Consider the following 67,895-nt stretch of genomic DNA (forward strand, 5'->3'; position numbering starts at 1 on the left):
CAAAATTTGTTTTATCTCCCGATTAGCAAGTTCAACTTGACCGCTTGTTTGTGGGTGATATGGGGTAGCGACTTTATGAGTGACACCATATTTTTTCATTAAAGCCTCAAAAGGTTTATTACAAAAGTGTTTTCCCCCATCACTTATAATAGCTCGAGGTGTTCCAAATCTTGCGAAAATATTTTCTTTTAAAAACCGCAAAACAGTTTTATGATCATTATGTCGACAAGGAACAGCCTCTACCCATTTAGAAACATAATCAATACCGACCAAGATATAAAGATATCCAAAAGAAATAGGGAAAGGACCCATAAAATCAATGCCCCAACAATCAAATATTTCAATTACCAAAATTGGGTTCAAAGGCATCATGTTTCTACGGGTAATTGCCCCCAACTTTTGACAACGGTCACAAGTTCGACAAAAAGAATTAGTGTCTTTAAAAAGCGTAGGCCAATAGAATCCACACTGCAAAATTTTTGCAGCGGTTTTCTTTACAGAAAAATGACCGCCACATGCTTCATTATGACAAAAAGAAATTACTGCATGGATTTCATTATCAGGTACACACCTTCTAATGATCTGATCAGGGCAATATTTAAACAGATAAGGGTCATCCCAAAAGAAATTTCGAACCTCTGTAAGAAATTTCCTCTTGTCTTGAGCAGTCCAATCAGATGGAATTTTACCTGTAGCAAGAAAATTAACAATGTTAGCAAACCAAGGTAATTCTGAAATAGCAAATAATTGCTCATCTGGAAAAGAATCATTAATTGGCAATGTTTCAATGATATCCTCAAAACTCAATCTAGACAAATGATCAGCCACTACATTTTCTACTCCCTTTTTATCTTTGATTGTGATGTCAAATTCTTGAAGTAGTAGGATCCACCTAATCAGTCGAGCTTTAGCATCTTTTTTTTCAAAAAGGTATTTTAAAGCTGCATGGTCAGTGAAAATAACAATAGGTGATCCAACTATATAAGAACGAAACTTATCCAAAGCAAATACCACAGCAAGGAGTTCTTTTTCAGTTGTAGAATAATTCATCTGAGCACTGTTCAAGGTTCTGCTTGCATAATGTATGACATGTGGCTTCTTATCCTTTCTTTGCCCCAAAACAGCTCCAACCGCGTAATCACTAGCATCACACATAATTTCAAAAGGTAAAGTCCAGTCAGGTGGTTGCATAATTGGAGCAGATGTGAGCATTTTAATTAATTTCTCAAAAGCCTTTTGACATGAATCAGACCACTCAAATTTACAATCTTTTAATAGGAGATTACACAAGGGTCTAGATATTGCACTAAAATTCTGAATAAATCTCCTATAAAAACCAGCATGACCTAAAAATGATCTGACATCTTTAACAGTTTTTGGAACTGGCAATTTTGAAATCAATTCAATTTTAGCTTTATCCACTGCAATTCCTTTAGATGAAACAATATGACCAAGAACAATTCCAGAAGAAACCATAAAATGACACTTCTCCCAATTTAAAACAAAGTTTTTCTCTTGGCATCGAACCAATACTTTTTCCAAATTACTCAAGCAATTATCAAAAGAATCACCAAAAACAGATATATCATCCATGAAAACTTCAAGAAATTGCTCAACCATATCACTGAAAATACTGATCATGCATCTTTGAAAAGTAGCTGGAGCATTACATAATCCGAAAGGCATTCTACGAAAAGCAAAAGTACCAAAAGGACATGTAAAAGTAGTTTTTTCTTGATCTTCAATGGCAATTTCAATTTGATAATAACCTGAGTATCCATCTAAGAAGCAATAAAATTCATGACCGGCTACCCTTTCTAAGATTTGATCAATAAAAGGTAAAGGGAAATGGTCTTTTCTAGTTGCAGAATTCAGCTTTCTATAATCAATGCACATACGCCAACTTGAAACCACTCTAGTAGGTATCAATTCATTTTTATCATTTTCAACCACAGTTATGCCAGATTTCTTAGGTACAACTTGAGTAGGACTTACCCATTTACTATCAGAGATGGAATAAATAATACCTGCATCTATTAATTTTAACACCTCAGTTTTAATAACATCTTTCATGATTGGGTTTAACCTACGTTGTGCCTCCCTAGAAGACTTGGCTTCATCCTCTAAAAATATTTTATGAGTACAAACAAGAGGACTAATTCCCTTAATGTCAGCAAGAGTCCAACCAATGGCAGATCTGTGAGAATTCAACACATTAAGTAACTTACCTTCTTGCAAAGAGTCAAGTTCAGAAGATATTACCACTGGAAAAGTGTTGTTGGACCCCAAGAAGGCATGTTTAAGTCCCATGGTTAAAGGCTTCAATTCTAGATTAGGAACTTCCACATTTGATGGCAATGTCTTTTCCTTTCGAGGTGGAAGCTTCTCAAACCTTGGAGTCCATTTATCAGCCTGTAAGGAATTAAACAACGAATTAAGATAAGCAATTTCTGGCTCCTCAAGTAATTCGGATTCTTTAGAATTCAATAAAAGAGTCTCAAAAGGTTCAGAAATACTAGTCTTCTCAAATTGATCCTGTACAAGAACTTCAATCAAGTTCACCACTCCACATTCATCATCTTCATAAGGTTTCCTGAAAACATTAAAAATGTTAATTTCCAATGTCATGTTACCAAAACTGAGTTTCATTATCCCACTCCTACAACTGATGTGTGCATCACATGTAGCAAGGAAGGGACGTCCTAAAATGACAGGAATTTCATTTTCAGAATGCAAAACAGGTTGTGTATCCAAAACAACAAAGTCAACAGGGTAGTAAAATTTGTCCACTTGGACCAATACATCCTCAATTACCCCTCTCGGCACTCGTACAGAACGATCAGCAAGTTGCAACTTCATTGTTGTGGGCTTCAATTCACCAAGACCTAACTGCAAATACACTGAATATGGCAACAAATTTACACTAGCCCCCAAATCAAGCAAAGCACAATTGATGTAATTTTTTCCAATTACACATGAAAGAGTGGGACTTCCTGGATCTTTGTATTTAGGAGGGACCTTATGTTGCAACAATGCACTCACATGTTCAGTCAAAAATGCAGTTTTCTTCACCTGATGCTTTCTTTTAAATGTGCACAGATCTTTTAAAAATTTAGCATAAGAAGGAATCTGTTTAATAGCATCTAACAGAGGAATATTAACTTTGACTTCTTTAAAAACATCCAAAATTTCATGATTTTGATTCAATTTCTTTGGAGGATTTAAAGCTTGGGGAAAAGGAGCAGGAAAATTATTTTCATTTAATTCACTCAATTTGGACTTGTTTAGTTCATCATTATTCTTAGATTTTTCAACTTCCTTTGGTGAAGGTGTTGTATCAATTATTTTACCACTTTTAAGAGCAATGACAGACTTAGCATGTTCAATTGAGGTTTCACACAAATTAACATTTTTTGGATTTGGTTGAGTTTGAGAAGGAAATTTCCCTTTTTCATTTATTGCAAAAGAATTTGTCAATTTAGAAATTTGGCTTTTAATTTCTTTATTTTCATCAACCATTTGACCAAACAAGGTATCATACCTTTGATTTTGCTTCTGTTGTTCCTGCATAAATGCTTGAAGAGTATCGCTCAAAGATGGTCTAGCATTAAATGTATTAGTTGTAGGAAATTGATGATTGAAAGAATTTCTCTCACTTACCTGAGGTTGTGAATCATTGCTCCAACGAAAATTTGGATGATTCCTTGTCGCTGGATTGTAAGTGTTGGAAAAAGGAGAATATTGTTGTTTGAAGTTTCCAACAGCAGCACAACGCTCCTCATAAGCTCCTTTCATTTCCTGAAAAATTGGGCAATTTTTAACAGTATGACCAATCTCATAACAAGAATCACATACTTGATTAACATCAGCTTGAAAAACAGGTTGAGGCAAATTTGATTTTTCCGTTTTCAAAGCAGCTATCTCTTTAGTCAAAACCTCAAATTTTAATTTCCAATCATCTTCTTCTTTTAATTGATAAATTCCTTTATTAGTAGAAGATGTGGCAATTCTTGACCGATCAGTGGTCTCAACTGGACTGGGGACAGTCCATTGATGAGCTTTTTCAGCAATTTCATCCAAAAATTCTAGGGCATCATCAGGGTCTTTTTGCATAAAATTTCCATTACACATTGACTCAACAAATTGGCGATCACGAGGGAGAAGTCCCTCATAGATATAACTAGCAAGACGCCAATTTTCAAAACCATGGTGTGGGCACAAATTCAAAAGCTCTTTAAATTTTTCCCAAGTTTGATACAAAGTTTCATTTTCCTTTTGAGAGAAATTTGAGATTCTTTTCTTAAGAGCAATCGTCTTGTGATTAGGAAAATACTTGTTAAAAAATGCTTGAGTCATTTCCCCCCAAGAACCTATGGATCTAGCCCTTAATGAATACAACCAACTTTTAGCCTTTTCTTTTAAGGAAAAAGGAAAAAATTTCAACCTTATGAAATTAAGCCTATCAAGTTGAACATTGTAAAAAGTGCCAATAGCCTCTTCAAATTCCCTAACATGCACATAAGGATTTTCACTTTCCATGCCATGAAAAATGGGAAGCAGTTGAATCATTCCAGGTTTGAAATCATAATTTGGCATGTTAGGTGGAAACATGATGCATGACGGATTTGGTGCACGAATAGGATGCAAAAATGTCTCTAAAGTTCTAGGTGCAACTACTTCTCTCATTTCATTATTCTCAATCTCATTATTTTCAATATGAGCATTAATTTCTTGTTCATTATTCGCAATTTCTTGTTCATCATTCACAATTGCTGCCATGCTTTCAGATTTGTTGGAATTTTCAGTTGAAGAAGTTGAAGCAGAATGTTCTAAATTAACAGTTTCAGACTTTTTGACAAACCTTCCTAGATGATCTCTAGGTCGCATAAAGAAAATAAATAGATAAACAAAAAATACAAATACAAATATATATTAACAATGAGATAAGTTTGGAAAGAGTGTACCAGATGTGAAGAATTTCACATAACCAGCAAACCTTTGACCAAGGGGATCTCTGCACTCTTTGACAAGCCGCTCCCCGGCAACGGCGCCAATTTGTTCGTACCACTTTTACAAAAATCAAAGGAGATAGTATCGTATAGTAGTGTAGCTCGGAAGTCCGAGTGTCGTATCCACAGAGAGCAGTGTAAAGAAAATAACAGAGATGAAAAAGAACAAGTGTGATTGAGAGGTAGATTTATGCAAGATTTGATTTGGAGAAAATTTAATTGATTAAAACACTAAGGCATTGGGTTTCCACTTTTAACATAAGCATGCAACTCTTAATAATTTGATCCACAAAATATTTTCCATTGTAGTTGTTCAAAATAATTAAAGCTCTTTTTAATTTCCTTTAGAAGTATTCTAAGCATAACTTGTACCATTGGCAACAAACTATCAAAAAATAATCTTCATCAAAATTCTATTAATCTTTAGTAATTCTCTTCTCTTTTAAAAGCATGAAAGTTTTTACTACACTATGGGAAAAACATGATTGAACCCATGAAATAGATTATCAAACATTCATCAATTAATTAAAAAGAAAACTACAAATTCCATTTGAACAAAAACTACAAATTCACATTAAAGCTTAAGTTTGGATCAAACTAATAAAAATTACACACTTATATTAAAAGTTTCCTCCCTGGCCCTAGCTAGGGAGTTAGTTCCCCATAATAAAATAAAACTAAAAACAGAATTTAAGACTTAGAAATATGGAGGGAAAAGAGAAAAAGCTCAAGATTGTGGAGCTTGGTGTAGTTTTACAATGCCGTAGCTCCATCTATTTATAGGAGGATGGGAGCAATATTCATGATTTTAATATGTCTTCCACTTGCCATCAAACCAATTGCCAAGTTGCTTCCTTTAATTAATTCATTGTGATGATGACTCCTTATCTAAATTCTTCAAAACTTTCTTCCACTTGAACACTTTGTCATGCATTTCCATACTTTCCTTCTTCTCATTGTCGGGTATCACTCTTGAATTTCTCCACACCACTCTCCACTTGCTTCTTTACTCCAAGCTTTTATCATTTCAAATAAGTACCCATCATTTTCAAATATATTCCTTAATCTTGGCCTAGTTCCTTGACTTTGGTTTTCACAAAGATCTTTGAGTCTTCTTATCAATTGCTCCACTTGCTCATCTATCGTATCTTCTCATAAAAACTGCAGCAACTTTCCTCAAATTGTAGCTAGATAACAACTCAAGCATCATCATTCTTCTTTGCATTCATTGGTTGCAAGTAGTCAATTTGAACTTCTCCTTCATTGTTTATTCATTCTTTCTTTATTTCTTCAATGATGGAAGCTTTGCATGCATGTCCTAGAGTATATTCATGCAATTGATTGCTTCTTCTTTTCATTTGTTTTATCTTCAATTGCATTTGCTGCTGCACAAGTTGTCTCGAGCAAATTTCCTTGGCTTTGGCTGCACATATTTCTTCTCATCCTTTACTTTCTTCTTGCAACACATTACTTACTTCTTTTCCTCAACATGCTATTGGTGGAAGACACTTAATATCTACAAACAACCACTCATTAAATATAAAAACAAAGATTGGAAAGAAACAATAAAAATACTTTAATAGATTTATATAAAACAAAAGAAAATACTAACAAATATAAATTTAAGGATAAAACTTGTATTAATTTTGTGCTCATCAACCAGTCGCGAAGTGCCCCATGCGACCGGTTGCGACACATTTACGACCGGTCGTTTTTACACAGAGTCGAATACAATTCAAATTCCCCAGGCGACCGGTCATGAAGAATCCAGAGACCGGTCGCTCTTTCACAAAGTTGAAAATTCTGAAGAAAATTATGATATGTCCAGTCCTGACCTCAGTGAAGACCTTGAGACTATGGAACCAGAAGGTGATCCAGATGCCCTTGATGATCAACTACAAAATACAACCCCTCCTGCCCTGCCATCGCATCACTACTACAAAAATCGAAATAGACGACGGTAATCCACCGTCGTGTATTCGGTTTTTCAACCGTCGTGAAATTGAGCGACATCTTTTGATGCATAAAACCACGACGGTAAATCCCCGTCGTCTATTATTTGTAAAGACGACGCTTTTACTCAAAACCGTCGTCTATTATGAAGTAAAGACGACCCTTTTTATATGAAAATGGTCGTCTATTATGAAGTAAAGACGACCCTTTTTATATAAAAACCGTCGTCTATTATATGTAAAGACGACCCTTTTTATATGAAAATGGTCGTCTATTATGAAGTAAAGACGACCCTTTTCATATAAAAAGGGTCGTCTATTATATGTAAAGACGACGGTTTTTTTATAAAAAGGGTCGTCTATTATTAAGTAAAGAACTATGTTTTATTATATCCAAAGACGTCGGTTTTGTTAAAAAGCCATCATCTATTAAATGTGAAGACGACGATTTCTTGAAATATTGTCGTTTATTAACTCTAAGACAACGATTTTTTAGTAAAACCGTCGTTGATTGTATATAAAAAGACGTTATGGTGTTAAAAGAGGTCATGTACAGATGACGGTTTTTCCAATAAAACCATCGTTTTATTATCTTTAGTTTTTTGAAGAGTCAATAGTTATTACATAGTCAACCAATCTTTATTCTATTACATACATACTTCCTACCTATAATTAGAAATAATGGAGCTCACAAATTCTACTAATTTGATTTTAACTTCATCAATTTGTTCTTGGGTTGACTTAGCTCTGCCTTCTTGCACATTTTCCAAGTTTTTGGTGTCGGAAAAGGAAAGACCTGCACGAAAGAGACCCCAATACTCTTAAACATAAACTTGTTTAGTAGTAACCTTAGCAAAAAGATCTATGCAGCTCTAGAATGACAGCAGAACACAATTGGCATAATTGGCAAAGTACCTGTTCTTGTGGTGGCACCATAACCTGTTCTTGTGGTGGCACCATAACAAATGAAAAATCAGAGATTCAGAAAATTAACAATGAAATTCCAAAATAATTAAAGTAAACAACAAAAACAAAAAGTATTTTGGACCTGATGATGTTGTCGGTCCAAAAACAAACGGATCTAGTGAGGGATGGGTATGTTTTGCCTCATCTTCTTCGTCAGCTTCTTCTTGATTACGAAGGCCTTGTGGGACGACTATGCATATTTATAAAAAACCCAAATGAGAAACTCACTTAAATCCCACGAAATTAGCACAATACATGAACAAACATATATATATATATATATATATAGACCGAATTCCATAAGTCTTTCTAGATCGAGTCGCTGAGTTTGATGAGCGAGTTGAGTGCCTGAGAGCGAGATCTTCTTTGAAGAAAGTGAAGGTCGAGATCTTTCAAATCAAACCTTTCAACCAGCTTTGATTCTCAAATACAGAACCTCCCTCTACATCTTATGGATCTGCGAAGACCTCAATCTCTCAACTCCTTCATTGATATCGATTTTTTGATGATTTTGTAGAGAGTTTCATGAGGGTGTTTTAGAGAGTGCAGGAGGTTTTCAAGGAGGGAGAGATAAGGTTTTCAGAGACGGGGGAAAATCTGAAAATTTGTCGAGCGCGAATTCACTTAAGTAGCTTTTTTTTAGCGTGTTTTAAAAGACGACGCTTGTTAATGAGAGATAAGGTTTTCAAAGACGGGTGAAAATTTGAAAATTTGTCGAGCGTGAATTCACTTAAGCGGCCATTTTTTAGCGTGTTTTAAAAGACGACGCTTTTAAAAAAAACCTTCATCTTAACATATAATAGACGACCCTTTTTATATAAAAAGGGTCGTCTTTACTTCATAATAGACGACCATTTTCATATAAAAAGAGTCGTCTTTACTTCATAATAGACGACCATTTTCATATAAAAAAGGTCGTCTTTACTTCATAATAGACGACCCTTTTTTTTAAAAACTGTCATCTTTACTTCACAATAGACGACCTTTTTTTTTTAAAAGCGTCATCTTTACTTCATAATAGACGACCCTTTTTTTAAAAAAACCGTCATCTTTACTTCACAATAGACGACCCTTTTTTATTTATACTTTCATTAAATACAACATAAGATTTTGTGGTATCCACTAGTGTAAATATTTTAAATTGAAGATCAAATTGAGTCATTGTATTCATATAGAGTCAAGGAGTGTAGCTGTAAAAAATCATCAAAATCGGAGTTAAAATAACCGTTAAATCTTGATTTTTCGTTTATAACCGTCGAAATGTTTTGTCCCGTTACTTGATCTCTGATTTATTTTTTTTTTCCGATTTTTGGCGTATATGATCTCGATGTGTAAACAAACAAGTTTGACGGTTGGATCGTTGAAATTAGTTTTGTAGAATGCGTATGCCATCAAAACAATATATTCACTAACAATTAAGAGTTTATTTATACTTTTATTAAATATAACATAAGATTTTGTGGTATCCACTAGTGTAAATATTTTAAATTGACGATCGAATTGGTTCATTGTATTCATATAGGGTCAAGGAGTGTAGCTGTAAAAAATCATCAAAATCAGAGTTGAAATAACCGTTAAATCGTGATTTTTTGTTTATAACCGTCGAAAAGTTTTGTCATATTACTTAATATCAGAATGTTTATTTTTTTCGATTTTTGGCGTATATGATCTCGAAGTGTAAACAAACAAATTTGACGGTTGGATCGTTGAAACTAGTTTCGTAGAATGCGTATGCCATCAAAACAATATATTCACTAACAATCAAGAGTTTATTTATACTTTTATTAAATATAACATAAGATTTTGTGGTATCCACTAGTGTAAATATTTTAAATTGACGATCGAATGCAGTCATTGTATTCATATAGGGTCAAGGAGTGTAGCTGCAAAAAATCATCAAAATCAGAGTTGAAATAACCATTAAATCTTGATTTTTCGTTTATAACCGTTGAAATGTTTTGTCCCGTTACTTGATCTCTGATTTATTTATTTTTCCGATTTTTAGCATATATGATCTCAATGTGTAAACAAACAAGTTTGACGGTTGGATCGTTGAAACTAGTTTCGTAGAATGCGTATGCCATCAAAACAATATATTCACTAACAATTAAGAGTTTATTTATACTTTCATTAAATATAACATAAGATTTTGTGGTATCCACTAGTGTAAATATTTTAAATTGACGATCGAATGCAGTCATTGTATTCATATAGGGTCAAGGAGTGTAGCTATAAAAAATCATCAAAATCAGAGTTGAAATAACCGTTAAATCTTGTTTTTAAAAAACCGTCATCTTTACTTCACAATAGACGACCCTTTTTAAAAACAAACCGTCATCTTTTCATATAATAGACGACCCTTTTTTAAAAAAACCGTCATCTTTACTTCATAATAGACGACCCTTTTTAAAAAAAAACCGTCATCTTTACTTCAGAATAGACGACCCTTTTTTTAAAAAAACCGTCATCTTTACTTCAAAATAGACGACCCTTTTAAAAAAAAAAACCGTCATCTTTACTTCATAATAGACGACCCTTTTTATAAAAAAACCGTTGCCTTTACATATAATAGACGACCCTTTTTATATAAAAACCGTCGTCTTTACTTAATAATAGACAACCCTTTTTATATAAAAACCGTCGTCTATTATTAAGTAAAGACGACGGTTTTTATATAAAAAGGGTCGTCTTTACTTAATAATAGACGACCCGTTTTATAAAAAAACTGTCGTCTTTACTTATAATAGACGACAGTTCTTTCAAAACAACCATGTCTTTACCAAAAAAAGGACACTTGATTTTTAAAAGACGACGCTTGTCATACCAGCTGTCGTTATTTTTTGGTCAGATTTTAACTCTGAAGAAAAGCTTTTTAATAAGACGACGCTTTTTTATTTGTGTGCGTCGTTATAAAAAAAATTCTCAACAAGTATCTCCATTTTTTAGTTGTTTAAGTCACTTATCCACGACGGTTTTTTATTACCGTCGTCTTTTTAAAAACAATGACGGTTTTTTGTTCTACCGTCGTCTTTTTCTGGTCGTCTTTTGCCCTTTTTGTAGTAGTGCATCATTCGTCTAGTGATGAAGAAGTACTTGAGGTAATCACTGAACCACCTAATGTTGCACCATATACACTTCCATCTTGATCCACTAGGGGAAAACCTAAACCTCAATATTGCCCTGACCTTAATGCTAAATCTAAATACCTCATCAATAACCATGTGTCCACTCATAGATTGTCAAAGTCATATGCATCATTTGTCAATCAATTATCTACTGTATGTGTTCCAAGTAAATAGCAGGATGTTGTGACAGATTCTAGATGGACTGAAGCAATGACAATTGAAATGGAAGCTTTGAAAAAGAATTCTACATGGGAAATGGTTCCTTTACCACATGGGAAGAAACCAGTTGGATGTCAATGGATATACACTGTTAAATACAAAGCTGATGGATCCATAAACCGATACAAAGCTCGATTAGTGGCCAAGGGATATACACAAACATATGGAATTGACTACCAAGAGACGTTTGCACCAGTTGCCAAAATCAACACTGTCCGTGTTCTCATATCCTTGGCTGCAAATCTTGACTGGCCACTACTGCAATATGATGTAAAAAATGCTTTTCTTCATGGGGACTTACAAGAAGAAATATATATGGATCCACTACCAGGGATTCCTATGACATCCGCTCCTAATAACCGTATGCAAGCTGAGAAAATCTCTGTATGGGCTAAAGCAATCACCTCGAGCCTGGTTTGGGAGATTTACTGATTCCATGAAGCGATTTGGGTACACTCTGAGTAGCTCAGATCACACATTGTTCTTAAAGCGTCGTGGTGGAAAGCTTACGGCCCTGATCATCTATGTAGATGATATGGTGGTTACCGGTAATGACAATGAAGAAATGCAGAATCTACAGAAGCTCCTTGGAAGTGAATTTGAGATGAAGGAACTGGGTACAATATTTTCTTGGCATTGAGGTTGCTAGATCTAAACATGGCATATTTTTATCCCAAAGAAAGTATGTGTTAGATTTGTTGACAGAAACAGGAATGCTGGATTGCAAGCCAGCTGACACACCTATTGAACAGAATCACAAATTGGGAATGTATCTAGATCAAGCTCCTACTGATAAAGAAAGGTATCAAAGGTTAGTTGGGCGATTGATTTATCTATCCCACGCACGCCCTGACATAGCTTATGTTGTGAGTGTGGTAAGCCAATTCATGCATCAACCAAGTGAAGCACACATGAATGGAGTAATACGGATAATGCGATACTTGAAGACTGCCCCTGGAAAAGGATTGATGTTCTCCAAACATACACCCATGGATCTTGAAGGATACACTGATGCTGATTGGGCAGGGTGTATCACGGATAGACGCTCAACTTTTGGATATTTTACATTTGTGGGTGGTAATTTAGTTACTTGGAGGAGTAAGAAACAAAGAGTTGTAGCAAGATCCAGTGCTGAAGTTGAGTTTAGAGGAATGGCTCAAGGAGTATGTGAATTGCTTTGGTTGCGAAGATTACTAAAGAATCTTGGCATTAAACAAGTGAATGCCACAAACCTATATTGTGACAATAAAGCTGCCATCGAGATAGCACATAACCTAGTACAACACGACCGTACCAAACATGTGGAAGTCGACCGACACTTCCTCAAAGAGAAACTAGAAAGTGGTATAATTAAGTTTCCGTTTGTAAACTCGAAAAACCAACTTGCCGACATTCTAACAAAGGCCGTATCAAGTAAAGTTTTCTATGACGCACTTGACAAGTTGGGCATGCGTGATATCTTTGCACCAACTTGAGGGGGAGTGTTGACAATGACTTGAGACAAGCTGGAAACATGGAAAAGCTTGTCTACCATCTAGAAACACCTTTCCATGTTTTAGGGGAACACAACAAGCTGGAAACATGGAAACATAATTCATGCTTTGGAGATTGTAATTTATTGTGAATTTGATTGTAACCAACATATAGCTATCTCTAGCTATATGTCTATACTTGTAGATATATATTCAATATGAGTAATAAGAAAAATTAAAATCTGCATTCTCTGCAAAACCTCTCTTATTTCACATTCTCTACTCTCTCAATTACACTATCTTTGGCATGTTGACATGTCATGGAAACGGGACAAGATCATGTGTATGGACTTTGAAGGACTATCATAAGCTTGTGTGGGTTAAGGAGACCATTAGCTTGGCGTCAGAGCCAAGGCACCTTGATTGTCCGCGCTACGTTGATGCTTTGGGTACAATCCACGCTGGTGAGTTTGCGCTGGTGCATTATTTTGTTGGACTTTCTCCAGGATATGGCGACGGTCCACCCAAAGTGCTTCTTTATGATATGAAGAGCAAACAATATAGAAGAATTGATTTTGTTTTTCCAGATTATGGTGAAGGTGATGAGGTGGATTATGGGTTTCCAATTAGCTTAATGACTATTTGTGATAATAGCATTGTATCCTTAAAACGAGATGGATCATCTTATATTTGATAATAGATCAAATCTGCTGATTGTTTTTCTTTTTAAAGGGAAATAAAATCTAGGTATTGTTAGGATTAATCTTTCTTTCTGGGGCACTCTATTTTCCTATTAATACAGTATAGCAATTCTCGTCTGTGTATTGGAATTTGGATAGCATATATATGTCAAGGAATAATATTTTGCGACTAGTTTCTTGTTCCTAACCTAACAAACCAATGCCGATGCTTCCTAAAGCCGTTGTTTGTTTGTAGGCCTTTTGCAACTTTTTGGATTTTGGGTCGGGCCGAACCCAATTGAGCGTTCGGCCCACATGTACAGTTTGGATTTAGCTGAGCTTTTAACCCACTCAACTTAAAGTTTGAAGTATAAGGGCTAAAACCGCTTCTTTACAAAGAAAAACGCTTATAAAATTGTTTGGCAAAAAATCTCAGAAGTATTTATGAATCGTAAAAACATTGTTTAAAAGCACTTTCAACCGCTTTTCTAAGAAGCACTTGAATATCTAATAAAAATATAACGTACTTCTAATAAAAGCGCTTCTAACTAAATAACTAAACAATATCAAACCGTCTCTTAATTCATAAAGGAACAAAGTCAGCCTTCATCACTTAATTTGCTAGACTACAAAAACAAGAATTCATTTTCCGGCAACTTTGCGTTTGATAAGACTGCATAAGAAACTTCTTTTTCTTTAAAAAAAAAAATCCACTGTTTTGCTTTCAAAGATTGGAAGTCAAATTGCAGGTTGGCACGTCCCTTCTTGGTGTTAAAGTTGTCCATCAAAGCATAGCATCCGAATTAATGAAAGACTTTACCACCTTGTTTCATGTGTCAACCCCAATGTTCATCATGAGTCACAGTTTTATGCTAAGGTATACCAACCCTAAGAATCTCATTGTATTTTCTGAAATTTTATGCTAAAGTATGAATTGCAGTTGAGCTTTATGCTCAATCATTCATGATTGGGTTTGTGTGTAAAATTTGATTACTTTCAGAATGATTGTTTTGGTTGCGTTTGAGCCACGCTACTTGTTTATGAAAATAGACAACAGAAGTTCTAATTTGCTCATACATTAATAATTGATCTTCTAAGAGGATGCCAGCACAATTAGGAATTAAAGAAAAACCCCACAAAAATTAAATATATATAATCTCACCTAACAGAGTAAGCGTCCCTTGAGCTGCAATTCAAGTGGTGTCACACACTGATCCTATATTATAAAACTTTTATCTGAATCATTTGAGTAAATAAACTCTTATTTGTTGCTTTGAAAAATATTAATTAGTAAATGGATTATGTGACTATAAGATGCCAGATTGCCCTGAAGTGAACAGCTGCAGGGTCTAAAATCTAAAAGGAATTTGCATGGCCCTACTGCTTCATGACAAGCACGTTCAGAAATAGCACCCCACAAGGGAAAAATAAAAGAAACAAAGAGCTAACATGATTACACGGCAAAAATAAAGAAAAAGAATAAAGCAAAGCAGAAACTCCATGGTCCCCAGACCAACATCTAGAAATTTGTTCAGCTTCCCACAGCCACAGGCAAGCCAACCTAGTGTCTCTCTCTCTCTCTCTCTCTCTGCCTTGCCTTCTTCTGCCCTGCTCTTTATAACATTTATAGGTGTCTCAAACTCAGCTGAGTTTAATCTCATATCAGAAAAAAAAAAATGGGGAAAATAGGCACCAAGTTGCCAGGTTTCTGCCTAAACAGAATTAGGCCCCATGTCAGAGTTCGTTCTCCAACTATACAGTCCAAGGTGGATGCTGCCTCAGATGTCACCAAAAACAATGCTGATAAAAAAGCTGAGAATTCTGGCAATGTTGGGGAAGAAAAAGCTGGTGGTAATGGAGCTATAGCTAGGAAAATCATGATTGTGGTTGATTCTAGCCTTGAAGCTAAAGGAGCTCTGCAATGGGCTCTCTCTCACACTGTTCAGAGCCAGGACAAACTTGTCCTGCTTCATGTAACCAAACCTTCAAGTTCAAAACAAGGTCTGGAGATTTTTCACTTTTGGTTTTTGTTCCTATAATTTGATTTTCTGAAGTTGAGGAAACAGAGTATTTTAATGGATTAATCACTTGTTTCAGCAGCTGGTGAGGAGCCCAGCAAGGATGTAGCTCCAAGGGCTTATCAACTTGTTCACTCTTTGAGGAACATGTGTCAGTTGAAGAGACCAGAGGTGGGTATTTTACAGTTTGATCACGTCATTAATTGGCCATTCCAAACTTAATCACTATTAGCAAAGCTTTAATTAACTAGAGGCTAATAGAAATTTCTTTTGGGCAATTGCATGTGTGTTTGTTGCATCACAGAATTAGAACAGAGGAAAATACCAACTTACTTCTTTTAGTGTTCTGTAGACAGAGGTTCATGTTTTTACTTCCTTTTAAAAGGGTACTTAAAATGGAATGTTGGCATATAGCATTTTTTATCATGTGGTAGCACAGTGGAGAAAATTCCCAGTTTAGTCTTGTGTATTGATGAGATACTTGAGAAATAGAAAAAAGAGCAGCTAATTTAGTAAGATCATGCCCCACAGCCCACAGTAAGACATGACCAAGCTTTTAAATTCGGAAATAGCCCTTCAATTTAAGGGTCAAGCTCCTAAAATCAGGGGTATAAATATCATTATCAATAAATCATACTCCTAATATCACAGGTACAAATTGAGGTTGCAGTGGTGGTGGAAGGTAACAAGGAGAAGGGTCCAACGATACTGGAAGAGGCCAGAAAGCAAGAGGTGGCACTGCTTGTTCTGGGGCAGAAAAAGAGGTCTACGACATGGCGTTTGCTGATGATGTGGGCAGGCAACCGGGTGGGCGGAGGAGGCAGCGGCAGCGTTGTGGAGTACTGTATACAAAACGCCAGTTGCATGGCAGTTGCTGTGAGGAGGAAAAGCAGGAAAGTTGGAGGCTATTTGATTACCACAAAGCGCCAGAAAGATTTCTGGCTCTTGGCTTAATTAACTAAAATGTGTTATATATGTGATAGTCTAGTCTTACTACATGAAAAAATTATGATTGGTTTTCTTGGCATCTGTTTGTAAATTAAAGGTGGTTATGAATGAAAAAGTGTTGCTGTGATCATTATTTAGGCCATTGGCCTATTATGTGTTTGGAGAGACAATGGGGTCCCTCTCCCTTGGCTCCTTTATCTCCAGGTCTTGCTATACTGTTACTTCAGTACATGAAGACCTAGCCTACCCTAGCTCACATCACCAGAGCATCTTTGGGACAGATTCCCTTGGTTAGGACATGGTGGGGGACATGTTAGCCTACCTGACCCTGTCCTTGTTGTCACATTTGAGCAAAGTGGTAATTTTGGTTGCTAATAATGGAGATCAAAGTGTTGTTGAGGTAACTAATTATATGAGATGGAAATCAAATTATTTTAATCAGATTTGAAAATCTTGGAAGGCTTTTCACCCCAGCTAAAGCCACAAAAGACTTACTGTTATAGAGAGCTCGAGGGGCTTGTAGCCCAATGTTAAGAGTTACCCTAGTATATGATCATATAAGGTCTTGTTTTCGAATCTCCCTCCTCTAATATCACTTGTATATAAAATAAAAAAACATAATATAGAGCTGGGTTCATGAATGACTCATTATTATAGTTTGTGCAAACGGGAAAATATCGTGTTTGGAAGGACAGAAAGCATTGTTGCCCTTCTGCTAAAGTCTGAATGGGGCGGCCACGCTTGGAATCGGAAGGAAACAACACAATGTAGCTAGGCCCCTGTTTTCTGGTTTAAAGAAAAGCACTCATTTTCAATCCCAGGCCTGAAATCCATGCTGCAGCCTGCAGGTCAGTTCTATCCATGTCTTGGGGCCTTCATCTGCTGCGCCTTCCCAAAGCTTTGTCAGATGGAAAGATAGAATTTCTATCTTTGCATCTGCATATCCAAAAGATGAACACGACCTAATGATTCTAATTGTCCTATAAAACAAAAGAGAAACATAGTGACACTTATGTTTAATCATGGACAAATTAAAAATCCTTTATGTTTAGTTTTTAAAATTATTTATAACCTTTATTATTAGTATTAGTCCTCCAAGAAACTCCATACATCAAAAGATATATGTTTGGTTGCAAGATCATGTAATGCATGACTTAATCATTAAGATTGAGGGATTCGAACGTGAAATCACTTTAACTTCTAACGTTGAAAAGAGAAGTATCACTAGACTAAAAGTTAGTTGATGCATATCTTACCGATAATTAAATAGTGAATATAATATGATTTTACAACAAAAGAGTAAGTTGATTATGGTTGAACTGGTTTAACTAATAGTGAAACAAGTTGTTTTTCTAATATGAAAAATTGAGATCTAATCTTTGGATTCACCAAAGCCTTAGCATAGCTTGTTTTCAGCTCCACGGATCTGTCTCATAGTTAAATAAAAAAAAGATTACTTTTTTTTCCCACCAACACCAAGTTACTGTAGGTGGTATTTGCTAACTACGGTAAGTTCAAATTTTTTTTCTAAAATTAAAATTTTTTATTTTTGAAAGAAAGCTTAACAAAAGCCTATATTAGTGAGCTGGTTGGTTAGACCCATGGGGCTCAAACGAGTCAAGCCATACCCGACTTGAATCCGACCCGCCCGTCAAAGTCCCCAACTTCCATTCCAAGTTCCAACCAACACACTCAACTTCCCGCAAAACCCTAAACCCTTCCTTCTCCGAATCCATTGATAGACATAGACCCTTCAGCACCAGCTCCTCTCTGCCCCATCAGTCCCAATGGCGAAACACAAGGATAAGAAGAACATGAAGTCAGGGCCAAACGCCGTCGCCATGAAGCACCAGGCCCCAAAACCCAATCCCTTCGAGGGCAAAGCACCTAAACCTAGCAGAGAGCACGTCAAGAACAACAAGGAGACGACGACGACGAAGAAGAAGAAGAATAAGTTGGGCCCAAGCTCCATAGCCATGAAGCTCCAAGCTCCAAAACCCAACCCATTCGAGACCATATGGTCCCGAAGGAAATTCGATATTCTCGGAAAGAAACGCAAAGGCGAAGAGCGCCGTATTGGCCTCTCTCGCTCTCGCGCCATTGAAAAGGCACAAACTCGTCACTCCAATTCTTAATTTCATTCAAATTTCGAATTTTTATTTATTTAATTTTTTGTGGGCTCAGAGGAAGGACACGCTGTTGAAAGAGTACGAGCAGAGTAATAAGTCTTCGGTCTTTGTCGATAAGCGAATTGGAGAGCATAATGATGAGCTCGACGAGTTCGATAAGGCTATTCGGCGTTCCCAGCGCGAGCGTCTGGTAAGTCCATTTTCCAAATGACTTTATGAAACTGAATATTTCTTTGTTCAAAAGCTTACCTCATAGAAATGTACATTTCCAGCATATGATATCTAATTTCATTTACTTTCCTTCAGCTTTCTACGCAATTGTAACTCGATTTCAAAACTATATTCAGTTTAAGTCATTGGTATTTTAAAGATTAATCTCTTCAATTTCTCATTACAATCTTTATTATTTTCTCTCTTCCTTTTTCTTTAATAGTCAAAGCAGAACAAGAAAAGCAAGTATAACTTATCAGATGGAGAAGAAGAGGACTATGAATTTCAAAGTCTTGGTGCATTATCTGAGAGGGATGATTTTGAGGATGATATGCTTCCTGATGACGATGAAGATGGAGCCGGAACTGCTAAAACTAAGAGTATGTCTGGAGATACTGCGATATGTGTTGTTTGTTTATTCAGCAGGGTTTAGTTTTCATTTGTGCAGGTTAGATTCGTAGTGTATCATTCAGGGTCCAGAGACCAATTCAAATTTGGTTATTGAAATGTCGATGATTTTTAACTGTAATCATTGGATATAAGTACATGTGGGTGATGGTTGAGCTGTTCAATTCTGGCTTCTGGTTAATATCTTTTTTCTGGAATAGGATTTATTGTTATTGTACAAGTATTGGAAGGGTCCCTTGCTCATATCCAGTAAAGGAAAATATTAATACATAAATTGATAACTGATTTTTGATGTAAACCAAAATGTTTCGAATGGTTTTATGTTTTTTTTTGGGAAACATGTGTACAGTGCTCTTCAACTGTACATCTCCCTAAATGTTATTGCTTGGGAGTAGGACATAGTACTACTACTGTTAGTGAAGGTTGCGATTTCCGTTCTGTAGTTGCTTTTCATGTTTGGTTCTGTTGGACCATTGAAACTGCTTAGAATTTGGTTATTTATTCTTTATGACTATGCTAATGGCGTTAATGGTGCCTGCCTTTGTTTTCTGCAGAAAGGCTAGCCACACTAGATCAATTTGAGTCCCATGATAAGCAGAATCTACTGGACGATGATCTAATGGAAGGAGAGGAAAATGTGAGGTCTTTTTTACTATCTGAGTTTCTGTGCATTATTTTCAAATTCAAGATTGTATAATTGACTTTGCTAGATTTCAGGTTTTTAAATGACATTTCCTGACTGCTTCATTTACCATATTTTTTTTCCTTTCAAAACTCCCCCCACCTCTTTATATGTGATTTCCCTTGTCCAAATTTTCTTATAGGAATTAATTCTTTCTTCGATATTATGTCGCCAATAGCCTGTCAATCATTTTCAGCCTGCAATTTGGGAAGGGGATTCAAGTGATCCTAATTTGTTTTATTGTTTTCATTATACAGAGACATAAAAGCAAGAAGGAAGTAATGAAGGAGCTAATGGCAAAAAGCAAGTATCACAGGGTGGGGTTTTAATTCTTTATGGCATTCAAATTGATTTATGATAATGGCTACATTTTTCCTCTTTTTTTTTGTCCTTTAGTTATGATTTCCATCCTTCATTATCTTTTGGTCTATTCCCAGGCAGAAAGAGCAAAACATAAGGAAGAACTTGAAGATTTTGGGCAAGAATTGGACAAAATCTTTACATCCATGGCGCAGTCTAAGCTGTTAGAATTGGCTGAACCAGACAAGAGTGTTCCAAATGAGAAGAAGGATGAGCTTTCTGGACAGGTATGCCATTTTTGATGTAGCTCCTTTCTTGGTCCTGACACTTCCCTCTCAGCAATAGTGATGCTATTGGATTCTACTTCTTAAAAGTTATGAAGTGTTTTTTTAAATGTTATTTATTAAGTCTTTAATTCCTTGATATTTTCAATTAGCATGTTATGTTCTCTGATTTTCATAGTCTTTAATTCCTTGATATTTTCAATTTGCAGTGTTTTTATTTATTAATTTTTATGTTATCCTTATCCTTTTGTTTACTTGTGTGTTTTCTTTATGGATATATTATATGAAGCTGTAGCTCTTTATGTTCCGCTTACATAAATTTGAGTATTCGGAACATAATCTAGTTTGCTGTATTTGGCAGGAAGTAGCTCGCTCTTACTTCAAAGCTTTGGGAACATTAGCACTGGAACGCCGTGGTCAGCCCTCGGATAGGACAAAGACACCTGAAGAGATAGCACAAGAGGAGAGAGAGCAGCTTGAGCATTTGGAGGTATCTCATGTAGTTATGACTTATGAGTGTGCTTGCATTCACTCATGTTCATGCCTGCTTTATGTTGGGGATTTTTATTGTTGTTAATAAGTTCATTCTACTGGTGTCAATATCATCTGAAAATTAAGAAGTAATGTAACTCTTTTAATATAGCTATATGGTACAAAAAGTAGGTTGATTCATCCAACAGTAAGTTTCTTCCCTCATGTACCATGTAATAGTGGAAAATTTTCAAGTTATTTGTAATATTAGCAGTCCATATTAGTATATAGTAGTAGGATGTTAGTCAGTGCAATATGCATGCTTTTGCCCACTAAGATATGTCGTTCATGTTTTATTCAAGTTATATGGTAACTGGTGTCAGATTTAATGTAATTTGATTAATTTATCATGTACACCTCGATTCTGGTGGCACAGTGGCATGATATTTTTAGGATCTAGCAATGCTTTAGAGTCAACGTTTTAGGCTTTCCATTTCCTGTTGTGTCTCAATTGTACTTTTTAGTATGAAGTTGAATGCTCACTAGAATTTGCATCACAATTCAGGAAGAGAGACAGAAGAGGATGCTTGCCACCGATGACTATAGTGATGATCAAAATGAAGATGATGAGATTCCGTCTACCCAGAGGCCAAGAGCTATATCTGGGGATGATCTAGGTGATTCCTTCTCGCTTGATGAAGAGCCAAGGATTAAAAAGGGTTGGGTTGATGAGATTCTTGAAAAAACGGATGCTAGTGATTCTGAGAGTGAAGAAGGCGGTTCTTCTGAGGATTCAGAAAGTCCTGAGGATGGCAGTGATGAAGGATCTGATGAAGATGATAATGAAGGTGAAAAGAATCTATTGATGAAGGACTGGGAACAGAGCGACGATGATAATCCTGGAACAGATTTGGATGAGGAGGAGGAAGAAAAAGAAGAAGAAGAAGATGATGACTCTGAAGGACATGAAAATGATGATGATGTTAATGAAAAAGAGATGGAGCCAAGAGAGCTTAAAAAGTTGAAAAAAATTGATGCTGCTGATGCTAGTAAAAAACAGGGCAAGGTATCTCAGGATGGTAAACGACCTTCTACTCAATCAGACCTCCCATACCTAATCGAAGCTCCAAAAAGCTTGGAAGAGTTAAGTGCATTCGTGGATAATCTTTCTAATTCCGACATTGTTGTGATAATCAATCGAATCCGGAAAAGCAACGCAATCAAGCTTGCAGCAGAAAATCGGAAGAAAATGCAAGTATGAAACTTTTGGCTGCTTTTACATTTTGTAAATGAGTATTGCCTGCATTATGTTAAAATGTGCATCAATTTAGGCTCCCGCATTTCCAATTCGTGATTTAATAGTTTGACTTGGATTTAACTTTCGTAAGCAAAAATTCAAGTGAATGAGGATTTACATATTCTGTTTTCATTGTATATGCTAAGTACTCATTGCTGTTTCTGTCATTTTCCAGGTATTTTATGGTGTACTTCTGCAGTATTTTGCCATCTTAGCAAATCAAAAGCCGTTGAATATAGAGTTGTTAAATTTTCTGGTTAAGCCATTGATTGAGATGAGTATGGAGACTCCATACTTTGCTGCAATTTGTGCTCGTCAGAGAATTTTACGGGCTCGAACTGAATTTTGTGTGACTGTTAAGAACCCAGGTAATTCATAATGGAGTCAATAGTTTTGTTTCTATGGAATCACAGTTAAGAGCTTGCTCTTGCTAAGGTGCTAATTCATTGTCCAATTGTTTCGTTTCTACAGAAAACAGTTGTTGGCCTTCTTCAAAGACATTATTTCTTCTGAGGCTTTGGTCCCTGATATTTTCATGCTCTGATTTTCGTCATGTGGTCATGACTCCAGCAACAGTGTTAATGTGTGAATATCTGGCGCGATCTCCTATCGTGTCTGGACGTGATGCTGCAGTTGGTTCTTTCTTATGCTCTATGCTTCTCTGTGTATGTATATTTATGATTTCCTTTTTCTTTGTCAGACGCATTTTTTCAATAGATTTTCATAACAGAGATTTACATAGAATTGTATTTCAGTCCAACAGTTTCAGTTCCACCTTTTTTTCATTTGATTATTTGATTATGTAGATCACCAAACAATCTAAGAAGTTCTGCCCTGAAGCAGTCATGTTTCTCCGAACATTGCTGATGGCAGCTAAAGACAGAAAGCCGGCGACAAATCAAGATTCTCAGGTATGACTGTTCCTTGTAGTGTAATTCTTGACCATAGAAAGAACTGTATGTTTTTATTGTCATGACAAGGCAATTAGTTTACAGTTGCACGATGAAGTAACCATGCTCTTTTTATTTTTCTGGCAGTTTAATGAGCTTATGGAATTAAAAGCACTCAGGCCCCTTTTATGTATACGTGAATGCGTAGATCAGATTGATCCTCTGAATTTTCTTACGTTAATGGACCTGCCAGAGGACTCCTCATTTTTCAGCACTAATAATTTCAGGTTAGGAGTTTGTTACAGTACTTTTTGATACATTGTGGAAGTGTCCATGGGATGCATTATATTTTAGACCCGAGATTGTGTATCAGTTGTTGTATATCATTCATGACTGTAAAGTTTGCATATGCTCTTTAAGCCAACTATTTGGTCTTGGAACTAGCCGGGGTAAACTTGATTTCTTATTGCTGAAAATTTATATACACAGAAAGTGCTTCTTTTTCTCATATGTCCTCAGAGTCTATTTTTCAAGTCAGTTACAATATTTTAAAAGTTGAACTTTGAATTTTCAGGGCTAGTGTGCTGTTGACTGTAATTGAAACTCTACGTGGATTTGTCAGTATCTACGAAGGATTCAGTTCTTTTCCTGAATTTTTTTTGCCCATTTCAATATTGTTGGTTGAAGTGGCGGAACAGGAGAATATGCCACAAGTATTAACAGACAAATTTCAAGACGTTGCTCAACTTATTAAGACAAAAGCAGATGAACATCACATTCTGCGGCAACCACTTCAGATGCGGAAGCAAAAGCCAGTGGCTATCAAAATGCTTAATCCGAAATTTGAGGAGAAGTAATATATCTTAACCCCCCGACCCCAATTGCCTTAATATTATTTTTGTTGGGCAGTGATACTTTGAAATGCGTAAACACTGAATGATATGTTGTTCTGCAGCTTTGTTAAGGGCATAGACTATGATCCAGATCGTGAAAGAGCTGAGAGAAGAAAGTTGAAGAAAGTTCTAAAACAAGAAGCTAAAGGGGCTATCCGTGAACTGCGTAAAGATAATTCTTTCTTATATGAGGTGAAGGCGAGGGAGAAGGTGCTGATGGAAGAAGAAAAAGCTGAGAAATATGGAAAAGTAAGACTTTTCCTTCAAGAGCAAGAACACGCTATGAAATCTGGGCAATTGGGAAAAGGCAGGAAGAGAAGGAGATGAGCTTGAGACTTTCTCCTTTAGGTAATAATAAAAAAGGCAATAATACTGACTCTGTTCTTTTTTTCTTTCTTCCTATTTGTAGTTTTGTATAGTGCTCGGGAAACTCAATCACACTACCTCATGCAGGTATGTTCCCGTAGATCAGAAGCTGGTCTTGAATTGTGGATGTTATAGAAGACAAAAGAGGAGGTAGAAAATGTGCTGCGCTGCCTTACACATATTCCAGATGAAGCCAATTATTTGGTGCAAATTTTGTGCAACATTAATTTATTTATAGATGTGTTCATACTGAAATATTGCATCAAATTTTTGTTGTAACGAATTAGTTGCGGGATGATTGAAAATTAATTTAAATTCTTCTTGTGTTTATAAACATTTTGATTCTCAGAAATCTAAAGCATCAACAGAATACGACTTAATTTATCCATGGCGGTGATTCGTACTCAGCTTTCAGAGTTTGTAATTGTAACTACATTCAGAGGTAAAAAGTAGAAACAATTAAAACAAGGAGGCAGAAAGCTTAACCTCCAAGATCAGAAGGGTTCCATTAACATATTAATAGATAGGGAAATGCATAATATTAGAAATAGATAGATTTTTAAACTGCTACAACAGTTGATAATTCATATATAGATAGCCTCAATCAGCTTCAAGTGCAATATCCTCTCCCACAAGCTGGCTCCTATCTACTTGCGCAGGTCTCTGAAATAAGCAGAAGGGTTTCGCTCAAAATCATCCCTGAAGATTCTGCTGTCTCTGCCGGGAGCTTTCATCGTCCTCCTCTGCCCTGAACCTGAAAAAACTCCAGACAAACCATAACCCAGCAGAGCCAGTCCTGCCACAGCAACAGCTGCAATCACAAGGTTGGACACGTCAACCTCATGATTACACAAGTCAACAGCATTCTCATCTCTCTCCTTGTTGTTCCTAGAGCTAGAGCTTCCCCTGCTTTCATTCGCTCCCATTTTTGCAACTCAAAGTAGTAGCTGGTTCTGTAACTTCTGGTTGGAGGGTGCATGGCTAATGGCTATGTTTATATAGAGAGGGAGCGCTCATTGATTTGTTTATGGGGAATCTAAAGAGTCGCGTAAGAATTAATACAAGCATTGGAAGTGCCAGAATATTGATTGCTCTGTTCATCAAACTCAACCCTTCCAATCTCCAATTACCGCGAGGCGACAAGAGTGATGCATTGGATTACGGGCTGTCTCATTCCTCATTTTAAGGCTTGGAAATTGAACGTCATGCATGGTTTGTCGTTTGGTTATTAGTAGATAAGCAGATAAACGATATAGGGAAATGTTAGCAATCTTCTCTTAAATCTTCTTTTTTGGACTTTTTCCCTTCTCTTGATAATGTGTGTTATTTCTTTGTCACTTAAAACAAATGTCTACATTAAAAAATATTAATTATACTTTCATATCTACCCTTGATAAAAACTAAAGCGTTTATGCAAGTTTTGGCTCCCTTTGGAGTATACATTTCTCCCCCCATTTTCACTTTTTATTCTTAAGTAGTAAATGAAAATCAAACTAACCAGCAACAATTTCCAACCCTCACAGCCACGCATCTTACCAACTGGACGGCACCCCTCCCTCGATCACCGCCAGTAACGTCAACATAATTTTTAAAAAATAAGAAAACTTGCATATTGAAGACCTCATCAAGATGATAAATGGCAAATTAAAGGATGATAATTTTTATTGGGATATTTGGGGTTTTGATTTGGAATGAATTGAAGATGTCAGATTAGATATGGGTTTGCTGCTCATGGATTGAAGGCCCGCCTTCTCTCATCTCATGGTTCACCATGCCGCCAAGTCGTAAGGGGAGTTGATAATTACATGTTGAGAGAGAGAGAGAGAGAGAGAGTTGACATTTGGCTGGCGGTGAGGAAAGGGAGGTTGCCATCAGGTTGGGGTGGGTGGGTGGATGGGAGGGGTTGGGTCTGCTTGCTGGGTTGTTTATTTTTCATTTTGTTTTTGGTTTTTGTCTGTTTTTAATTTGGCCTTAACAATTTCAAGTGACAATACATTTAAGGCTAAAGGTAAACTTGAAAAACAAAAGATAAGTTGCCTCATACATTAATTCTCAAATTGGGTGAAATAATATTTCATTGATATTCTAATGTACAACAATAGAAAGAATATATATACAGAGCCTAGGAAATTATTCTAGGAATATAATTATGAGCCTCTAATCTTGTAGAATCAAATAGTTGACTTAGACTAATTAGGAATATACAGCTCATTTGACACTCATCCTCAAGTTGGAGCATGTATGTCATCAATGCCTAGCTTGCTAAGTGAGCTGTGAAATACTCTGCTTGTGAATGACCTTCTGTGAAGATCATAAATCTTGGCTTCATTAGCACCATCTGAATAGGTTTGCTTGATTGCATCCCATGCTTACTTTGCTGTGTCATAATGGATAAACCGTTTAATCTGATTAGGTTGCATTGCGTTGAACAACCAACTCTTGACTTGTCAATTCGATGCATGCCATTTCTTAAATGTGGAATTTGTGGCTGAAAGGCTGGGTAATATCATCGGTCAAGTGGCCATGTTTTTCGCGCCCAGTGTTCGGTTCATTTTTACACATGATTTATCATGTTATTGACCCATTATTTTGAGTTAGTTCTTGACATTTTATAACTTTTTACTTCATTTATGTGTTTTCTTAGATTTTACCTTGGTTATAATGAAAATGAGCTAAAAGTGCATTATTGGTTATAAATTCTGTTTTTGTTCATTTTCGTAGGTCAACTTCTTGGCCTCTGGTACTCGGATGAGGTGAAGATCTTTATGAAACTTGTTCCAATGGATGTTGAATACAACATATCCAAAATTGGGCTCCATTGGACAAGTATAGCCTATCTAGCTAATCCAGCATGTTACCATAGCTTTGAAATTCTGTTTTGGGCCAGCTTTCACCCCCATTTGATAGCATCTTATTTCTACTTGTTACCACACTATTTGATAACAATGAATTACATTTGAAGTGGGATTTCCTGAGTCAAATGGAGCCTTGGAATATACTTTAAAACAAAACTTCATCATTTGCAAGGAGACAAGGAGACAATGGGTTAAGACTTTGGCAATAGAATATTAAAAGTAAAAGCTGAAAAGGAGGAAAGGGAGGGGAGCAAAGGGAATGTGCATCAGCCTTTGAACGTGGAATTCATTGAGGGGGAGCTATTGAGCAAGTTTTGGAGCTGAAGAGCTACGAAAGGAAGGAGAGAAGGTGAAGCCAAGGAAGAAGGAAAAAGAAGACTTCCACCATTGAAGACCTTGAGCTTCCATCACTTACAAAATCTGTAAACTCTTTCTAGTTTTATTTTGAATTTGTGTTTGAAATAAGTATGAGGAACTAAACTCCATAGCTAGGGCTTAGGTTGAAGCCCTAAACATGAAAACCTTATTGTTTTGATGCTTGAGTGTATGAATTTCTAGATATTGTTGATGAATTCCAATTCACCAAATTAATCTATTCTTGATGTGTGTTTTTCCTTGGTTGGCCATCTTTGAAAGCATGCTTCTTGAGATTGTTGGGATTATGTGTATCTTCATGTTTTCCTAAGCAATAAATGGATGAAGTAAGAATCATCCATGTGAATTGATTTCTTGAATACCTAATGTAAACATCATGCTATTAGGGTTCTTGTGATGTTCATATTCTCTTTGAACTTATTGGGTTTTTCTTGTAATTGAATCAAAGTACTAAGCACACCTAGATTTGGTTATAGGGAAGGCACAAGTATTGTAGCACTAGCCCTGCACTTTACGTATATTAGAGAGAATCAATGCGTCTTGAGCCACTAGTCCCGGTCTTGATTGCAAACATCTTCATCAACACATTTAGAGTTTATCACTTGAGTATCCATGAACATGGGTAGAATTGTTTAGGGTGGATTTCGAAACCCTAGTGTTTGTTACATTGTATTTTCACACCTTGATAATTCATCTCTGCCATTCACATTTAAATTTAAGGTTCATTTACTTTCATGCATTAGAATTAGGTCACTTGAACCAAACCAAACCCCCCCACCCCCCAAATTGTATTTGTGTGTTTAAATTTACATTGTTTGAAACATGGTGTGTTTTTGTCATTGCTTTTTATCTGTTTTTGTACTTGGTTTTGGATTTTGATGCGCGATAAATTCTTCGTTTTTGTGTGCTGAATCCAACCATATAAAGAACGTGAAATTTGGACAAATGTTTGGAAAGTTATAGGCCAAACACTAAACACAGGTCGAAGCTGAAAAACAGAGAAACGAATCTGTCCAAATTGTGATAAAAGGGTGATAGAAAGTACTGTTTGTGTTTTTCTTTGGTTTCTTGTTTTGTTTCTTTTCTTTTACCTTTCTTTACTCATTTTTAGTTTCCAATTTGTATTGTGCTTTTGTGGTGTGCTAAATAAGTGTTCTTTACGTACTCAAATTAGAACTTGTAGGAAGCCGACAGTTCTTCGTGGGATCGACCCCGTACTTACATAATCTATACCTCAATAGATTCGTGCACTTGCGGGTATTTTTAATTGATTATTTGCACATTAATTTGTGCCGGTTAATAATACAACACCCAGCCATCTTCATCTCTATGATTTGATGCCATAGAGAATAATTATTCTCATTCAGTTTGATTCCTGTTGAGAAGTTGGAGGTGTCACTATACAAAGTGACAATTTGTGTGGTAGTGTTGGAGCCTCCGACACCGAGGATTGATTGGTGTTTGCTGCCCCATCATCGTTGGCCATGATAATGGCTTACAAGTGATGAGAAAACAACAAAAAAAATATTGGGCTGAGGGGAAAAGCAAAGAGAACGGTGGAAAGTGATTTACAAAGGATGAGAATAAAACAAAAAAGTGATTTGACTAGAAGAAAGGTAAAATTGAATTGGTTTGTGAGATGGAATATGGGCTGGTGCTGGGTTGTATACTGTATACTTGTTGAATAATGTGAACAATGATTTGAATGTTTTGAGCGAAGGTCAGTGTTGGGTTTGTATAACGGCTGTTGCTGCGGAAGCGATTGTCAGGGTTAGATTAAGAGACAGTCATGATCGACTGCTCTGATATCATCCTAGATTGAATGAAATAATATTTCATTGTTATTCTAATGTACAACAATATGAATCCCCAATATATATATATACAGAGTCTAGGAATGTAATTATGAGCCTATAATCTTGTAGAATCAAACAGTTAACTTAGATTAATTAGGAATGTACAACTCATTTGACATTAATTACATTATTTTCAGTGCAACAAAAGTGACACATGTCATTAAGAAAAGAGAGAAGATTCAAAAGAGAAAGGTAGGGAGAATGTTGCTAGCATTCCCCAATGAGATATTACCTCTTCATGAAACATTAGAAATGAGCCCAACGCAACCGGAATTGAGCCCAAGTGACAGCCCACGCAAAGACGAAATCATTTAGTGCAGCATCTTTTCATGAAATGGTACCATGGGGACTTGAACCGATGGCTGCTTGGGAGCACATCAAATGCTTGAGGTCTAACATCCCATTAGTTTTTTCGTAGCGGAGCTATGCTCAATGCTTTCCTGTTAAGTTGGAAATTTTTATAAACAGGATAATAAAGAGAGTTTTGCGAATTACTTTAATAATATATTAACATGGCAAAAGTAGGACGTAATTTGAAGTGCACAATCAGAAGCTAACACGAGTAAGTTGAAAGTTGTAGGTGATGTAGAAGGGTCTAAAGTGGCCTTTTAATAATTCGTTTTAAGAACACAGAGCAAGAATATACTTCCATAACCGTAGACTCTTTAAAACCCCATAGGTTCAGAGAAAGACAATACCAAAAGGTGACTTCTTTGGGAGGCCTAGTAATCATTGTTTCAAGCTTTCTGTGTCTGCTCCTTGTCTTAGTTCTCATCAAGATCCTTCACAAGCTATAGTGGGCTCCGGCTCGCTTGCAGAAGCTGATGACCTCGCAGGGCATCAAAGGCCCTCCTTACAGACTTATCCATGGCAACACCAAGGACATCTCCAACATGATCAAGGAAGCCATGAGCAAGCCTAAGAGTTTGAGTTCGTCCCACGAAGTACTTTCTGTAGTTCATGATAAAAGTTGTTAGTTGTTTTGTTTATTAGAGTTTAAATCTAATTCTTAACAGTTCAACCTCACGTTCACTCATGGACCAAGATATATGGTAACAAACAAACGGTCTTAATTACTTAAACTATTTTTTTGAAAACTGAGTTCCAAGTTAAATTTTGGTCATATTTATTTATCAACAGGGAAGAACTATCTTCAGTAGCATGGTTCTAAGACTCAATTGGTCATCACGGAGCCTGAGTTATGCAAAGAGATACTGAATAACAAAGACAAAGTTTATCCCAAAAGAGAGCCCGAAAACTTTGTGAAGAAGCTCTTAGGAGATGGACTTGTGACAACAGCAGAAGGTGAAAAATGGGCAAAAATGCGAAAGCTCGCCACCCACGCCTTCCATGGAGAGAGCTTAAAAGTAAGTTTTTAGAGTTTCTAGTACTTCCTTAGAATCAATTAATTGAAGACTAAGTTTGCTAATTGACTGCATGATGGTGTTGTTTTGCTAGAGTATGATTCCAGCAATGGTAGCTAGTGCAGAGACAATGCTAGAGAGGTGGAAAAATTATGAAGGGAAAGAGATTGAGGTGTTTGAAGAGTTTAGGATTTTCACTTCAGAAGTGATTTCAAGAACAGCATTTGGCAGCAGCTATATAGGACAACGCATTTTTGAGATGTTGATGAAATTAGGCTTCATGTTAACCAAAAATTCTCTCACAATAAGGGTTCCTGGCATCAGGTAAACTTCCTTACAACTAAATCTGAATGTGGGGAACCAAATGGGGATAGCCATATAATTTCTTTTTTTGTTTATATTTATATTGATTCGCTGATTTATTGATCAATGAGGCTTGTTATGCAGAGAACCAATCTTCTCTATTATCTTTTTATTATTCCATAACCAAAAGAAGTATGCCCTAATCGTCTATGCCTTAGCCACATTTTCTTCATCCTCATGGACTCGTCTCCTCGTACATGATGTGCAGACTTGATGCCACAGAGAATAATTATTCGTATCCAGTTTGATTCCTGCCGAGAAGTTGGAGGTGTCACTCTACAAAGTGACGATTTGTGTGGTGGTGTTGGAGCCTCCCGACACCAAGGATTGATTGGTGTTTGCTGATCCATCATCGTTAGCCATGATATTGGCTTACAAGTGATGAGAAAAAAGACAAAAAAAACATTTGGCTGAGGGGAAAAGCAAAGAGAACGGTGGAAAGTGATTTTCAAAGGATGAGAATAAAACAAAAAAGTGATTTGACATTGAATTGGTTTGTGAGATGGACTATGGGCTGGTGCTGGGTTGAATTCTTGTTGAATGATGTGAACAATGATATGAATGTTTGGAGCGAAGGTTAGTGTTGGGTTTGTATGACGGTTGCTGTTGTGGAAGCCATTGTTAGGGTTGGGTCAAGAGACAGTCATGATCAACTGCTCTTATACCATCTCAGATTGGGTGAAATAATATTTCATTAATATTCTAATGTACAACAATAGGAAGAATATATTACGTACATACCCTAGAAAACTATTCTAAGAATGTAATTATGAGCCTATAATCTTAGAGAATCAAATAATTTACTTAGACTAATTAGGAATGTACATCTTATTTGACATGAATTAAATTGTTTGAAGTGTAACAAAAGTGACACATGTCATTAGAAAAATGGAGAAGGTTCAAAAGAGAGGGTTAGAGAGAAAGTTGCTAGAATTACTTAACGAAATATTACCTCTTCATGAAACATTAGAAATGAGCCCAACGCAACCGGAGCTAAGCCCAAGTGACAGCCCACGCAAAGACAAAATCCTATAGTGCAACATCTCTTCATGAAATGGTATCATGGGGACTTGAACCGATGATCACTTGGGAGCACATCAAATACCCGAACTAATCCAACTAACATCCCATTAGTTTTTTCCTATTTGAGCTTTGCTCAATGATTTCCTGTTAAGTTGGAAATTTTTATAAACAGGGTAATAGAGAGAGTTTTGCGAATTTAATTTAATAATATACTAGCCTTTCTGCATGCGCTTCCGCGCTTGTGAGAGGCTTTTTTAAAAAAATAAAATTATTTATTTTAGAATTAAAATAGATAATGGGTAGTTGTGTTCCATAAAAATAGGATCCATTATCTTATTTTTCTTTTATTTTAATATGAAAAAGTGTGAATTTACCATATTATCCTTATTTAATTAATAATTTCAATTCTTAATGTTTGCATTAACCAATGACATTTTCTGGTATTTTGAATGTTTCACAATTCTCTGGCTTTTGCTTTATATATAGATTAACATGGCAAAAGTAGGACGTAATTTGAAGCGCACAATCAGAAGCTAACACGAGTAAGTTGTAAGTTGTAGGTGACGTAGAAGGGTCTAAAGTGGCCTTTTAATAATTCGTTTTAAGAACACAGAGCAAGAATGTACTTCCATAACCGTAGACTCTTTAAAACCCCATAGGTTCAGAGAAAGACAATACCAAAAGATGACTTCTTTGGGAGGCCTAGTAATCATTGTTTCAAGCTTTCTGTGTCTGCTCCTTGTCTTAGTTCTCATCAAGATCCTTCACAAGCTATGGTGGGCTCCGGCTCGCTTGCAGAAGCTGATGGCCTCGCAGGGCATCAAAGGCCCTCCTTACAGACTTATCCATGGCAACACCAAGGACATCTCCAACATGATCAAGGAAGCCATGAGCAAGCCTAAGAGTTTGAGTTCGTCCCACGAAGTACTTTCTGTAGTTCAACCTCACGTTCACTCATGGACCAAGATATATGGTAACAAACAAACGGTCTTAATTACTTAACTATTGTTTTGAAATCTGAGTTCCAAGTTAAATTTTGGTCATATTTATTTATCAACAGGGAAGAACTATCTTCAGTGGCATGGTTCTAAGGCTCAATTGGTCATCACGGAGCCTGAGTTATGCAAAGAGATACTGAATAACAAAGACAAAGTTTATCCCAAAAGAGAGCCCGAAAACTTTGTGAAGAAGCTCTTAGGAGATGGACTTGTGACAACAGCAGAAGGTGAAAAATGGGCAAAAATGCGAAAGCTCGCCACCCACGCCTTCCATGGAGAGAGCTTAAAAGTAAGTTTTTAGAGTTTCTGGTACTTCATTAGAATCCATTAATTGAAGACTAAGTTTGCTAATTGACTGCATGATGGTGTTGTTTTGCTAGAGTATGATTCCAGCAATGGTAGCTAGTGCAGAGACAATGCTAGAGAGGTGGAAAAATTATGAAGGGAAAGAGATTGAGGTGTTTGAAGAGTTTAGGATTTTCACTTCAGAAGTGATTTCAAGAACAGCATTTGGCAGCAGCTATATAGAAGGACAACACATTTTTGAGATGTTGATGAAATTAGGCTTCCTGTTTACCAAAAATTCTCTCACAATAAGGGTTCCTGGCATCAGGTAAACTTCCTTACAACTAAATCTGAATGTGGGGAACCAAATGGGGATAGCCATATAATCTCTTTTTTGTCTATATTTGTATTGATTCGGTGATTTATTGATCAACGAGGCTTGTTATGCAGAGAACCAATCTTCTCTATTATCATTTTATTGTTCTCATGTTGCAGTAAGCTTTTCAAAACTGGCGATGAGATCGAATCTGAGAAACTTGAAAAAGATGTACGTGCCTCCATATTAGGGATTGTCAGGAAAAGAGAAGAGAAGGTGATGACTGGAGGAGAAGACAGCTTTGGGAGTGATTTTCTTGGATTACTTGTGAAGGCTCATCATGATGCCAACGACAGCCAGAGGATTTCAGTGGATGATTTAATTGATGATTGCAAGACGTTTTACGTCGCTGGACAAGAAACTACTAATTCTTTGCTTGCTTGGACTGTCTTTCTTTTGGCACACCACACGGATTGGCAAGAGGAAGCAAGAAAAGAGGTCATACAAATGTTTGGCAAACAAACTCCAAACCCTGATGGTATTGCCAAACTGAAAACAGTAAGAAAGTCAAGAACTCAATCATTAGCGTGTTCTAAGTGGCAGAAACATGTACTCAATTAAGATTCAAAACCTGATTTGTTTTTTTTTTTGTTTCGTTTGGATGCAGATGAGTATGGTGATCAATGAGTGTCTAAGGTTATATTCCCCTGTTGGTACTCTGTTAAGGAAAGCTGAAAGGGAAGTTAAACTAGGAAAGCTGATTGTTCCTGCTAATGTTGACTTGGTAATGTCATGCCTATCACTTCACCATGATCCTCTAATCTGGGGACAAGACGCGCAACTTTTCAAACCAGAGCGATTCGCAGAAGGGGTTGCTAAAGCGAGTAACAATAACGCGGGCGCTTTCCTACCCTTTGGAGTAGGACCTCGAACTTGTGTGGGATTGAACTTTGCGACCATTGAAGCAAAGATTGCGCTGTCGATGGTTCTACAACGCTACTCCTTCACCCTCTCCCCGGGCTATGTCCACTTGCCCTTTCAGCAAGTAACAAATCGCCCACTCCGTGGAGTTCAAGTAATGCTACATTCACTTTGACAAGTATCCAGAACACAGACATCAATAATAACGCCTCTGGTCATGAAGTGAAATTGATAAACTCGTTGTATTATTAGTCAATTTCAACTTTCCAAGCTATTGTTGCCTCATGTTTGGCATTATTGTTGGATAATACAATAGTTTATTTCTTCTTTTTTGGTTTGGGATTGGGAGAAAGAATCTTAAATCTTAAAGCATCCATCCAGAAAAAGGTAATATGTTAGAATATGCCAATATTATAGACGTCCGAAGGACCAATATAATATAATATAATATAATATGAAAGTGACCATTTCACTGCTGCAATAGAAATACTGAAGAAACTGATCATGGGACATTTTCAGTTTGAGTGCATCATCCATAACAAATTAAGAAATGACAGAAACCTTAAACACAATATGTAATCGCAATTAGTCCGAAACCGAAGAAGATTCGGGTAACACGTAATTTCATTAACATAAAATAGGGACGACAATTGATATAGGAAGATTAACAAAAAAAGCAAGGAAATAGAATACTACCACTCTTTATTCATAAACATAATTATTATAATAAACCATTCTCCAAGTTGAAGTAGTGACTAGTAGTAGAAGAAGTTCCCTTCCAATACAGGAGAAGATCAAGTGATAATAGAATAGAATGCCGTTTTTACAAGAATGTGTCAAATTGTTAAGCATGCCTTTTGTCGTTTCGTCGTTGGAACTGGATATAAGCCCATATGCTATCTTTTTAAACGTGAAGCCTAACATGAAGCCCAAATTTGGCAATACAGGGAATGCCTTTAGGTCCGTGTGTGAATTTTAAAAAATGAATAAAAAAATAAATGTCATTGTCTAGGAATTCAAATCCTCTTTTGCTTCTCCGTATGTACAGTTCAGTCTCCCCATTTGGCAAAGTCTAAATCGAACTCTATCTCTATGCTTGTGCGTCAGGGTCATTATTTATTTGATGGCAAAAAGTCACTTTTTTTTTTTTTTTTTTCTGAACCACGAGGTGGTCCTGGATGGACCCCAACTATGGGTGGCACCTTTAAGCCTTAATCACAACCCAGACTAATCCCCGCTCACACCGGGTCGGCCTGTAAGGGGTAAAGTGCTGGCCAAAGTGGTGACTCCATACGAGGGGCAAAAAGTCACTTTTGGTCTTTGTAGTTTGACACTTTTATTAGTTTAGTCCATGTCATTTCAATTTGATCAATTTTATATCTGTAGTTTCAATTTGAAGCAATTTAAGGATAATCCTTAATTTATGTCTTTTTTTTATAACTTCTGTTAGTTGTGGAGTGGTAATTCCATCAGCAAATTATTAGAAAAATTCATTCATTTTAAAAATAAATATTAAAGACAATATATAGTAAAATCTTCAAATTGAAAAAAAAAAAAAAAAACCCAGCCAAACCCAATTCCACCCCATTGCAACCTCTCTCCACGCACCACAAATTTAAAAAAACAAGAACAAGAACAAATATATCTTAAAGAATAAAATAACAAAAAATTGAAAAAATAAAAACAAGAACAAGAACAATAAACCAAACCCAGAAAACGCCACCCCCATCTCAAATTGAAAAATGTTTTCTTTTGTTTTGTTTTTTCAATTTGAAGATTTTATTATATTTATTTATTTTTAAAATGAATTAATTTTTTAAATAATTTATTGACCGAATTACCCCTCCACAACTAACAGAAGTTAAAAAAAATTGACAGAAATTAAGAATTGTCCTTGAATTGCTTCAAATTGAAACTACATGGACAACATTGACCAAATTAAAACGACATGGAATAAAATGGTAAAAGTGGCAAACTAAAGGGACCAAAAGTGACTTTTATTATTTGATACTGGAGGAAGTTTAAAGTTTCACTCCACATATGATGAACTTTCAAGCTTAACACGTGAATTACACAAATTGGGTAATATGAGAGCACATGTGGCCCTTCGGCTCAACATATATACCTCCTTTTCTTTTTATATTATATATTTTTTTCAGGGCAACATAAGTACATGCAGACTTGTGAATCAAATTACTTGTTACATTTTTATCTTTGGGGTCATCTTTATTTGTATCATGTGATGCCCTAGGTCATATGTTTCACAGATGAACCGCTTTTTCTGGTCTTTGGAAATTCACAAAAGCCACTTATTACAATCTTATCCATCCAAGACAGCTAATCACAGAAAGTGGTGGACATAATTTGCCATGCCTGCCAGTGCCAGCTGCTAGTAAGAAACAGATGATTATGAACTGTCTCTCTCTCTATCTATATATAGAAAGTTGTAAAGATGAGAGGTTGTTCACTAGCACTTTCCAAAGCAGAATTTTCATAGGGCAGCTCTAGTCTCTCTGTTAAGTTGAGAAAAGTCAAGAAAAGTCTGGAAAGAAAACGAGGTAATGTCATTGGTGACGAAGCCGGGAGATAATTCCAACATGAAGTCACCAGCCATGATGTATCAAAAGTCGACAAATGGCAGCTTAAGGTTTCAAGGAGAGTCACTTTACCATGATATTCATATTTGCCATCTGGATTTTAGTAAATAGCAGGACAGCTAAGTAACAATCAAAAGCTAACACAACCATGATTTAAAACTGGTTTTTTTTTTTTACTTTTGCTGAACAATCAGGAGCAAGAAAAGCTTTAAAAACTCAGTAGAGAAAGAGAAAGAGAAAGAGATAGAGATAGAGATAGAGATAAGATAAGCAAAGAGAAAACAATACCAAAAAAAATGACTAGTTTGGGAGACCTAATAGTCATTCTTTCTAGCTTTCTGTGTCTGCTCCTTGTCTTAGCTTTCATCAAGATCCTTCACAAACTATGGTGGACTCCGATTCGAATACAGAAGCTGATGGCTTTGCAGGGGATCAAAGGCCCTTCTTACAGATTCATCCATGGAAACACCAAAGAAATCTCCAACATGAAAAAGGAAGCCATGGCCAGGCCCCAAATTTTATCACACGACATACTTTCTGTAGTTCAACCTCACATTCACTCGTGGACCAAGATTTATGGTAACAAACAAATACAAGCCATCTCAATTAGTTAACTATTGTTTTTTAAATCTTAGTTCTAAACAAGATAAGTTTTGGAAATTTTTGCATGCAATTACAGGGAAGAATTATCTTCAATGGCATGGTTGTCGGGCTCAGTTGGTCATTACAGAACCTGACTTGTGCAAAGAGATACTGAATAACAAAGACAGAGCTTATCAGAAAAGAGAGCCCACAAACATTGCAAAGAAGCTATTGGGAGATGGCCTTGTGGTGACAACCGAAGCTGAAAAATGGGCAAAACTGCGAAAGCTGGCCACCCATGCCTTCCATGGAGAGAGTTTAAAAGTAAGTTTTTTTAAAGTTACTGATACTTTGTTGCGAAGAGTATTATAGTAATAGCTGTGTCAACTATTTAAACACGAAAATAATAAATTGAAGGGAAAAGTCTGCTAATAGCATGATGGTATTATTGTTTTACTAGAGTATGATTCCAGAAATGGTAGCTAGTGCTGAATCGATGCTAGAAGGTTGGAGAGTTTACGAAGGAAAAGAGATTGAGGTGTATGAAGAGTTTAGATTGTTCACGTCGGAAGTGATTTCCAGAACAGCATTTGGCAGCAGCTATGTAGAGGGTCGGGACATTTTTGAGATGTTGATGAAGTTAGGCTTCCTAATATTCAAAAATTTTCTCAAAGTCAGGGTTCCTGGAATCAGGTAACTTTTAATACTCCAATTGATGAGAAGAGGAAATAAGTAAATTATTTTGGAGAGTTACTTATGTTATCTCATTTTTAGTCTTTCATTCAATGTTGCAGTAAGTTTTTCAAAACCAGCGATGAGATCGAATCGGAAAAACTTGAGAAAGGAATCCATGCCTCCATAATAGAGATGGTTAAGAAAAGAGAAACGAAGACAATCACTGGAGAAAACGACAGCTTTGGGAGTGATTTTCTTGGATTACTTTTGAAGGCTAATCATGAAGCCAATGAGAACCAGAGGATTTCGGTGCAGGAGTTAATTGATGAGTGCAAGACGTTTTACTTTGCTGGACAAGAAACCACTAATACTTTGCTTGCTTGGACTGTCTTTCTACTGGCACTCCATACGGATTGGCAAGAGGAAGCAAGAAAGGAGGTGCTACAATTATTTGGCAAACAAACTCCAAATCTTGATGGCATTGGCAAACTGAAAACAGTAAGAAACTTGTTTAGGTGGTAAAAACATGTTCTCAATAAAGTTTGAGATCCTGATTCGGTTTTCTATTTTTCATTTTGATGCAGATGAGTATGATCCTCAATGAGGCTCTAAGGTTATATCCCCCTGCTGTTTCGGTTGTAAGGAACGTTGAAAGGGAAGTTAGACTAGGAAAGCTCATTGTTCCTAGTAATCTTGATGTGGTTGTCTCAATCGTAGCAGTTCACCATGATCCTCAAATTTGGGGACAAGACGTGCAACTTTTCAAACCAGAGAGATTCTCAGAAGGAGTTGCTAAAGCAACTAACAACAACATAGGCGCATTCTTACCCTTTTCAATGGGACCTCGAACTTGCGTGGGCTTGAACTTTGCAATCACTGAAGCAAAGATTGCTCTGTCAATGATTCTACAACGCTTTGCCTTCACCCTTTCCCCGGGTTATGTCCACTTGCCCTTACATTATCTTACAGTTCGGCCACAACATGGAGTTCAGGTAATGCTGCATTCACTTTGAAGTTGAACTGCCCAAGTAGACATAAGTCCATGTTGTGCCTTGCACTCTGAGACAAGACGAGCTTATTTGTCAACTGTCCTTTCAACTCTAATTAAGAAGAAAAGGATGTTATTGAAGTCAATGCATTCCCCAACAACAATTGTACAATAAACAAAGCTTGAACTTCATGGAATCATGAATTTGATTGAAAAGGATGGTTTCTGAATGCTAATTAATAAGAAAAGGATGGTAATAAGGGCTCTTTGACAAAGTTTTTTACTTTTTCATTGATTGTTCTTTCTCAGGACATTGAAATTTAATGAGAATAATTGAAAGCTGTGATAGCCTCTGTTAACCTCCTTAATGACTGTTGCATCAGCTTATGTTAACCTTCTTATCACAGAGTCAGGATTCCTGGCATCAGGCAACTTTCTTTTTACTAAATCTCAACTTGGGAATCACATGGATACCCATTTTTATATGTGTTCATTCCACTTTGAAGAGAAGAAGAATCCATCTAACTTGGGCGGGTCTGACCCAAAATAATAGCCATTTTGGAATTTCCAAGGTCAAGGACGGGATGATGATGGTGGCTCAGATTTGGGGGTGGCGAGCACTGCTCTGAGAGAGAGAGAGAGAGAGAGAGAGAGAGGTCGCGGGTTATTTATATGTTGATAAAAAAAAAAACAAAAGGAGAGATGGGCTTTCACTTGGGCCTAGGCTTGAAACACTAATAAAACCAAATGCCCTATTTTGATTGGGATTGGGCCTTAGAAAATACAACATTAAATAGATTTTGCATTATGAAATCACTAAAGCAACCACTAATAAGTATGTATAAATAAATAAATATTATACTATTTGTTTAATATATACTAGTCTCTTCGCACGCGCTTCCACGCCTGTGAGATGCTTTTTATTTATTTATATATTTTAAATTAATTTAGAATTAAAAAAGATAATGAATAGTTGTGTTCCATAAAAATAAAATTCATTATTTGAATTTTCTTTTAATTTTAATTTTTTTAATATGAAAAAAATGAGAATTTACTATATTATCCTCATTTAATTAATAATTTCAATTCTTAATGTTTGCATTAACCAAGCCATTTTCTAATATTTTGAGTGTTTTACGATTCTCAACCTTTTACTTTATATATATAGATGTATTAGTCCCGATCTCTTGGACTACAGGGGTCCAAGAGATTTGTGGTCACTCACCGTTGGATGTAAATTCAATGGTTCACTCACTCTTGCACTCCTTTTAAGAATTTTTTTTGAATCATTGGATTAATATCCAACGGTGGGTGATCACAATCTCTTGGACTCATGTAGTCCAAGAGATCGGGACTGATAGATGTACTATGGTAGTATTTTATAATTTATACATCGTTTTATTTTGCATAATTTTGGTATAAATTAATAATTTATAAGACTAAATAATAAATAAATAAAAGAAATAGGCCTTGATTACTCCTCTAGTGCTAGGCCCCTGCCTACAGCCTAGCGATTTTTATTCATATACAAGTAGGCGTCTTTTTAGATAGGGTCAAAATTGATAGTGGTAACAGAGCAAGTTCTCCTCCCGATCAGATGCAGTCTATTTTAGATGGTGATGGTCTCTTGAGGCCTAGATTTGTTTCTGTGTATTCTCTTTGGTTTGGGCTTTGCCCCCTATTTTACCCACACACAAAAAAGTAACAGAGCAAGACAATTTAAATAGTCAACTGCGGGAGCTGAATATTGATCTGGTTCAGAAATCTAGCAAAAGAGAAAAACTTTACTAAAAAAATGGATTCCTCTGGAGAAGTAGCTATCATTCTTTCAAGCTGTGCGTGTCTGTTCCTTTTTTTAGCTCTCATCAAGATCTTTCACAAGCTATGGTGGAAACCAACAAGCATACAGAGGCTGATGGCTTTGCAGGGCATCAAAGGCCCTGTTTACAGACTTGTCCATGGAAACACCAAAGAAATCTTCAACATGCAAAATGAAGCCATGGGCAAGCCCAAAGGTTTATCACATGACATATTTTCCAGAGTTCAACCTCACTTTCACTCCTGGACCAAGTTATATGGTAAAGAAACTCCTCATTGACTAGGGTTTTTGAGTCTTAGTTCTGAAATAACTTTGGTCATCTTTTTGCAACAGGGAAGAATTTTCTTCAATGGTATGGTCTTCGACCTCAATTGATCATCACGGAACCTGAGTTGTGCAAGGAGATACTGAACGACAAAGATAGAGCTTATACGAAAAGCGAGCCCAAAAGCTTTGTGAAGCAGCTACTGGGAGATGGACTTGTGACAACAACCAACACTGAAAAATGGGGAAAATTGAGAAAGGTGGCCAACTATGCTTTCCATGGAGAGAGCTTAAAAGTAAGTTCTTAAAGTTGCTTATGAATGGCAGAAAAATAAGAAAGGCATAAATTGAAAGTAAATTTGTTAATGGTATGATGGTAGAGTATGACTCCGGCAACGATAGCTAGTGCTGAGATTATGCTTGAAAGGTGGAAAAATCAAGATGGCAAAGAGATTGAGATGTTTGAAGAATTTCGGTTGCTCACCTCAGAAGTGATTTCCAGGACAGCATTTGGCAGCAGCTACTTAGAAGGGGAGAAGATTTTTGAGATGCTGATGAAGTTAGCCTTGTTATCTTTCAAAAACTCTTTGAAACTCAGGATTCCTGGCATCAGGTGAATTCTTTGTTTTTTTGTTTTTTTTTCATTTTCCCCATCTGCTGCACATCAAAGAACTTTTCACAAACGAGTTCTTGGATTATTAGTTTAGTTCTCATGTTAAATCTTTCATTGAATATTACAGTAAGTTTTATAAAACATGCGATGAGATTGAATCAGAGAATCTTGAGAAAGGAGTATATAACTCCATAATAGAGATTGTTAAGAAAAGAGAAAAGAAGGCAATGGCTGGAGAAGAAGATGGCTTTGGGAGTGATTTTCTTGGATTACTTTTGAAGGCTCATCATGATGCCAATGACAACCAGAGGATTTCAGTAGATGATTTAGTTGATGAGTGCAAGACATTTTACTTTGCTGGACAAGAAACCTCTAATAGTTTGCTTGCTTGGACTGTCTTTCTTTTGGCAATCCATACGGATTGGCAAGAGGAAGCAAGAAAGGAGGTCCTAGAAATATTTGGAAAACAAAATCCGAATATGGATGGCATTGCCAGACTAAAAACAGTAAGAAAGTCCAGTACTCAATCAATCGCTTCTCCAAGTGGCATAAATGTTCTTAATTAACTATGAAATACTGATTTCTTTTTCAAATATTCATGTTCATGCAGATGACTATGATCATCAATGAGACTCTGAGGTTATATCCGCCTGTTGTTGCCCTTGAGAGGGAAGCTGAAAGGGAAGTTAGGCTGGGAAACCTCATTATCCCTGCGACTGTTGAACTCATCATTCCATGTTTAGCATTTCACCATGAGCCTGAATTCTGGGGACAAGACGTGCATCTTTTCAAACCGGAGAGATTCTCTGAAGGGGTTGCTAAAGCTACTAAGAATAACATAGCCACATTCTTACCATTTGGTATGGGACCTCGAAATTGTGTGGGTTTGAATTTTGCAACCAATGAAGTAAAGATTGTTCTGTCAATGATTCTACAACGCTACTCTTTCACCCTCTCCCCGGCCTATGTCCACTCTCCCTTTCGGCTTCTTACAGTTCGCCCTCAACATGGACTTCAAGTAATGCTACACTCACTGTAAACAGAAAGAACCAGAATTGCCTATAATCTTGGACTCGGTGTATGGATTACCTAATGTCTTTGGACATGGTTAGCTTGTTATTTTAAAAGATTGTAATATCTGCTGTGAGCTTTGTAAAAACTTACCTCCTGTTCTGCTGCTTTGCTGCATGTTTCTGGTAGAATTTCCATTGATGAAATAAAATGTTTCGTGAACCTAAAGAGCATCTCTGACCCCAGGCAGCACATTAGCATGAACTTTACTAATGCATATAGCCCAAAATATGAAAATAATAAGGTTCATGGGAACCTACATATATACATTATTCTGATCGCTGATGCAAACGAAAATACAAAAGTAATACAAGCTTTACGTGTTTGTGTACAAAAATGAACAGGTATAAGGGAGTTTTCTTCAAACTTGGGAACAGCCAAAGAAATTGCACATTGCACATGCCAAGAAAATAAGGGTACTTAGAAATAGACTACAGAGGAAATGAAGAGAGAAGTGATGGGTAAATTTGGTGGATTAACACCAAAGAAATCTCCAACATGACAAAGGAATTGTTAAAGAGGGCTGCACAAAGTTTAGTATATTCCAGTTAGTCACAAATTTTAATAATGTTGCAGCGTCATTGGTTGTTAGCAAAGCAAGCAAATAATCCACAATGAAGCCATATAATATTGCAGGGTCATCTTGTTAGGGACAAAACTGGCATCTTCTTTGTGTCATAATCTTATACCACAAGCATCCCAATTAAGTAATAAATCCATAAGTATCCCAATTGGAAATCAGTAGGTTCAGAGATACAGCCAAAGAGAAAAATAGCCAGGAAAATGAGTTGGTTCAGAGATCCAGTAATCACTCTTTCAAGATTTCTGTTTTTGTTCCTTCTCTTAGTTCTCATCAAGATCTTTCACAAACTATGGTGGACTCCGATTCGCATCCAGAATATGTTGGCTTTGCAGGGAATCAAGGGCCCTTCTTACAGACTTATCCATGGAAGCACCAAAGAAATCACGAGCATGAAAAAGGAAACAATGGGAAGGCCCATGAATTTATCACATGATATATTACCTAAAGTTCAACCTCATATTCATTCATGGACCAAGATATATGGTAATAATAAACTCTTACCTAACTTGGCTTTTAAATCTTGTTCCGAGAAATAATCTGGCCTTTTTTTTTTCCAACAGGGAAGAATTTTCTGCAGTGGTATGGTTCTCAAGCTCAATTAGTTATTGGGGAACCTGAGTTTTGCAAAGAGATACTGAATAACAAACATAGAGCTTATCCCAAAAGGGAGCCTCAAGCCTATGTAAAGAAACTATTAGGAGATGGCCTTGCATCAACGGAATGTGAAAAATGGGGAAAATTGCGAAAGCTGGCCAACCATGCCTTCCATGGAGATAGCTTAAGAGTAAGTTGTGCAGACTTACAGTTACTGCCAAGTCTTGCAAATTTTCAAAGTGTATGATATGGCATTGTTGTTTGTTTTTTTTTTTACTAGAGTATGATTCCAACAATGACAGCTAGTGTTGAGACGATGTTAGAAAGGTGGAAAAATCATGAAGGCAAAGAGATTGAGGTGTTTGAAGAATTTAGATTGTTGACTTCAGAAGTGGTTTCCAGGACAGCATTTGGCAGCAGCTACTTAGAAGGGAAGAACGTTTTTGAGATGTTGATGAAGTTATACTTCTTGATATTCAAAAATTTGTTCAAATTCAGGTTTCCTGGCATCAGGTAACTTCATTTTGTTGAATTTCTCTATGACTTATCAATTTTAATGATGTTCTGTTCTCACTTCACATGTTCATATCTTTCATTCTATGTTGCAGTAAGCTTATTAAAACCAATGATGAGGTCGAATCAAAGAAGCTAGAGAAAGGAATACGTGAGGGCATAATAGAGATTGTCAAGAAACGAGAAGAGAAGGCGATAATGATTGGAGAAACAGACAGCTTTGGGAGTGATTTTCTTGGATTACTTTTAAAGGCTCATCATGATTCCAATGAGAAGCAGAGGATTTCGGTGGATGATTTGGTTGATGAATGCAAGACATTTTATTTTGCTGCCCAAGAAACCACTAATACTTTGCTGGCTTGGACTGTCTTTCTCCTGGCACTCCACACAGATTGGCAAGAGGAAGCAAGAAAGGAGATCCTGCAAATATTTGGCAAACAAACTCCACACTCTGATGGCCTTGCCAAACTAAAAACAGTAAGAATGTCACACAGTCAATTGTTTGTCCAAGTGACAAAAAAATGTTCAACTAATTTGTATAAAATCCTGTTTTGTTTTCTATTTTTCCTTTTGATGCGTGCAAATTGCAATGCAGATGGGTATGATCATCAATGAGTCTCTAAGGTTGTATCCTCCTATTGTTTCCATTGCAAGGAAAGTTGAAAGGGAAGTTAGACTAGGAAAGCTCATAGTTCCTGCTAATGTTGAAATATTCATCCCAAGTCTAGCAATTCACCATGAGCCTCTACTCTGGGGAGAAGACGTGCACCTTTTCAAACCAGAGCGATTCTCTGAAGGGATTGCTAAAGCCACAAAGAACAGAATAGCTGCATTCTTACCCTTTGGAATGGGACCTCGAAATTGCGTTGGGTTGGACTACGCAACCATTGAAGCAAAGATTGTATTGTCAATGATTCTACAACGCTACTCCTTCACCCTTTCCCCTGCTTATGTCCACTCTCCTTTGCAGTACATTACAGTTCGCCCACAACACGGAGTTCAAGTAATTCTACACTCACTGTGACCTGCGCATGACCGAAAACAAAATGGGCAAGGGTCTTGTAGGTCAAGTGGTTAAGAGCATTTGTCCATGCATCCGAGGTCCTATATTTGATTTGCCCTTCCCCAATATCACTTATATAGAAAAAAGTGTAACACAATGGTAGGTCTTAATTAATACAATGAAAGAGAGTTTAATAGCATCTTTGATAGAGAATATATTTGATTTCTGTTCAACGTTGCTATCAATCACACATCTACATTTCTTGTGTGGTCACACTTTCCACCTAAAGTTTGCAATAATTACCGCAAGTTTCAACAACCAAGTGTTTAATAAACCTTAGCCAACACAGAAGGTAGCTATTAGAGCCGCTGTCCTGTCCCACTATTTATTATCATTCTCCTATATTTAGACATGGATACAATCGTACTCGTACGTGAGCTGAGATTCCAATATATATATACATATATACGTCATGTTTTTAATGAGCCGACAATGCCAGCTTTAGGTTTTCAACAAGTCACCGTGATCAGTGACGCCATATGATATGCATAAACAGATATGCAATATTCCCCGCCTTTCATTGTCTATTAGAAGCTAAGAGACGCATTTTTGAGGTCAACGATGGCAACATTTTTCCAAAGTAATATTTATTATCAAAATAGAGCAAGAGACTTGTTAAGAGCAAGAAGCTTGTTAAAGAACACAAGAAGAAGAAAACTAAGAAACAGAGGAGGAGATCAAGAGAGAACAATTAGAAAAAATGAGTTGGTGCGGAGAGCCGGTGATCCTTCTCTCAAGCTTTCTGTGTCTGTCGTTGTTGCTAGCTCTCGTCAAGATGTTCGAAAAGCTATGGTGGAACCCGGTTCGCATACGGAAGCTGATGGCTCTGCAGGGGATCAAAGGCCCTTCTTACAGACTTATCCATGGAAACACCAAAGAAATCTCCAACATGAAAAAGGAAGCTATGAGCTGGCCCAAGAGCTTATCACATGACATCTTTCCTCAAGTTCAACCTCATATTCAGTTATGGACCAAGTTATATGGTAAAGAAAGAAACTCTTCTTCCTTCACCTATGGTTTATTTTTTCTGTTTTCTTTTTTAATCTTACTTAGCTTCAAAATAAACTTTGGTAATCTTTGGAAACAGGGAAGAATTATCTTCAATGGCATGGCTCTAAAGCTCAGCTGGTCATTACGGAACCTGAAATATGCAAAGAGATACTGAATAACAAAGACGGGGCTCTTCAAAAAACAGAGACTCTAGGATATGTGAAGAAGTTATTAGGAGATGGCCTCACGAGATCCTCAGGTGAAAAATGGTCCAAGTTGCGAAAGCTGGCCAACCATGCCTTCCATGGAGAGAGCTTAAAAGTAACTTCCTAACGTTATTGTTGGTGATTCTTTCTTCCAACAGCATTTTTCTAAAAGTGAAACAGAATAAATGAAGGATTGAAATTTACAAGTAAAATTTTCCGACTGTGTTGATCAGAGTATGATTCCAGCGATGATAGCTAGTGGCGTGACAATGCTTGAAAGGTTGAAGAACCATGAAGGCAAAGAGATTGAAGTGTATGACGAATTCAGGTTCTTCACTTCAGAAGTGATTTCCAGAACAGCATTTGGCAGCAGCTACTTGGAAGGGAAGAACATCTTTGAGATGTTGATGAAGTTATCCTTCTTGACATTCAAAAATGCTCTCAAACTTAGGTTTCCTGGTATCAGGTAACTCAGACTTGTTATGCATAAAACTAAGTTTTCTTCTAAGCTTGCAGAGAATATTGATCACTCCAATGTTCTTTCATTCAATATTGCAGTAAGATTTTTAAAACCAGAGATGAAATCGAATCAGCGGAGCTTGAGAAAGGAATACGCGATAGCGTAATGGAGGTTATTAAGAAAAGAGCAAAGAAGGCAATGGCTGGAGAGGAAGACGGGTTTGGAAGTGATTTTCTTGGATTGCTTTTAAAGGCTCACCATGACACCAATGAGAAGCAGAGGATTTCAGTGGACGATTTGGTCGACGAGTGCAAGACTTTTTACTTTGCTGGACAAGAAACCACTAATTCTTTGCTTGCTTGGACTGTATTTCTTCTGGCCCTCCATAGAGATTGGCAAGAGGAAGCAAGAAAGGAGGTCCTGCAACTATTTGGCAAACAAACTCCACACCCTGAGGGCATTTCCAAGCTCAAAACAGTAAGAAAATATATTAGTGAATTAATTGTTTGCTTTTAAGCTTGAAATGCTGATTTGTTGTCTAATTTTGACTTCGATGCATGCAATGCAGATGAGTATGATTATCAATGAGTCTCTGAGATTATACTCTCCTGTTATTTCCTTCGAAAGGAAAGCCGCGAGGGAAGTTAGACTGGGAAATCTCATAGTCCCTGCTAATGTTGAACTGCAAATCCCAAACCTAGCATTTCATCATAATGCTAAATTTTGGGGAGAAGACGTGCACCTTTTCAAACCAGAGCGATTCTCAGAAGGGGTTGCTAAAGCTACCAAGGATAACATGGTCGCATTCTTGCCCTTTGGAATGGGACCTCGAACTTGTGTGGGCTTCAATTTTGCAACCATTGAAGCAAAGATTGCTCTGTCAATGATTCTACAACACTACTCCTTCACCCTCTCCCCGGCCTACGTTCACTCCCCGTTTCATTTTCTTACAGTTAGGCCACAACATGGTGTTCGAGTAACGCTACATCCGCTGTGAGCTGTGTAAACCATGTGGAGGTGTCATGGTCAAAACCTGAATAGAATTTCGTATAATTTTGCACTTGGTTTACCAAGGCATTATTAATGTCTTTGTGGTTATATATCAGAGAGTTCTTCTCTTCCAGCTTTGGCAAAAAGTGCCAGAAATTTCGCATGCCAGGGGAAATGGTTTTTCACTACAGAGCAGACTATTGTGGAAGTTTTATCGTACCCCAAAAACATGCATTAGGGAAGGCCCAAATCTGATACACGAAAAGGCCCATTTTCCAAAATTAGGCCTCGTTTGGTTGGCAATTAGGAGCCCATGTTCAAAAATTGGGATTGAATCTGAACAATTGAATTGGAAACTTGGAAACTTGAAAACTTGAAAACTTGTTTGGTATTAAAAATTGGAAACCTGTATGTGGTATTTTAGTAAAGGCTTCTTCTCAGGCATTTGCTCGAACATGTTGTCTGCATAAAATAGCAAATCCATCCACTAATTTCAAAAACTTCCAAAATCAGATTGAAAAGTGAAAAGGAATTCTGGAAGAGCAAAGACGAAGCCAAAGTCGATCTTTTTGAGGAAAAATTGATTATGAATCAGATGCCAAACGCACCCTTAGATTTTTTTTAACACATAAACCAACGGTCACCGACTCACCAGATAAAAAGTGTAGACAACGAAGACGACTTTCAAATTTGAGTTGTTCTTCGCTAACTGAATAGCTACCAAGTATTATTGCATACGTTTTCAACCATTTTATTTATTAATTTATAAAATGTGATAAAATATTATTGAGGAAGGCAACAACTAGTACAGCCTTGGTGTGACATCAACAATTATGATTTAATATCCTTATATATAAAACACTAACGTGACAAATAAAACAATGTCAAGAAAAATAATGAATGTGGGCGAGCAATCATCAACAATTAAGAATTAATATCCTTAAGCATCAAGAAAAATAATAACGTGCCAAATAAAATAACAAAAGGTTAAAAGTCTTTGCCCCCTTATTTCATTAAACCAAAAAAAAAAAAAAAAAAGGTTAAGTCTTTGCCCCCTTATATAGACTTTGTTTTAAAAATAAGTAAAATAATAATGAATGTTCACATGGACAAAAAAGAAAAAAAGAAAAAAAATCAAAGCATGTTTAGTCAAGCAAATGGGTCGCCTAGATTTCCGTATTTGTCTTTGCAAGTTGAAAGACTCTCTGTCATGATTTTTAAAATCAAGTACAATTAATTAGATATATCTCATGTGTTAAAATATTTAGGATGAAGAAATTTTGAATCTGAAAGACCAACTTGGTGTTGAAATGAGTGAAGAACTTGGGGCCTCGTTTGCTATCCCCGTTACAAGAAAGTTTTTTTTTCTTGTTAAAGAGGACTATACTAGATTAGCAAAATGCCTCAATTCATATGCAATCAAGATTAGAATCTGACAATGCCAGTTATTGAAGTATTATGCTTTGCTTGAATTGTTTGGCCTTGCAATGGCTTTTTGGCATTGATTTTTATTTTTTATTTTTTCTGGGCAACTAGTTTAAGTAGAGCTTTGAAACAATTAATGGGCTATAACCAATTATGTCCCTGATGGGGCATGAAATTAAAGCATTTTGAATTTATTCTTTCAAATGTTTCATCAGACATTTACCATTCTCTTACATTTACCACATGATCCAGAGGAATTAAAAGTACAACATTTATTGAAATGAATGAAATATTCTGGTCTTCACAGTTCACAGTGAGTGTAGAATTACTGGAACTCCACGCTGTGGGCGAACTGTCATAAACTGAATGGGAGAGTGGACATAACCAGGGGAAAGGGTGAAGCTGTAGCGCTGTAGAATCATTACCAGAGCAATCTTTGCTTCCACGATTGCGAAGTTCATGCCCACGCAAGTTCGAGGTCCCAATCCAAAGGGTATGAATGCCACTATGTTGTTGTTAGTAGCTTTAGCAACCCCTTCTGAGAATCTCTCTGGTTTGAAAACGTTCACGTCTTCTCCCCAATATTTGGGATCATGATGAAGTGATAGATTTGGGACGTGCACTTCAACATTAGCCGGAACAACCATCTTTCCCAGCCTTACTTCCTTGTCTGTTTCCCTAACAAGGGAAACAACTGGAGGATATAGCCTTAGAGATTCATTCAGGATCATACTCATCTGCATATGCATGCATCCAAATGAAAAATTAGATGGCTATAAAAGAAATGAGGATTTTAAACTTAACCACTCATTAGATACATAAGCTAGCAATTAACTGATTGAGTTTCTTACCGTTTTTAGTTTGTTGAGGCCATCAGGGTTTGGATTTTCTTTTCCAAATAATTGTAGGACCTCCTTTCTTGCTTCCTCTTGCCAATCCGTATCGAGTGCCAGAAGAAAGATGGTCCAAGCAAGCAAAGAATTAGTGGTTTCTTGTCCAGCAAAGTAAAACGTTTTGCATTCATCAACGATGTCATCCACCGAAATCCTCTGGTTTTCATTGGTATCATGATGAGCCTTCAAAAGTACTCCAAGAAAATCATGCCCAAACCCGTCTGCTTCTCCAGTCTTTGCCATACTTTCTCTTTTCCTAACAATCCCTGCTATGATGTCGCGTATTCCTTTCTCCAGCTTCTCTGACTTGATCTCATCACTGGTTTTGTAAAACCGACTGCAAATTTTGAACAAAAGACTAAACATGAGAAGTGACAACTCCAACACTAATGTTGTGAATGGAAAATATTCCACAGCTATAACATAACCTCATTGATTCTTTAGGATCATTTAGTTAAAAGAAGCTACCTGATGATAGGAAGTCTGAGACTGAAATTATTTTTGAATATAAGGAAGGTCAACTGCCCCAGCATTTCAAAAATGTTCTTCCCGTCTAAGTAGCTGGTGCCAAATGCTGTCCTGGAAATAACTTCTGAGGTGAACAACCTAAATTCTTCGTACACCTCGATCTCCTTGCCTTCATGATTTACCCACCTTTCTAGCATTGTCTCAGAGCTAGTTATCATTTCTGGAATCATACTCTGGTAATACAAGATCATCATGCAGTCAATTAGCAAATTTTAAATTCAATATAATAATGTGTATATATATAAACCAACTGTAAGGAAGAACTTACTCGTAAGCTCTCTCCATGGAAGGCATGGGTGGCCAGCTTTCTTAACTTGACCCATTTTTCACCTTCTGCCATGGAAATGCTGTCTCCTAATAGCTTCTTCACATAGCCTTGGGACTTCTGTTTTCGGAAGAGTTTATCTTTGTTGTTCATGACCTCTTTGGACAACTCAGGTTCCGCAACCACCAACTGAGGTTGAGTACCAAGCCATTGAAGAAAATTCCTCCCTGTTGCAACAAAATCACTAAATTTAATTATCTTTGAACAAATTGAGATTATAAAATATAAAAAACCATAGTTAATGAAGAGTTTGTAAGACGTACCAAATATCTTGGACCATTTGTGAGTATGAGGCTGAACTGCAGGGAATATGTCATGTGATAAGCTTCTGGGCCTGCTCATGGCTTCCTTTTTCAAGCTCATGATTTCTTTGGTGTTTCCATGGATAAGTCTGTAAGAAGGGCCTTTGACTCCCTGGAGATCCATGAATTTCTGGAAGCGATTTGGGGTCCACCATTGCTTGTAAAAGAGCCTGATGAGAGCTACAAGGAACACAAATAGCATGCTTGAAACAGTGATTACTGGCATTCCGATTCCGAACCAACTCATTTTTCTAGCTTCTTTCTTTCTTTCTTCTTCTTCGTTTGGGTAAATCGGATGTGCCAAAACCCAAGAGACAATTCTAGCTTGTTTTTTTAGCTTGTATATATGTCAGTTTGCTGTGTACTGCATGTGACTCTCTTCAGTTTATATAGTAAATGCTTGGGTGTATTTCGTTGAAATAAAATAAAACAATCAGATGGCTCTCTTTGAATGCTTGGGCGTTGACATGGCGAGTGACCATGTTGTTGCTGAATTATCATGTAGCAGAGAAACCAACTGGCACTGCCTAATAGATCTACACGTTATTTGTTCACATAAAATATTTGTCACGTCAGTTGATAACCAAACTCTAGCCCAGTGGAAGGGCTGACTGGTGGTTTCATGTTTGTACCCCATGGGCACTGTGATAGTGTGTGAGAAAATCCCCTTGATCACCTATATATTTTTTTAGAAATTCTGGTATTGCATTCATAATTCAGTATAAAATGTCACTAGCAACAAATGGCCAATTCAAATTAATCACAAAGTGCCCCTTTCCTGTAGTTTAGATATCACTTGTACTAAAAAAACCAAAATCAAAGAGCTAGCAGCTTAAAACTAAGCTTATCACGAGCAGCAGGCCAGCGTCGCTACTTGATAGGCGTATAATAAGTTGACGTGTCTAGTATTATTGAATTAGGAACTAATGTCTATTTTTTTTTTTTAAAGAAACTGATTAAGGTACGAATTGGTGGCGAATTATTCGCACCGCAATTGATAATGAATACCCGTAAAATAATTAAAAATTCATAAATGGCTACCACGTACCATTAACATGGGAATTATTTTTATTATCAAATCATAAGTGAGCATATTTAAATTGTGGACTGGTGAATGTTACAAGAATTTAGGTGAGGGAGAAAAACAATAACAAGAAGAAGCTAAGATCATGAGCAAAAGAAGGAGAAACAGACACAGAAAGATTTGAATAAGTCACTACTAGCATTCTGAGCCAACTCATTTTTACTTGGCTGTTTATGTGTTTCTAGAGTCTCCTAACTTTGGCTATTTAGACCCATCAATTTATTCAGTTAACCAACAATATATAGTCCTCTATAGTGGAATATGCACGTTACAATTAGATTTTTTAAAAAAAAAAATTTCGTTAGTACAAGCGATACTCTAAACTACAGGGAGGGAGACTTCTCACACACACAACTATAAATTAATTAAACATGATTACTCTGACAAAACAAAAATTAAATATGATTAAATGATTACCTCGTGGAAATTAACTATTAACTCTTAGTTTGACTGTCGTTTAAATCTCTATTAGTTAATGTACAACTTGATTGAAATATACATTAAAAGATTCCAATCTGTGATTAGTGTGGTGAACAGTACATAACATACTAGGAAGTTGTCTTCGCATATGCCAAGGAAATTATAAAATAAAAAAAAGGTGTTATTTTCACTAATACTCCTTGAGGTTTTTAGTGTTTACATTAAATCCATGAGGTTTAAAAAATTACCCAAACACCCCTTGAGGTTTTAAATTATTTTCACAAAATCACTTTCCATTGATTTTTAATTCAAAGATTGATAATTTTATATATAAAAAAATTCTCCAAATGACAAAGTTAGTCTTTGAGATGAGATTGCAAATACATTCATTCAAGTTAATTTTGTCATTTTCTTTTATAAAATTATATTTTTTGGACGAACAATCAATGAAAAAGGGTTTGGTGAAAATAATTAATCTTGGGGGTATTCATGTTATTTTTTAAACCTCATGGAGTTTTGTGAAAACATCGAAAACGTCAAGGGGTGTTAATGTAAATAACTATATATATAAGAATAAACTATAGAGTAAATTGTAGTTGTAGAGGAGTGAAGTTTGGTTTGAAGAACCTCCTGACTTGATTCAGCTAAATGAACCACTACTAGAAAATCAGTCACTACCCACAGATCTAGATACAAATTCATAAAAGTGGCTTTTAAATTTTTTTTGAAAACTAATAATCCCACGCCTACTAAAGATTTTTGAAATGGACATTAGTGTATAATACAAATAAAGTAATTTTCATTTTTCCTCTTAATATTTGGGCCTCTTTTATTAGTCCCCAATACTCCTAGGAAACTTATAAAAAAGAAAAAAAAATCAATTACAAATTGTATGCCATCTGACACAAACTCAGTCAAACTCATTGGTGAGACTCCATAAAAGAATGGTTTGTTAAAATTCAAGGTTAAACCTTTGGGTATATTTTTTTTCCCCTAAGAAAACAAGAAAATGAATTCTATGTGATTCATAGATAATTGGCCCACGTGTTGCTCAATGAAAATGAATAGTTATGGTGTCGAAATGTAACCATGTTTACGAAGCATCTTGTATACTTAGACATAACAAATTGAAAGCAACAGTACGTACGCAAGAAAAAAAAAACCTTGCTAACATAGTAACACTTGAGGTCTTCTCAGAAGTTCATAACGCAAGCAAATTTTGTTGTTGTTTGTGATTCTTGTCTTCTCCAACACAGAGTTGAAAAACAAATCATCCATAAGCTAGACCAGTGTCTTTCTTTAAAGGTAATTATATATATATAGAATCTAGCTGTATAAATTTTGTAAATTATAATACGTATCTTTATTAACTTTTTTTTCTTTATTATTTGATTCAACAGAAAACTTGGTTGGGATTCTTGTTCTTTATAATTGGAAGTTTCAAATTGAAGAAAATATGCTCAAAATTCAGGTTTTATTGTTCTTTGTTAATTAGTTTTATTGTTTTTGATTGTGTTGTGTTTATTATAAAAATTAAAAAATGTTTCCTAAGAAACAACTTTCCAGAAATCTCAAGAGACAAAGAAAGAAAAAAGAAGAAGAAATTACTCAAAGTTTAAGAGGGTCGTTGAATAAATATTTTGTTAAACAAACCAATGCTTCACCTGAAAACAATAAAACAAAGGGTTAATTACAGTTTAGTACCCTATGGTTACACCTTTAAGACATGTTAGTCCCTATGTTTTTAATTTTTACAATCACATACCCCAGTCTTCCAAAGTTGTTACAATGTGGTTCTGCCATTAGGGTTTCAGTCAAATCTCTCTGTTAGTTGCCTATGTGGCATTATGAGACCCACATCTTCACTTTTTTAAAATTTAAATTGATTAAAATATTAATAAAATATTAAAAACTTAAATTAAAAAAATCCCTCTCTCTCCCCTCTACGCTTTCCTCTCCCCCGTCAATTTCTTCTTCACCCTAGCCTGCAACCCAGACCCCCTCCCCCTCCTTCCTCCCGATTTCTCCCCATCCCCCTGATTTTTCTTTTTCCCCAAACCCCACCTTCGACCCTAATAACCACCATCCCTCACCGACTTTATACCACCACCATCTCCTCGACTTTACCGCACCACTCTCCCCGACCCAACCTCGCCACCAGACCCAACCCCCATCCACCTCACCCTTCACCTCTGACGAAACCCAACTCCAGCCGCACCCCCACTCATCTTCCCAACCTTAGCCACAAAACCCTCTTGCAAAACAACCCAGCAATATTGGTCAAAGTTCCAATTTGGGTTATCATGTTGTTGACCTTCCCCCTCCTTCTATTGTAAGCCTCTTGGCAAATGACTCTATTAGGATGACCACTGCTAGGCTTGTCCCAGTGTAGTTTTCTTTTTGGTTTCCTTTCTTGGGCTTCGGCCCTCCTTGTAAGAGCAACTCCACCCATTTGCCCCTTGCCATGGCAAGGGGGGGGCTAGGGCAGCCACTATTCATGTGAATAGTGGTTGCCCTTGCAAATAGTATATTTTATGTTTCCACCCGTTGCCATGGCTAAGGGCAATTACTATTCATTTTTTTTGTGTTTTTCACAAATTTTTTTACCTCAATAATTAATTTGGATAATATTTTCGGATAAGATTTTTTGTGTGGGAAGTGAAAAATATGACTAAGTTTTTTTTTTTTTTTTTTAAATCTGAAAAAAAAAAAATTCGATTTTTTTCGATTTTTTTAATTAAAAAAATTATTGCTGACGTCAGCAGCCCTCGTTTTGGACCTCAGGCTGGAATGGCCTTCGGGCCGGCCCGAGTTGGTGGGACCCGCACCTTGCCCGGGCTTGGGCTCACCGCTGGAAACTCCTTTTTTTGGTTTTCTCCCCCTAGCCTTGGGCTAGGCTCATGGTTAGAACTGCTCTAACCGAAGAAAAAAAAAATATAAAGAATAAAGATCGATATGTTCCTTTTTCTTTTTTTTCTTTTTTTTTTTTTTCATTTTTGCTGATCACATATATATGTTTAATTATGCATAGTAATTTTTAGGTTGATGGATAGATCTAATTCGATTTGATTCCTTTGTGTGAGAATGGGGGCAGCGGGAGATCGAGGAGAGTTGAGGAAATAGATTTGCTGGGCTTTGAGGAAATGAATATGTCGGGAGAGGGAGGATTCAGGGTTGATAGGTGGGGACTGGAGTTTGGGGTCGGGGCAAGGGTAGAAGAAATCTGATGGGGGTGGGGGTTGGGGGTGGCTCTATGGGTGAAAAACCAAAAAGGGTAGGGGGGATGGGTTTGGAGGTGGAGGGTGGCTTGGCGGGTGGTGGTCATAGGGCAAGGATCAGGTTCTTCAATATGCACATTGAAACTGGATGCAACAATGTAAATCCATCGTTACAATCTTTATGCTTTTGTAAAATTGCTCCTTGCCTTTTGTTTTTAGAACATCAAACGAATTTGTAATATTGATTTGTGTTTATTGTGAAGGATTTTTTTTCTTTTTTTCTTCAAATTTTTTTTTCTAAAAAATTAATATTTTAATCAATTTAAAATTTTAAGAAAGTGAAGACGTGGGTCATAATGCCACATAGGCAACTAATGGAGAGATTTGACAGAAACCCTAACGGCGGAACCACATTGTAACAAATTTGGAAGACCGGGGTATGTGATTGTAAAAATTAAAAATATAGGGACTAATATGTCTTAAGGGTGTAACCACAGGGTACTAAACTGTAATTAACCCTAAAACAAATAAGTTCAAGTGCAGCGGAACAGGGGTTAAGACCTCCTCCATAAGTCATTAAAGAGGTTTTGGTATGCCCTAGTCCTGGAATGAGGTAGTCTCCCCTTAGCGGCGATCCTACATTTTGGAGGCCCGAAGTGAACATCCTAAATGAGGCCTTATATATGTATATTTATGTGATTTTTTTTTCTTTAGTAAGTAAAAAAAAATTATTATATGACCTCAAATTCACAATTGTAACATAAAAGAAACAATCAATATGTAATTTACACAACAACTTAAAAGAATGCATCAAAACATCATTTAAATATCACTCGTTTTGCATAATCAAGTTTTTCTACCATATATTTTTCAATTTCTTAATGTGTTAATTTTGATTTAGTACCTTGAACTCTTACCCTTACAGCACGTTTGCCCATGCACTCTCAATTTTACCGATTACATATCCTAAGCTTTTCAATTTTTTGCAATATGGTTCCAGAGTTAACTTCAACATCAAAATTTTAGTTAATTACTTCTATGACAGGCATGGGTCTCACCTATTCGCTTATTTTGATGTCAGTTGAAGAGTATTTTCGATTAATTGGTGTCTTCCCTGCCCATGAAGAACACATTACACGTATTAATAGCAAACCATTTTTTAACAAAATACCCTCCAAGTGACTTTGAAAAAGGTGAATAGGTGGGACTCAGGCTTGCCACACAAGGAATTAACGGAAATTTTAACGATAAAGTTAATGTTGGAACCAGATTGCAAAAAATTGAAAAACTTAGGGTATGTAATCGTTAAAATTAAGAGTGCATGCCCAAACGTGCCTTAAAGGTAAGATGTCATGTTACTAAATTGAAATTAACCCTTTCTTAATTGATTCAACTAGGTTAATTTATTTAAGTTCTAAGTTCAAAAAATAATTGGGTATTTATTGAGTTTCCACTTTTTAATTTTGAATTGAGTAATTGGGCAAGTTTTTTGTTTTTACAATGAGTGGACCTTTATTGAGTTTTCTTTTTTAGTTTTGAATTGAATGATTCGGTAACTAATTTTTTATTTTTTATTTACAATAATTGGTTTCAACCTAATATAAATATTACAGATCATAGTTTTTTTTAAAAATAATATAGCCACTTTGTATGTTTCCATTATCGCCACAAAATTCAGAGTCTCCTAACTTTGACTTTAGACCCATCAATTTATTATTCAGTTAACAATTTTTCGACCAATATAGCGGAATATGCCTTACAACTAGAAATGAATTAAACAAGATTATTCTTCTGATTAAAAAAAAAACATATGTTTAAATGATTACCTCGTCGAAATTAACTATTATCGATAATTGATAGATAATTCATACATGATTACCTCGTGGAAATTGCATAATTAAAAATTTAAATATCTATCAGTTAATGTACAACTTGATTAAAATATACATTCAAAGATTCCGATCTGTTATTCGTTTGGTGAACAGTACAAACATACACTAACACCCTAAGGTTTTCGATGTTTTCATAAAATCCATGAGGTTTCATAAATTATACGAACACCCCTTGAGGTTTTAAATAATTTTCACAAAACTCATTTCCATTTATTTTTCATCGAAAGATTGATGATTTTAAATGACAAAGTTAGCATTTGAGATTATAGTACATTCATTGAGGTTAGTTTTGTCATTTACTTAAGTTTTCTTTTATAAAATCATCATTTTTTAGATGAAGAATCAATGAAAAGGAGTTTTGTGAAAATAATTTGAAACCTCAGGGAGTGTTCATATTGTTTTTCAAACCTCAAGGGATTTTGTGAAAACACTGAAAACCTCAAGGGGTATTAATGTAAATAAGTAAAAAAAAAATACATATTTCAAAACAAACTACAGAATAAAGTGTAGTCGTAGAGTAGTGAAGTTTGGTTTGATTCAGCAGAACATGAACATGTAAAGCAACGTTCACAGGATACTAGTACGCACCCAAGCAATTTGAAAGGAAATATATATAAAACAGAGTTAGTTATACTCCTCTTGAGACTTACTATACTTGAGGGAGAAGAATTAATTCTTTGAAATTTTATATCTTCTCTTCCATTATAGAAGAACATCTGAACATGTATGTAAGAATTAGAGACTAATCAACGTGATTAACGTCGACTGTGTGTATCAACTTGCTAATAAAAGAGGAATCAATTGTTAAGGCACATGCATTAAGCACACCTTAATTAATGACGTTATCGTACGTACGTACCCTGTTTATGGTAACGAAAATCTGATAAATGATACGTTCATAGGCAGCTTGATCTATACATTGAAAAATTATGATCCTTTTATCACATAAATCAACGATTACAATGAAGAATCACTTGGACAAAGCTCCACTTTCTCTGATCATAGTGTACTGAACCTATGTTTCTATTTGACACTTATTTCCCTCATGGGCTTCAAAGCATCCTCATTTGTTCTCTTACATGTTTATTTAGGAACCAACTCTTTAAGCACTCAATTTTATAAGCTACCCAAGGTTATTAGCTATCATTATTTCCGAAATATTGGTGGTCCAAAAATCTTGAAATATCTACAAAAAACTTCATATGGTTCACAGTGATTGTAGAATGACTGGAACTCCACGCTGTGGGCGTACTGTCATATACTGAATGGGTGAGTGGACATAACCAGGGGAAAGAGTGAAGCTGTAGCGCTGTAGAATCATTGCCAGAGCAATCTTGGATTCGACGATTGCGAAGTTCATGCCCACACAAGTTCGAGGTCCCAATCCAAAGGGTATGAATGCCACTATGTTGTTGTTAGTAGCTTTAGCAACCCCTTCTGAGAATCTCTCTGGTTTGAAAACGTTCACGTCTTCTCCCCAGTATTTGGGATCATGATGAAGTGATAGATTTGGGACGAGCACTTCAACATTAGCCGGAACAACCATCTTTCCCAGCCTTACTTCCTTGTCTGTTTCCCTAACAAGGGAAACAACTGGAGGATATAGCCTTAGAGATTCATTCAGGATCATACTCATCTGCACATGCATCCAAATGAAAAATTAGATGACAATAAATTAAATGAGGATTTCCAAACTGAACCACTCATTAGATATATAAGCTAGGAATTAATTGATTCAGTTTCTTACCGTTTTTAGTTTGTTAAGGCCATCAGGGTTTGGATGTTCTTTTCCAAATAATTGTAGGACCTCCTTTCTTGCTTCCTCTTGCCAATCCGTATTGAGTGCAAGAAGAAAGATGGTCCAAACAAGCAAAGAATTAGTGGTTTCTTGTCCAGCAAAGTAAAACGTTTTGCATTCATCAACGATGTCATCCACCGAAATCCTCTGGTTTTCATTGGTATCATGATGAGCCTTCAAAAGTACTCCAAGAAAATCACGCCCAAACCCGTCTGCTTCTCCAGTCATTGCCATACTTTCTCTTTTCCTAACAATCCCTGCTATGGTGTCACGTATTCCTTTCTCAAGCTTCTCTGACTTGATCTCATCACTGGTTTTGTAAAACCGACTGCAAATTTGAACAATAGACTAAACATGAGAAGTGACAACTCCAACACTATTGTTGTGAACAGAAAATATTCCACAGCTAACATAACCTCATTGATTCTTTATGATCATTTAGAGCTTCCGCAATGGTTGTTCAATTGTTCAATTTATTGAACTATGTTGACATCTATTGAATTGAACTGCAGTTTTACTTGTAATGGTACAGTTCAATAACTTCAGTTTACTGGCATGTGGGTCCTATAGTTAGACTATCAATTCAATAGAGGGTTCATCACATAGCACCCTCTATCGCAAGTGAAACTTTAGTGTTTTATTTCAATTTCATGCAATAAAATTGCATTGATCTTAACTATTGCAGATGCTATTAGTTAAAGAAGCTACCTGATGATAGGAAGTCTGAGACTGAAATTATTTTTGAATATAAGGAAGGTCAACTGCCCCAGCATTTCAAAAATGTTCTTCCCATCTAAGTAGCTGGTGCCAAATGCAGTCCTGGAAATTACTTCTGAGGTGAACAACCTAAATTCTTCATACACCTCGATCTCCTTGCCTTCATGATTTACCCACCTTTCTAGCATTGTCTCGGAGCTAGTTATCATTTCAGGAATCATACTCTGGAACAGAACACCATCATACAGTCAGTTTCCAAGTTTACAATCAATATAAACAATTGACAGAAGTACTGGTACGTTAATATAAACGTCTGCAAAGAAGAACTTACTTTTAAGCTCTCTCCATGGAAGGCATGGTTGGCCAGCTTTCTTAACTTGACCCATTTTTCACCTTCTGCCATGGAAATGCTGTCTCCTAATAGCTTCTTCACATAGCCTTGGGACTTCTGTTTTCGGAAGAGTTTATCTTTGTTGTTCATGACCTCTTTGGAAAACTCAGGTTCCGCAACCACCAACTGAGGTTGAGTACCATGCCATTGAAGAAAATTCCTCCCTGTTGCAACAAAATCACTAAATTTTTTATCTTTGAACAAATTGAGATTATAAAAAATAAAAATAAAAGAACCATAGTTAATGAAGAGTTTGTAAGACGTACCAAATATCTTGGACCATTTGTGAGTATGAGGCTGAACTGCAGAGAATATGTCATGTGATAAGCTTCTGGGCCTGCTCATAGCTTCCTTCTTCATGCTCATGATTTCTTTGGTGTTTCCATGGATGAGTCTGTAAGAAGGGCCTTTGACTCCCTGGAGATCCATGAATTTCTGGAAGCGATTTGGGGTCCACCATTGCTTGTAAAAGAGCCGGATAAGAGCTACAAGGAGCACAAGTAGCATGCTTGAAACAGTGATTACTGGCATTCCGATTCCGGACCAACTCATTGTTCTAGCTTCTTTCTTTCTTCTTCTTCTTTTGGCCAAAACCCAAGAGACAATTCTAGCTTGTATGTCAGTTTGCTGTGTACTGTATGTGGCTCTCTTCAGTTTATATAGTAAAAGCTTGGGCGTACGTATCTCGTTGAATAAATAAATAAATAAAATCGGACGGCTCTCTCTTTTTTTTTTTTTGTGGTCAGAAACAGTAATCGGACGGCTCTCTTGAACTTGAAAATGAAGCAAGCTTGACTTTAAGGTGTTTGTTTTAACTAAAACAAATAAGTACAAGGGCAGCCAAACATGACCATGAAACCGAGAAAGTTTTATAGGCCCATCGGGCGGCTCTGACATTTGCCAAAATAACAAGACAGCTTCTTAAAATAAAATTTTGAATAAAAAATTATTAAAAAGATCAAATTATATAATCAAAATCTTGTGATCATTAAGTAAGAAAAAAAAAATGTAATATTAAAATAAATATTAAATAGAAGTAGAAAAACTAACATTATTATTATACTATTAATATATGAAAAGCTAAATAAATCGAATACATCTCACATCAATAAAATATGGGGCCCACTTTTTCATTTGTAAGTATGTCTCATAAATAAAACTCAATATTAATTTTATTAAACCAATATTATTAATAGGCTACAAGCTATACGAATGTAAATTAATATTAATTGTGAGGCCCCATCAAAGTGGGGCCCTGATCTGTCGCTCGCCTTATGAATTTATCGGTTTGGAAGTGGTGGAGTGCATCCACATGAACGCAAGAAGATTTGCAGAATTTGGACCCATGGAGAATTGACATGGGAAATTGAGTATTAATTTTTCTAATATATATATAATTGAATATTAATTTTGAATGAAGAAGAATATTCATTATGAGTCATGACAATCAAGTAAAATCTTGTTTAGCTTCATTTGAGTGAACTATACTTTTTTAAACATGACTATATACATTGGCCTAAACATTGTATTGTTGAAAAATTCATGGATTCATCCGTGTTTACTCTTACACAACGCTGCCTCTGATAGGGCCCAATAGTCTACTCTATAACTGAATTATTCACATAAAATATTTGTCACGTCAGTTGGTATATAAAATATTTATCATGAGCAAGGTCTAAAATATCGATAGTTTCGAAAACATCGATAGTCCAAAAATACTAAAATTTCTATGAAAATATCAGGAAACTATCGATATCGGTAAAAATTGAATAAAAACCACGAAAATTATAAGAAAAACTTGAAAATTTTTATTGAAACTTTGGAGGATGTTTATTTAGTCAATTATCTATTAATTCATCACAAAAAATTGAAAGGAAATGCTTTGCATGATGAGTTTAATTGATTTAAGTTGATTATATAGCGGGCTGACAAACACTGCGAGTGTACAAAATATGTAGTAATTAATTAAAAAAGATTAAACACGCCATAATCATTTATTTATAATGATTTACTATAATATTTTACACTTTATACATTGTATGGTAAGACACATGACATGAGTGACTTAGTATCACATAGAGTTCTTATGAGGTTCAAATTTTTTACTGTCTTCATCATCTCTATGTGTAGAATAAGTGTATTGTGAAGAGTAGTCATCAAATCATAAATCCCCAAAATAGTTTTTCATGTAGTTGTTAACATGACACCCATATGGATCCGAGATTGGTTGACGTTGTCAATATAGCGATATTTTCGATATTATCGTAATATTTTGCCCAAATATTATTGAAGCGTGTGAGAAATTATTGACATCGATATTTTCCGATAGGCTTATTATCACAAAAGGTCCCTAAGGTTTAGGAAACTATCAGATTGCATCCTTAATGTTTTTTTGTGTCATTGGTGGTCCTCAAGGTTAGTATGTGTAATCACAAATGGTCCCTGCCGTTAGGTTCCGTCAAAAACTCCGTTAGTTTGCTGATGTGGCATATATATATATATATCACAAAACATCCCTGAGGTTTACACATCTATCACAAATGGTCCTTGCAAATTTTTTTCATTTAAAATTCATAAAATTTTGGTTTTCTTTTTTAAATCTTATGAATTTTACATTATTTTAAGATATACATTGTATTTTAAATACACATGAATGGGTTTTTAAAAATTAATTTAAAATTCATAAAATTTAAAAATGAAAAAAATCAAGGGTTTAGGGTTTATAAATGGTCCTCAAGGTTAAAATCCTTATATAAATGGTTTTTTCATTTTTAAATTTTTTGAATTTTAGATTATTTTTTTTAAAAAACTTCATTAGTTTGTTGGTGTGGCATATATGTGGAGCCCTCATCTTCAAAAATATAGTATCATATGTATTTAAAATACAATATATATTTTTAAATATTATAAAAAACAAAAACAAAATTTTATGAATTTTAAATTAAAAAATTAAAAAAATTTGCAGGGACCATTTGTGATAGATGTGTTAACCTCAGGGATGTTTTGTGATATGTATATATGCCACGTCAGCAAACTAACGGAGTTTTTGACGGAACCTAACGGCAATGACCATTTGTGATCACACATACTAACCTTGAGGGCCATAAGTGACACAAAAAAACATTAAGGATGCAATCTGATAGTTTCGTAAACCTTAGGGACCTTTTGTGATAATAAGCCTTTCCGATATTATCAACAATTATATGATACGTGTATGAATATGTTCCAAAATATCCTAGATCCGAAAAAACAATAATATCATCGATATTTTGTCAATATTATCAATATTTTAAACCTTAATTCAAGCAGCGCAGTTGACCTCTTTAGTATTATTAAATTATGAACTAATGACGTCTTTTTTTTTCACTTTTTTTTTTCCAAACTGATTAAGGTATAAATTGCCGGCGGATTAGTTGTGCCCTGATTGATAATAGCATAAAAACAATTAAAAATTCATACATCACTAACTCATACCATTGACGTGGGAAATATATTATTATCAATAATCAGGAGTGAGCATATTTAAATTGTGGAGTGCTGAAGGGAGAAACAGACACAGAAAGGTTGAATCAGTCACTGCTGGCATTCCGAGTCAATTCATGTTTGGTTTTTGGTTTTTGGTTTTTTTTGCGATTCCGGAGTCAATTCATGTTTAATTGGCTGTATATGTACTTCCATTTAGACCCGGCAATTGTGCGGTGTAGACGGTAGACCCATCAAATTTACTTGGCGGTCGTACGTACACGGCAGACCCATCAATTTACTTGGCGGTCGTAGACGGTAGACCCATCAATTTATTTAGTTAACAAATTTTATAATTGTTGACCAATAATATGCGCGCGTTACAACTAGAAACTAATTTAATATGATTAATCTGACCCAAAAAAATTAAACATGAGATCAACAGGTGCATTGTTTGTGTCATAATTGAAAGATAATTATTCATAAATGATTACCTCATGGAAATTAACTATTATTATAATTTGGATTAAGAAAACTCAATGTTGAAACAGATAGCAGCAGGTAAATGTACAACTTGATTTGAGGATCATTTGAGTAAATAACCCACTAAAAAAATTACATATTACATATTTCATAACAAACTACAAAGTGCTGTCACTATGAATCTATGATCAAAAGGGTCAGTTCACAGTCAAAAGGTGGCCAGTTCGTTTGATGGTGCTCCAGATGGGGGTCGTATTTTAGAGTCTTGTAGACCATCAATACATGCACATATGGAGGCTACAAAGGCTTTATGACAACATCTTTGACGTGCTTCACTATGCTAGGCTTGCTTTCATAATCTAAATTATTTTACTTTTATTTACCTATTATTTGTTTATTTAATTTTACTTTACCTTAAAAGAGTTTTCAATTTATTATATATATATATATTAAATTGTGTATGAAATACACCCAAAGACTGTCATGCCTTTCTTGGTTTTGATTTTGACTTTTACGGAAAGACAAGAACTACAATTTTTATAAAGTGCTGCTATTTCCACCCACCTGTTTTATTTTCCTACCCACCATATAAATTTGAAAAAACATAATCCTATTTTTCCACCCACCATTATTCCTAAAATACCCTTTATGGTGCATACCACCATCGTTTTTGTAAATCATCCATAATCAATGTATGAATTTAAATACATAACACGAGTTTGGGAGTTGTCTGTGTAGATAAAAACTGAGGAATTGAAACTAACTTCAAATTTGGGAAGAGTTGAAAACCATAAACATTGCATCACAAATCCAATGGCGGGTAACAAATTTGTTTCATTGCATTTTAGTTTCTTTGTACTTTAGTTTTACTTGTTTTTTGTTGGTGTTAGTGCTCGCATGGTTTTCCTTTCTAGAAGTTTAGCATTGTACGATTTGTTTGTCCTCTTCGTTAATGAAAGCCCACTTTGATCAAAACAAAAAATCCAACAGCGGGTAACAAGAACTTGCACAGAGAGAGAGAGGCTGAGGTCGGGTTAGTAAGGAGAGGGTTGGGGTGGGGGGTGGGTGGCGGTGACCAGTGGCGGACCTACAGAGGCGCAAGGAGGTGCAGCTGCACCTCCCCTCGCCGGAAAAAGCTTTGGAGTCGCCGGAAGTTGCCCATTTGGTCTGTCTTGACGTTGCCCACCAAGTGTTTGATTAAATGACTGAGCAACCTGTTCTTTTCTGTTCTTTGCTGCACTGCTGAGTGCAGCGCGCATCTGTTTTATTTATTTATTCAAAATCTTGGCCAAAACGTGGTCGTTTTGGGATAGGGAGAAAAAAAGATGAAGAAGAAGAACAAGGGCTGTGGTTTTCTGTGGAGCCGTGGGTAGGCATGTTTTCCCTGTGGCCCACTGGGCCTGTGTAGTTCGTCAACCTGGTCAATTCAATGTCACTCTGCCACCATATGCCATCAGCTGTCCCCACAAACCACAATTCATTAATTTGTTCCCTCTCTCTATCCATCTATATTTGTTAATAACTTGAAATTTAAAATTTCAATTGGCTCCCATCTGAATTAACCGAGAGGGAAAATGCTAGGCTTACCACATTTTTCATACCACATTCATACCACCTCTCTAATAGAGGTGGGCCCCATTGTATTGGTGGGCTCCACCTCTATTAGAGAGGTGGTATGAATGTGGTATGAAAAATGTGGTAAGCCTAGCATTACCCAACCGAGAGAGATGTTTGGAGTGGTGGAGTGCATCCGTATGAACTCAAGAAGATTATGCAGAATTTGGACCCCATGGAGAATTGTCATGGGAAATTGAATATTAATTTTTCCAGTACATATATAATTGAATATTAATTTTGAATGAAGAAGAATATTCATTATGAGTCATGACTCATGAAGAAGGAAAATCTTGTGTAGCTTTATTTGAGTGAACTATACTTTTTAAAACATGATTATATACACTGGTCAAAACATTGCACCTCCTCTAAAAAATTCCTGGGTCCGCCAGTGGCGGTGACACTAGGGGGTAGGGTGGGGGTGGGTGGCTGTGAGGAGATGGTGGGGTGCTAGGGTTTGGAGAGGGATGTTAGGGATAAGTGGGTTTATTCGAAGAGAGAGAAAAGAGACGGATTAGGGAAGAAGGTGAGGTCTGGGGATGATTTTTTATTTTTATGAAAAGCTGGAGATGAATTTTTAATTTTAAAGCTTTTCCCTTTGTTAAAGTTTTTTTTTGAAATATTTAAATTTTACATTTAAGTTCATTATTTTTAACTTCA

The 67,895-nt window shown here is 36.1% G+C and overlaps 9 protein-coding genes, 1 long non-coding RNA gene and 1 other non-coding gene across 13 annotated transcripts; 9 read left to right on the forward strand and 2 right to left on the reverse strand.

Moving 5' to 3' along the window:
* The first annotated feature begins 4,201 nt into the window (after positions 1 to 4,201).
* On the forward strand, positions 4,202 to 4,308 carry LOC148297852 (small nucleolar RNA R71). Its single transcript, XR_015833267.1, has one exon. It is a non-coding gene; the product is annotated as a small nucleolar RNA R71 (small nucleolar RNA).
* A 10,568-nt stretch (positions 4,309 to 14,876) lies between these two features.
* LOC110765568 (uncharacterized) lies at positions 14,877 to 16,519 on the forward strand. Of its 2 annotated transcripts, none has more exons than XM_021968704.2 (3): positions 14,877 to 15,424; positions 15,521 to 15,612; positions 16,093 to 16,519. In XM_021968704.2, exons 1-3 carry the CDS (start codon positions 15,100 to 15,102, stop codon positions 16,393 to 16,395), a joined length of 720 nt encoding a protein of 239 aa, XP_021824396.1. In that variant the 5' UTR covers positions 14,877 to 15,099; the 3' UTR covers positions 16,396 to 16,519. The 2 variants fall into 2 exon arrangements, with proteins under 2 accessions (XP_021824396.1, XP_021824397.1); XM_021968705.2 differs by having other exon boundaries at positions 14,879 to 15,424; positions 15,524 to 15,612.
* Positions 16,520 to 18,066: 1,547 nt separating this feature from the next.
* On the forward strand, positions 18,067 to 24,653 carry LOC110765573 (nucleolar-like protein). 2 transcript variants are annotated; one of them, XM_021968715.2, is made up of 15 exons: positions 18,067 to 18,497; positions 18,574 to 18,708; positions 18,952 to 19,108; positions 19,691 to 19,773; positions 20,076 to 20,135; positions 20,256 to 20,405; positions 20,764 to 20,892; positions 21,439 to 22,128; positions 22,346 to 22,538; positions 22,642 to 22,835; positions 22,977 to 23,081; positions 23,208 to 23,347; positions 23,635 to 23,913; positions 24,016 to 24,316; positions 24,407 to 24,653. In XM_021968715.2, the coding sequence occupies exons 1-14, from the start codon at positions 18,177 to 18,179 to the stop codon at positions 24,278 to 24,280; spliced, it is 2,901 nt and encodes a 966-aa protein (XP_021824407.1). In that variant the 5' UTR covers positions 18,067 to 18,176; the 3' UTR covers positions 24,281 to 24,316; positions 24,407 to 24,653. The 2 variants fall into 2 exon arrangements, with proteins under 2 accessions (XP_021824407.1, XP_021824406.1); XM_021968714.2 differs by having other exon boundaries at positions 24,016 to 24,301.
* Positions 24,654 to 30,074: 5,421 nt separating this feature from the next.
* LOC148297853 (uncharacterized) lies at positions 30,075 to 32,341 on the forward strand. The gene is made up of 4 exons (XR_015833045.1): positions 30,075 to 30,349; positions 30,546 to 30,772; positions 30,864 to 31,093; positions 31,341 to 32,341. It is a non-coding gene; the product is annotated as an uncharacterized LOC148297853 (long non-coding RNA).
* Positions 32,342 to 32,713: 372 nt separating this feature from the next.
* LOC110765579 (cytochrome P450 CYP749A22-like) lies at positions 32,714 to 35,002 on the forward strand. Its single transcript, XM_021968722.2, has 5 exons — positions 32,714 to 33,128; positions 33,216 to 33,442; positions 33,534 to 33,766; positions 33,934 to 34,312; positions 34,422 to 35,002. Exons 1-5 carry the CDS (start codon positions 32,840 to 32,842, stop codon positions 34,848 to 34,850), a joined length of 1,557 nt encoding a protein of 518 aa, XP_021824414.2. The 5' UTR covers positions 32,714 to 32,839; the 3' UTR covers positions 34,851 to 35,002.
* A 2,191-nt stretch (positions 35,003 to 37,193) lies between these two features.
* Positions 37,194 to 39,792, forward strand: LOC110765575 (cytochrome P450 CYP749A22). Its single transcript, XM_021968716.2, has 5 exons — positions 37,194 to 37,851; positions 37,952 to 38,178; positions 38,315 to 38,547; positions 38,649 to 39,027; positions 39,114 to 39,792. The coding sequence occupies exons 1-5, from the start codon at positions 37,569 to 37,571 to the stop codon at positions 39,540 to 39,542; spliced, it is 1,551 nt and encodes a 516-aa protein (XP_021824408.2). The 5' UTR covers positions 37,194 to 37,568; the 3' UTR covers positions 39,543 to 39,792.
* A 1,153-nt stretch (positions 39,793 to 40,945) lies between these two features.
* LOC110765577 (cytochrome P450 CYP749A22) lies at positions 40,946 to 43,452 on the forward strand. Its single transcript, XM_021968720.2, has 5 exons — positions 40,946 to 41,595; positions 41,670 to 41,896; positions 41,981 to 42,213; positions 42,341 to 42,719; positions 42,824 to 43,452. The coding sequence occupies exons 1-5, from the start codon at positions 41,313 to 41,315 to the stop codon at positions 43,250 to 43,252; spliced, it is 1,551 nt and encodes a 516-aa protein (XP_021824412.1). The 5' UTR covers positions 40,946 to 41,312; the 3' UTR covers positions 43,253 to 43,452.
* Positions 43,453 to 44,026: 574 nt separating this feature from the next.
* On the forward strand, positions 44,027 to 46,586 carry LOC110765578 (cytochrome P450 CYP749A22-like). Its single transcript, XM_021968721.2, has 5 exons — positions 44,027 to 44,350; positions 44,428 to 44,651; positions 44,742 to 44,974; positions 45,070 to 45,451; positions 45,570 to 46,586. Exons 1-5 carry the CDS (start codon positions 44,068 to 44,070, stop codon positions 45,996 to 45,998), a joined length of 1,551 nt encoding a protein of 516 aa, XP_021824413.1. The 5' UTR covers positions 44,027 to 44,067; the 3' UTR covers positions 45,999 to 46,586.
* A 39-nt stretch (positions 46,587 to 46,625) lies between these two features.
* Positions 46,626 to 49,111, forward strand: LOC110765567 (cytochrome P450 CYP749A22-like). The gene is made up of 5 exons (XM_021968703.2): positions 46,626 to 47,020; positions 47,125 to 47,348; positions 47,467 to 47,699; positions 47,792 to 48,170; positions 48,262 to 49,111. The coding sequence occupies exons 1-5, from the start codon at positions 46,738 to 46,740 to the stop codon at positions 48,688 to 48,690; spliced, it is 1,548 nt and encodes a 515-aa protein (XP_021824395.1). The 5' UTR covers positions 46,626 to 46,737; the 3' UTR covers positions 48,691 to 49,111.
* A 1,161-nt stretch (positions 49,112 to 50,272) lies between these two features.
* LOC110765586 (cytochrome P450 CYP749A22-like) lies at positions 50,273 to 52,515 on the reverse strand. Its single transcript, XM_021968728.2, has 5 exons — positions 52,118 to 52,515; positions 51,798 to 52,021; positions 51,470 to 51,702; positions 50,960 to 51,338; positions 50,273 to 50,845 (listed from the first exon to the last, which is right to left on the reverse strand). Exons 1-5 carry the CDS (start codon positions 52,401 to 52,403, stop codon positions 50,417 to 50,419), a joined length of 1,551 nt encoding a protein of 516 aa, XP_021824420.1. The 5' UTR covers positions 52,404 to 52,515; the 3' UTR covers positions 50,273 to 50,416.
* Positions 52,516 to 59,683: 7,168 nt separating this feature from the next.
* On the reverse strand, positions 59,684 to 62,317 carry LOC110765585 (cytochrome P450 CYP749A22-like). The gene is made up of 5 exons (XM_021968727.2): positions 61,943 to 62,317; positions 61,617 to 61,840; positions 61,277 to 61,509; positions 60,518 to 60,896; positions 59,684 to 60,406 (listed from the first exon to the last, which is right to left on the reverse strand). Exons 1-5 carry the CDS (start codon positions 62,226 to 62,228, stop codon positions 59,978 to 59,980), a joined length of 1,551 nt encoding a protein of 516 aa, XP_021824419.1. The 5' UTR covers positions 62,229 to 62,317; the 3' UTR covers positions 59,684 to 59,977.
* Between the last annotated feature and the right edge of the window lie 5,578 nt (positions 62,318 to 67,895).

The sequence above is a fragment of the Prunus avium genome, chromosome 1, assembly GCF_965620075.1.
Source record: "Prunus avium chromosome 1, drPruAviu1.hap1.1, whole genome shotgun sequence".
Lineage (NCBI taxonomy): Eukaryota > Viridiplantae > Streptophyta > Magnoliopsida > Rosales > Rosaceae > Prunus > Prunus avium.

Excerpts from the sequence above, each read along its gene's own strand:
- LOC110765568 (XM_021968704.2), top strand. The coding sequence starts at position 15,100 with ATGGGGAAAATAGGCACCAAGTTGCCAGGTTTCTGCCTAAACAGAATT. Across the intron at positions 15,425-15,520 it reads ACCTTCAAGTTCAAAACAAG|CAGCTGGTGAGGAGCCCAGC; the intron begins GTCTGGAGATTT and ends CACTTGTTTCAG. Across the intron at positions 15,613-16,092 it reads GTCAGTTGAAGAGACCAGAG|GTACAAATTGAGGTTGCAGT; the intron begins GTGGGTATTTTA and ends CTAATATCACAG.
- LOC110765586 (XM_021968728.2), bottom strand. The coding sequence starts at position 52,403 with ATGAGTTGGTTCGGAATCGGAATGCCAGTAATCACTGTTTCAAGCATG. Across the intron at positions 51,339-51,469 it reads CTCAGACTTCCTATCATCAG|TCGGTTTTACAAAACCAGTG; the intron begins GTAGCTTCTTTT and ends CAAAATTTGCAG. Across the intron at positions 50,846-50,959 it reads GCCTCAACAAACTAAAAACG|ATGAGTATGATCCTGAATGA; the intron begins GTAAGAAACTCA and ends ATGCATATGCAG.
- LOC110765567 (XM_021968703.2), top strand. The coding sequence starts at position 46,738 with ATGAGTTGGTGCGGAGAGCCGGTGATCCTTCTCTCAAGCTTTCTGTGT. Across the intron at positions 47,021-47,124 it reads GTTATGGACCAAGTTATATG|GGAAGAATTATCTTCAATGG; the intron begins GTAAAGAAAGAA and ends CTTTGGAAACAG. Across the intron at positions 48,171-48,261 it reads GCATTTCCAAGCTCAAAACA|ATGAGTATGATTATCAATGA; the intron begins GTAAGAAAATAT and ends CATGCAATGCAG.
- LOC110765577 (XM_021968720.2), top strand. The coding sequence starts at position 41,313 with ATGGATTCCTCTGGAGAAGTAGCTATCATTCTTTCAAGCTGTGCGTGT. Across the intron at positions 41,897-41,980 it reads TCCATGGAGAGAGCTTAAAA|AGTATGACTCCGGCAACGAT; the intron begins GTAAGTTCTTAA and ends GTATGATGGTAG. Across the intron at positions 42,214-42,340 it reads CTCAGGATTCCTGGCATCAG|TAAGTTTTATAAAACATGCG; the intron begins GTGAATTCTTTG and ends TGAATATTACAG.
- LOC110765585 (XM_021968727.2), bottom strand. The coding sequence starts at position 62,228 with ATGAGTTGGTCCGGAATCGGAATGCCAGTAATCACTGTTTCAAGCATG. Across the intron at positions 60,897-61,276 it reads CTCAGACTTCCTATCATCAG|TCGGTTTTACAAAACCAGTG; the intron begins GTAGCTTCTTTA and ends TCAAATTTGCAG. Across the intron at positions 60,407-60,517 it reads GCCTTAACAAACTAAAAACG|ATGAGTATGATCCTGAATGA; the intron begins GTAAGAAACTGA and ends ATGCATGTGCAG.
- LOC110765575 (XM_021968716.2), top strand. The coding sequence starts at position 37,569 with ATGACTAGTTTGGGAGACCTAATAGTCATTCTTTCTAGCTTTCTGTGT. Across the intron at positions 37,852-37,951 it reads CTCGTGGACCAAGATTTATG|GGAAGAATTATCTTCAATGG; the intron begins GTAACAAACAAA and ends ATGCAATTACAG. Across the intron at positions 38,548-38,648 it reads GTCAGGGTTCCTGGAATCAG|TAAGTTTTTCAAAACCAGCG; the intron begins GTAACTTTTAAT and ends TCAATGTTGCAG.
- LOC110765573 (XM_021968715.2), top strand. The coding sequence starts at position 18,177 with ATGGCGAAACACAAGGATAAGAAGAACATGAAGTCAGGGCCAAACGCC. Across the intron at positions 19,774-20,075 it reads TAATGGAAGGAGAGGAAAAT|AGACATAAAAGCAAGAAGGA; the intron begins GTGAGGTCTTTT and ends TTCATTATACAG. Across the intron at positions 22,129-22,345 it reads AAAATCGGAAGAAAATGCAA|GTATTTTATGGTGTACTTCT; the intron begins GTATGAAACTTT and ends GTCATTTTCCAG.
- LOC110765578 (XM_021968721.2), top strand. The coding sequence starts at position 44,068 with ATGAGTTGGTTCAGAGATCCAGTAATCACTCTTTCAAGATTTCTGTTT. Across the intron at positions 44,351-44,427 it reads TTCATGGACCAAGATATATG|GGAAGAATTTTCTGCAGTGG; the intron begins GTAATAATAAAC and ends TTTTTCCAACAG. Across the intron at positions 44,975-45,069 it reads TTCAGGTTTCCTGGCATCAG|TAAGCTTATTAAAACCAATG; the intron begins GTAACTTCATTT and ends TCTATGTTGCAG.
- LOC110765579 (XM_021968722.2), top strand. The coding sequence starts at position 32,840 with ATGACTTCTTTGGGAGGCCTAGTAATCATTGTTTCAAGCTTTCTGTGT. Across the intron at positions 33,129-33,215 it reads CTCATGGACCAAGATATATG|GGAAGAACTATCTTCAGTGG; the intron begins GTAACAAACAAA and ends ATTTATCAACAG. Across the intron at positions 33,767-33,933 it reads ATAAGGGTTCCTGGCATCAG|TAAGCTTTTCAAAACTGGCG; the intron begins GTAAACTTCCTT and ends CTCATGTTGCAG.